Here is a 64,041-nt window from a genome sequence, read left to right on the forward strand (position 1 = left end):
ACCATCAACAAGAAGCAGCAATCCCCATGTAACACTAAGCCTTAGGTAAGTGGTAAGTGTCATTGTCGCACATTTTCAGTAGGATTTTGACCGTATACAGCATTTTCTGTCAAATAAATAAATTTATTGGTCCTTCGAGCCGGATTATTTTCAAATTATATTATTGTTGTCATAATATTGTCTCTCTTGTGCTAAACCATACTTATCGTATCAACTTCGACGTCACCTGTTACGTGGGTGTTGTACAATAATGAAAACGTAATATTAACAGTTGGTAGAAGGAAGTGCAAAAACAATCGCTTAGGTGGGGAATTCTGGAAGAAAGCCTAAATAGTTGAAGTGAGAACAGTGTGGAGATGGGAGCAAGACGATCGGCGGGCAGTGAGGCAAAATAGTGAAAAATCAAAGTGTTTAACCCGTATTAATTAGCAAATGTTTAATGATAACAATTCTTCCCTGTATGTTTAGCCTCCATTGCTTTATGCTGAAGGGCATATATTTTTCTAAGGTAAAATTGTTACAATTATTATTAACGATTTCTCATTATTTATTACATGTTAAAATATATATACATATTGTCGTGTATGCCCAGATATTGCAATAATAACTCCTTTGTTTCACATTTAACTTGTTTTGTCATGATTACATTGTTCGAAAAACAAATAATAAAGCATTTCTTGTGCTCACTTTATGTCAAACGCATATAAGAACCTTGTTGAATTTACTAACATTTTCGCCCGTGAGGAATGAATCTGTAAAAAGAATAATTAAATACAAAAAAATAATTGCTAAAACAGATCTTCCGAAATCTCAACTCATAGCTGGATTGCCTCCCGTATGGGACTCCAGTACCTTCCGGCCCTGCCGGCTAACTAACACCAAACCTCTTCAGTTTTACTTGGAATGTCTAATTCGTGTGAGGTGATATTTAGTGAGACATTAAATGAGTCGGGTTTTATTTATCATTAGCAAAGGATCCTAATTTATGCCTTTTGTTAGCGGTTTTTTTGTATGTTTGGGTAGTTAGAGCAACGATCGTGGGTTTCTCTGCCATGCTCTTTCCCCACAGGAGCTCTAGATGAGCCTGGCACTCTCATTTTATGTTAAATGGTTGTTAATGTTTTGCTGTTCTTTCTGTGTCACATGTTTCATTTGAAGACTGTTGTACGTGAATAATAAAGTTAGGTGTATTTACTCCGCTTTTGTTTTATAAAATTAAACCATACTTCCCCTCTTTAAAGTTAGTAACCAGCGCCTTCCGGTCAATAAAAAAATAGATGTATACAACGTAGGTATTCCTTATGACGATCACATATTTTTCTGGCCACAATTACGTTTATTTTTCTTTATAAAATTTTGCTTTTTTAATTCTCCTGATATTTGAGATATTCATTCCGAGACTCTTGAATGATTTGTTATAAACAATCCTGCCCTTATTGATAACAAGATTTGTTATAAATAATAAAAAAAAATAGAAATAAATCACTAGAAAAATCAAATTATCTTCATAAGCAAATGAGTAAAAATAAAAGACAATGTTTTTTTTTTCATTTCATTTATAATATTTTAAAAATTGGTTATCGTAAAATATTACTCAACATTATTATAATTTGAGGCACCACCTGTCATAATTTGCGATATTCCTACTAACATAACACAGTTTTAATCCATTACGATACCTATTAATCTCGCTTTTGCAAATGAAGTCTACGGAAATTTTTTAACATGAGGAGGGCGTCCTGATGCCCAACCCCCTCGCGTAGAATAATATTTGAAATGCATCAGTTTTCTTCATAAAATTATTAATTTGTTATTTTGAAATATTTTTATTCATGTACAGGATTGCTCGTACTTAAATGACTATAAAAGACAATTGCAACTGTCAATATGCGACCCTGCAGCCTCGAGGTGACACATTCCATAAGAACACGACGTCCCGGTGCACCCCTGGGACCGCCCCCCATTCCATATAAAAAACGGCGTCGTTTACATCATCGCTGGGGCAATAATCAGCTCGTAGACCTCGGTGTTTCGTAATTAGATGCGTGCTGGGGCCATAAAAGTGACCGGAGGGCCGTCATCTGGTTTTTTAGTGTTTCCGCATAATAATAAAAGGCTCGCCTTAGACGCCGTTACTCGCAAATGTTACTCCCGGATTTGCGTTTTCAGACATTTATTATATGGCCGAACGCGGTGTCCGAGGGTGTGCACTGAAGGAAATGTATGTTTGAATATTACAGAGAGAAATGATATTCGGTCAGTTCCATGTCGAAAATAAAAAAAGTTAACTGGATGTGTTCAATTTATTGTGTAGTATAACAACCCCGGGTTCGATCGAAAAAAAATACAGCGGTATCATGTTACAACATAAACATCCCCATAAAGCTTTCACTGTACAGCGCCTATCCTAGTCACGTCACCAAATCTTTTGTATAACAACCCCGGGTTCGATCAAAAAAAAATATAAACGTAGTTGTAGCCAAAAATATGTGATCGTCATAAGGAATACCTACGTTGTATACATCTATTTTTAATTGGCCGAAAGACACTGGCTACTAACTTTAAAAAGGGGAAGTATGGTTTAATTTTATAAAACAAAAGCAGAGTAAATACACCTAACTTTATTATTTACGTACAACAATCTTCAAATTAAACATGTGACAAATAGAATGAACAACAAAAACATTAACAACCATTTAACATAAAATGAGAGTGCCAGGTTCACCTAGGGCTCCTGTGGGGAAAGAGCATGGCAGAGAAACCCACGATCGTTGCTCTAACTACCCAAATATAAATACAATAACAAAAGGCATAAATTAGGATCCTTTGCTAATGATAATATAACACCCGACTTATTTAATTTCTCACTAAATGTCACCTCACTCGAATTAGACATACACACTTCCAAGTAAAACTGAAGAGGTTTGGTATTAGTAAGCAGGCAGGGCCGGAAAGTACTGGAGTCCCATGCGGAAGGCAATCCAGCTATGAGTTGAGATTTCGGAAGATCTGTTTTAGCAATTATTTTCTGTATTTAATTATTCTTTTTACAGGTTCATTCCTCACGGGCGAAAATGTTAGTAAATTCAAAAAGGCTCTTATATGCGTATGACATAAAGTGAGCACAAGAAATGCTTTATTATTTGTTTTCCGAACAACGTAATCATGATAAAACAAGTTAGATGTGAAACAAAGGAGTTGTTATTGTAATATCTGAGCAGTCACGACAATATATATATTTTAACATGTAATAAATAATGAGCAATCGCTAATAATAATAATTGTAACAATTTTACATTAGAAAAATATATGCTCTTGAGCATAAAGCAATGGTGGCTAAACCTACAAAAAATTATTATCATTAAACATCTGTAACCTTCATCATCATAAGATTACATAGAATAATTAACAACAAAGTACTTAAAGAATAATTACCTGTTAATTAATACGGGTTAAACACTTTGATTTTTCACTATTTTGCCACACTGCCCGCCGATCGTCTTACTGTCATCTCCATACTCTTCTCACTTCAACTATCTAGGCTTCCTTCCAGAATTCCCCACCTAAGCGTTTGTTTTTTGCGCTTATTACGTTTTCATTATTGTACAACACCCATGTAACAGGTGACGTCGAAGTTGATACGATAAGTATGGTTTTGCACAATTGATAGCTACTTTGGAGGTCCGAGGGACCTTGGTAGTGTTGTCCCTCATCCCTTAAAAAAACAACAATAAGAGGGCTACATTTTTAAATTTTGTTGCCGTTTCGTGGGCTTCTGTAGTTTTTTAAGTGGCAAAGGTATACCTGCTTCTTATTGATACAACCAAACATTTGACAAAAAGCGCGTTTAACGATAAAAATACTATATTACTTGCTACATACAGGGTGGGCTATTGCAAACGAAACATAGCGAACAACTCAGGAAAATCATTTTTCCGAAAAACGCCGAGACAGGCCGATTTTTTATTGAAGGGGGGGCATCTTTTCGCGTAAATTTCTTGTTACAGGCTCTACCCCCTAGGGAGGGGGGCAATCTCCAAAAATCTTAAGTGACACATTGTTTGAAAGGTACTCTAATTCTCTACACAACCGATTTTTATTTTTTGATTTTGACACATTAGTTTCGGAGATACAGGTTTCAATAAAAAACTTACTTTTTACAAATTTAATAAGATTTTGGGGAGGTGTGTAGAGTCTGTAACAAGAAATTTATGTCTCGGCATTGTTCGGAAAAATAATTTTCCTGCGAATTATTCGGTCTGTTACGTTTTCAAGAGCCCATCCTGTATATTAATACTTATAAATACCTGAAAACAACAAAATCAACAATTAGTTCTTTATACAGCAAAATAAAATAGATATTAAGTACTTATTTTACTGCACAACTGACTACTTTCGAAATAAATGAAATAGACCCCTGAATTTGGAAACTGATATTAAGAAAACGTATTGGCAAAAAAAATTTAAAATTTGGACCATTTATAGCCTCACTATTAGTCTATTGTGTGTTAAAATTTCAGTTAGTTTCGTTATCCCATTTTTTAGTTATTAATGAAAATGTTGAAAAAATCACGGTTTTCTGCCTACAAAATTGATACCTCTCAATTTAACCCGTCGTAATTTTTTTGTTAATTGATAATAAAATTCCAAATTTTTACTGACGATAAGTCGAACTATTGTCTTTAGTACTGAGAAGATCATTTGTCTCAAAAGCTCTTCATTTTTTATTTTTTAAGCAGAACAGGAGAGAGTGCTATCTCCATAAATATTGCGTTCTTTAAAATAATAGTAGATAACTGTAAACAACAATATGAGAAATATTTGTGAAAATAATACAGTTATAGATATGATATTCTTAAAAACAGTATCGGAATGGTCAATTACGTTCACTGTCCGATGCAGGGTATACAGTATTTATAACTGTATTATTTTAACAAATGTTTTCATACTGTTATTTATAATTATTTACTACTTGTCAGTTTTTTCTTTTTTTTTTTAAGAATTTTAAAAATAAAAGAAGAAGAGCTTTTGAGACAAATTACCTTCACAGTACTAAAGACAGTAGTTCGACTTATCGTCAGTAAAAATTTGGAATTTTTTTATCAGGTAACTAAAAAATTATGACGAGTTAAAGTGAGATGTATTGTATCAATGTAATTTTGTAGGTAGAAAATCGTGATTTTTTCAACATTTTCATTAATAACTAAAAAATGGGATAACGAAACTAACTGAAATTTTAGTACACAATAAAATAATAGTTTTCTTAATATCGGTTTCCAAACTGAGGGGTCTATTTCATTTATTTCGATACTAGTTTATATTTTAATAAATATATGTAAAGTATGTCCGCGGATTGAGTTTACAAGAGGGCAAATGGACCAAAAGTGAAAGTTACGAAAAAAGGCATTCTTAATAAAAGTTATTGCTTGTTTAGAAAATACAAATCATCATGAGTACCTTATTTTGCAATATACGAAAAAAAGGCATTCTTGATAAAAGTTTTTGCTTGAGAAAATAATAGAGTCACATTATCAAAAATTTAATAAATTATTCTCTAACATAACTCTAATCAAAGTACCTACTGATCCCTAAAATAATAATGACACTTAAGAACATACTTGTCATTGTCTTTATTTAATGAAGTAATTATTTAATGTAAAATAGTTCAATTTGAGGGTGGTGTTTTTGAAATTTGATATCTTCATCATATTGCTTTGTTTCCTTTTTTTAGCTTAATTGTTGTTGTAATTATGTTCGTATTATTTAAAAATTACATTCGAATAAGACGTTTTTTAGTTTTGTACTTTGTTCCCTGTATAAAATTTTTTGAAAACCTGACTCTTATTCATTTTTCAAGCAAAAACTTTTATCACGATGCCTTTTTTCATATCTTGCAAAATAAGGCGTAAACATACCTTATTACGCAAAATAACATTTTTGTGTTTTTGACCCACCGTGTACAACAAAATCGAAGTTAGTCATGGTGATTCGTGTTTCCTAAACAAGCAAAAACTTTTATCAAGAATGCCTTTTTTTCGTATCTTTAACTTTTTGGTCCATTTGTGTTCTTGTAAACTCAATCTGCCAACAACTATTAAGGAAGCCAAAAATAATATCTTCACCGTTCAATCAAGTCCACGCTTGTCCACAATTTTCTGGACCTCCCGTATGTTCCAAGTACCAATAAATACCTTTTGTGACACGTACTTTTCTCCCGGTGTACGCTTCCCGTCGTCCCCGCGTTCCTGGAAAGCCGCTCGCAGATGGGATTTGTTTTATTGAGTTTGGTCCGCTCTATTTGTTTCTTATTGTGTCGAATCTAAGTCCTACGGCGTATTGATTAGAAGCTTGAAGAAGAGGACCTCGTGGTTGCTGGATGGCCGATATTTCTGAATGCTCTCGTCTATAAACATGCAATTATGGGGAAACTTTCCTAATGGCACGGAGTTAGATCGGGAATTATGTATCAGGGAACTGCTGTTTAACTTGTTCACGGGGTGCGCGACGTTCAGATGTTTTCTTTTTTTGTTCGGCCGGAGCAGGGAATCGGTTTTCACCAGCGCATTCGCCATTTTATTAAATAAATAATTAGACACTTCGTTATCTCAAAATTTCGTACGCATATTTATACCCGTTACAGCTTTTGTATGAATTTTGTAGAAATTGACAATTGAATTGACGCATTGAAAAAATTATATTAAATGAGCTTATATTAAATTGATCCGTATTTTAAACAAATAGATATTTAATGTAGATATGTAATTCCACTCATATATGTACAGTGTGTCCCGTTTTTCAAGTTAATACCTCTGAAAACCCGAGAAGGCTGTGGATTTTACGCAAGCCGCTTTTTTTACAAATAGAACCCTGAAGGGAGGTTATATTCTACTAATCATTTTATTGATGTAACAAAAGCCTGGCTTACTACGATTTTTTAAATGGGTCGTTTTTCCATAAAGTGGTATTAGGCATTTTTTTTATCAAAAAGATAATATTACCAGGCTAATTCAACGCTCATCAAGATACCCACCCATGTACCAAATTTCAAGGACGAATGTCTATTGAATGTTTTTTTATGAGGTGCCAAACTTCAGAAAAATCAGACAACTAAAAATTATAAAAAGCAGGTCAAAGATTGCCATGAAAGTGAAAGCAAGTACCAATCGGACAAAGAAAAAATACAGACACTATAAATTTAACACATAATTGCTGCCACAATAAAAATAATAATTAACGTACAAAAAATACAAAATAATCTAAACTAAATTTTAGTTTTCTCGAACTATGGACTTTCACTTTTGGGGTTTTATAAAACAAAAAGTTTATAAAAACAGACCAAGGAATTTGGATGACCTAGTGAATTGCATATGACAAGCTTGTTCAGAGATTACACCAAAAAAGCTATTTTTAAATTTAAGAAGGGGATTGGAAAAATGTGTTCGACTGGAAGGAGGTTTGGTGGAGAAAATTAAAACTTAATTTAGATTAACAACTTAGTATTTATAATTCATTACATTTTTTGTAATTTATTATTTTTATAATTAATTAATATAATTAAACGTTTTAAATTTATAGCGTCTATATTTTTTCTTTGTCTGATTGGTACTTGTTTTCACTTTCGTGGCAATCTTTCACCTGCTTATTATAATTTTTAGTTGTCTAGTTTTTCGAAGTTTGGCACCAAATAAAAAACACTCCATAGACATTTGTCGTCAAATTTTGTATACGGGTATTTTGATTGGTGTTGAATAGCCTGGTAATATTATCTTTTTGGAAAAACGACCCTTTTAAAAAATTGTAGTAGGCCAGGCTTTTGTCACATCAATAAAATGATTAGTAGAATATAACCTCTCAACAGGGCACTATTTGCAAAAAAATTGGCTTGTGGAAAGTCCATAGCCTTCTCATATTTCCAGAGGTGTCAATCTGAAAAACGAGACACTGTATAAAAAATCTCATTTACGAACGCAAAAATCGTGATTTGCTATCGACTAAATAGAAACTGGATAAAAAAGCCGATAAATTACGTTACCATAGCATCGCTATGTTATTTTATTTATTACCTAAACGTAGCGTCAGTTTAAACTGTTAAATGTCATAGTTGTTATTTATAAGTCAAAATCAAAAATTTATCGGTATGTCTCGATTTGGCAATACGTGTGAAGAAGAAATAGTAAATGAAATCGAAAATTGTATCTCTAAAAATGCGAAAAAAAGCCAATCATCAATTTGGAACTGATTTAGAATATTTTGCAAAGAAAAAAATTGATTTAGACACACAACAATGTATTGAGAATATGGCAACAATATTTATGGATTAGAGTTTGAACATGAAAAGGAAAAATGGAGAAGATTATAAAGTGTACGTTGTGAAAACAATGTGGAATAGTACGGCAAAATACTGCAAAAATGTATTTTGAAAAATTGTATACTATTTTCAACCCATGCACCGATTCTGCTTTCAAGAAAGCCTGTGAGCATGCAATTCTAGATGAAAGAAACTGCAAAGTAATTTCGAAAAACGATTATTAAAATGGCGGTAATATGGAATGAAAATACACCTATAAGCCTTTTGAAAACATTTTCTTCTTCTTCCTTACCTCAACATTGCAAGGAGCCATCTTTGAGTACTGCTGATTTTCATAGAAGATGTTCGATGTAGATACTGGCTCATATGTTCACTGAAAACTGTTGTCGACATATTTCGTGTGGATTTTCGATAGTCCAGTGGTGAGTGTTGAAACATGCTTCATCTGTAACTAGTATTTGCGCTGTAAATTGAAAATTTCTGGCATATTCCTGAAGCAACCATTCGCAAAAACCTCGACGTAGTTGAAAAGCCTCAGGAGTATGCGCTTGAACACGTTGAATATGAAATGGGTACAACTGAGCTTCTCGTAATGTCCGCCACACAACAGGATGCGAAATGTTTACTTGCTGTGCGATATTTCTGGTGCTGCGATGCGGATTTTCGACAAAATCTAACATCATCTCCTCGACATATAAGATGCTTAGTGGTCGCTCTGAGTCACCGTCGCGACCTCAACGCGGTTGTACTTCACTGGTGTCCAAAACTCTTTGCTCTCGAAAAACAGCACAGCAATCACTACAACAATGTATTACGAAATGACTTTCGAATAGAGTCCGGCTTCATAAGAAACCTACAAACTTGTAAAAAGTGTTACAGAATTTTTTTGTAACTACTCGCCGCGATCAAATACATGAAGTTCAGCAGTTCCAAAACAGTTTTAAACATATTTTTACTTAGCTTTTTTCTCTATGACCTTAAACTTCCGATATAAGTTTGTGACATTAGTTAACTCAGTTCTTGCTCCTTTTTCACTACTTTTAAACTTTTGACATAAGTTCATTAACACCCTCTATATATTATTAATACGCGTTCATTGTCCTTTGTTTCTGTACTTTTAAATACAGTTTTAATTAAATTTTAGCATTTGTCNTTCCTGAAGCAACCATTCGCAAAAACCTCGACGTAGTCGAAAATCCTCAGGAGTAAGCGCATGAACACGCTGAATATGAAATGGTTACAACTGAGCTTCTTGTAATGTCCGCCACACAACAGGATGCGAAATGTTTACTTGATACTTGTGCGATATTTCTGGTCTGCGATGCTGATCTTCGACGAAATCTAAAATCATCTCCTCGACATTTAAGATTCTTAGTGGTCGCCCTGAGCCACCGTCGTGACCACCAAAACTATTTGCGCTCGAAAAACAGCACAGCAATCACTACAACAATGTATTACAAACTGACTTTCGAACACAGTCCGGCCTCATAAGAAACCTACAAACTCGTAAAAAGTATTACAGAATATTTTGTAACTACTCGCCGCGAGCAAATACATGAAGTTCAGTTGTTCCAAAAAAGTTTTAAATATATTCTTAATTAGCTTTTTTCTCTATGACTTAAACTTCCGATACAAGTTTGTGACATTAGTTAACTCAGTTCTTGCTCCTTTTTCACTACTTTTAAATTTTTGACATAAGTTCATTAACACCCTCTATATATTATTAATACGCGTTCATTGTCCTTTGTTTCTGTACTTTTAAATACAGTTTTAATTAAATTTTAGCATTTGTCTATTCATGAAATTGTCTTCGAACCATTCGAGCTTAGATTTTGACTCTGATATTTTTTTATGTTTATTTTCTCGTACATCTTTCGTAGATAATTTAACTCCAGCTGTTCAACAAAATTACTCGAGCTATGCTCTCGTGATTTTATCGCAACAGCTGCCGTTAAATCGCCACTATACTAAAAAAATATAATAAATATCCTGATAAATTTGAGCTCTTATGGTATTACCCCCCGATTAAAAAATGAAGTAAGTTTTTTCGGTATTGCAAAACTAACTGTACTTAACAAGATCCTCCTCCTAATTTAAATTCTTTCAAAAAAATGGTATTATTTTTGTAAAATTTCAGTGGTATAGAAATACTGCTTAAAAAGATATAAATCTTTGCATTTATCATAGCCACATCCAAATCGTGTAGACTTAAGACTTAAGACTTAATTAATACCGTCTACCAAATTTGAATTGATTTGATCAAACCATTTAGAAAATATAAAAAAGAAAGTCTAACATCCTATATATCTGAACAAAGTGCACTTAATGTGCAAAATAACAAGTTTTCTAACAGAAAAATTTATTTGTAATTTTGACTTGCTGCGTTCTTATCAGTTTTTTTAATAACAAGATTTTACAACCAGGCGGTTTAAACAAGTGTTTATTTCTTACAGTTAACCTAAATAAGGTCCTAAAACTTATACCTGTTTAGATAAATAGGAAAATAATCAATATTATTTAACGCATATTTAACTAAAAGCTTTTACTCCACAAAATAAATTTAAAAACTCCTAGTTACATTGTTGGTCCTTCGAGCCGGATCGTTATTTAAATAGCCTGTAAGTAATAAGGTACTTATAGTCCAATTAAAAGAAAAGTAACAGAGATCTGCTTTTAGCCATTTGTCTAAAAGCAGACCTTCTACTCCATAGTCTAAAAATTCCTAGTTACTTTTTGGTCCTTCGAACCGGATGATTACTATAATTAATTAAGTACTTATAGTTCACTTAAAATAAAACTTGCTAATGCACAAGATAAGTAAACCCTGCATCGGAATATAACCACAGGGCGCAGAGACATCATCGAATTTCATCCCTTACGAATTCCCATAGCCCCCCAAGAAATCGCCGGACGGCTATTGTGTCTCCTCGTCAGATAAGGAGCTGTTTGTATCTGGTGTGTGCCGTAATGACGCATGGGTCGGTGCGACGGTGCTGACTTTTTACGAGGACGGAGACGACGACGTCGGGCGTAATGTGCCCGGCCCTGGTCCGGACGTACCGGAACCGATATATTTTATGGGCGATGTCCAGTAGCAGTCAATAAATAGTCCGGGGGGCACCTCTCCTCGTTCACCGATAAAGCCGGAGCTATTTGGAGCTGCCGGACCCTCCTCGGTAGGCGGAATACACAAAATAGGAATACCGAGCGGAGTCGTTCCGATACTTCGTACACTGAGAGAAAGGTTTGTATGTGCACTTGTTAATAAATTTTAATAATTTTTGAGTAAAGTCATGTTATTTAAAGCATTTCTACAAATGTTACTAATGTTACTTTGAAGATTCGGAGGCACTGCACCCTCGACAGATTTGACCTTGAAAAACAATCATGGAATTTTTAATATTTTTATTTTTAAGATTCTTCTTTTACGTGAAATATTGTTTGTTATCGATAACATAAACGGCATTCTACGAGTTTAGCGATGTAGAGACCATTTTTTATTTATCACATCTTATTAGTAGTATGTATGTATGTCGGAGGGTGGTGGAATTGTTTTTCCACCGCGGCACTTAGGCCTTATTAGGCCCCTTGTACACCCTCCTTCATTACTCGAGTACTTTTCTTCAAACCATCCTATTTACTACACGGGTGGCTTGGTGGCAAAGTCTCGTACAGTTTATGTATGATAGCATGGCCTTGAATTACAGAAATGTTCTTTGCTTTGTTCTCATTACCATTTATCGGGGACCACACGCATGTGGAAAATGTTGCGCGACCCAGGTCTCTGGTAGGCTGCCTTAGCCACGTCCCCAAGCCTGCCTTAGGTCACTCATCCAAATTCCAGCCTGCGTCCGTGATGCTTACTTCGGCAGATCGAAATCCACCGGCCAAGACTAGGCGGTCCCCGTATCTTAGTAGTAGTAAACACCACAGTTTTTATTGCTAAATGCTTTTATCTCGACAATGGTGCATTTTAAAGGTGAGAAACACTTTTCAGTTAAGGAGGATAGGGTGCTACCAAAATACCAATTTCATATTATTGAAAGATATTATTTTTGCAATGCGAAATCAAATTCTGTGAATTATTCTCGAATTGTTTATCGATTTGTTTTTGTTTTAAATTATTGCCGAAAACTTGAATATTTAACATATTTTCTTATGGGAAATGATATGATGCATACCCTTACAATTGTATTACGGGTGAAAAAATGCAAATGGTAAGACGAAAAAATATACGTTGATCTATGAGAGGAAGAAAAAAGTAGGTTACCGCACATTTCACAGAGAAATAAATTGTCATCCGCCAAATAATAAACGGGAAGGAATAACGGCAACAGCGCAATAGAGTTAGAATGGGGATATGTGCAGGGAAATTTAATTAAACTTTTCGATACACAAATTAGTCATTAGAAATGGATTACATTCAACTTGCATTTATTTGTGTAATTCAATTTGGAATTATAATCTAAAATGGGAAATTTTAAAATGAAGTATGCTTTTTGTAAACGTTCAATACAAGAAGTACAAAATAGAGCAGCATATAAACAATGAAATATATACTTTGCATCACAGCGCATATAACAGTCTTATGCATTTAGATAAATTATTATTAGTATAATTTTTCATATTAAAATTAACATTTCAATAATTTCAGTATATTTTTTAGAATATTTTTGGCTGCAATAACATCGTATTACAGTATAATACTACACATACCAAATTGTATTATACTTTCATAAATGCAATCGCTTTAAACCCTTGCCTTATAAGGAACATTTGTAACCACAGAAGTGCATCAGATTAGTATGCTACTTATGCATGTAACTAAATCATATTCAAACGCAGATCACTTCGTGATCACAGTTTGTAGATAATCTAGAATACGTAAAAGTACTTTACAAAAAGAGAAGTGCATGCTTTGTACCATGTCGATTAGTTGATGCCTTCAAACGGTGTGCGGAGGTTCTGGCTTCACAATTTTCTCTTCAACACCTTCTTTCCTGCTTTTACTATTTTCTGTTCTAATTCTCAAGCACTCATACTTTCTTTTGGTCACAAATTTTCTTTTCAACCCACTCTGTTCTTCATCCGATATTTTATAGGTTAAAGCAATGAGCTGTGCGAGCGATTACATACAGATTACATAGCATAATCATGATTTTTTGAGGGGGCGATTAAAACATGAAAAACTAACATATTTTCACAAGAGACAGGAAAAAAAATATTGGTTATTTTTGGGCCACTCTACTATACAGATAACAAGGACTGCCAACTTACAATTAATAAACTCGGAATATTCGTGCGCTGCCGCTGTCGCCAAGTTTCTGTTGCAACTTTTGACATTTATTTATGCACATTGGGTAAAAAATAATAAATGAGAAATCTATCTTAAATATTCTATTAACTTTATTATTCTGAAAAAATCTACTTCTCGTTCGTATGAAGTATTAAGTATTTTCGTAAAAAATGTTTAAAAATTAAAAAATAGTACCAAAGTCACAATTCCACAGTAACCCAGAAATAAATTTGATATAAAACACCCGGTACGTTTTATCTTAGCGTTTTACCTTAAATCTTCATATTTTGAGCCAAGGATTATCTACTTTCACATTACATTACGCTGGAATATTTCTATCAGTGTAGACTAAGGCTATAATCAAACGTCCCTAAGAATATCCTAATTAGATGCCCCTGTTGTCAGCTTTACTGCTGCCCCCTCGGATAGAAAGAGACATTTACTGCAGGGATAAGTTTCTCTCGGGGCATAAAATTTGAGATTTGAATATACCAGGCGGTTTGGCTTTTTGTCTCGGTGTTTCTAAAAAACTACTGCCTTAGTTAAGGAGTGTATTGCCAAGCAAAAGAATATTGAAACTAGCAGCTAATATAAATGGAGAAACGAAAGTAAACAAAAGAAAACAAGATTAACATCTTTGTCTAAAACAATTTCTTGAAAATATTTGCAGTTTGAACCGTTGTAAATCTGGTGGTTTTATTGACGAAAGATTTTAGTTATTTACTAGATATTGCAGGCGTAGTTCAATGCTGGTCGGAGCATTTGTCCGCAGGATAGTTGTTTCCCACTATTATTAATTAATATTATAAGATATTTTATATCGCAACTTTTAATTTTTTTGCAGTATCCCAACTGGATCTACAGGTAGGTACTTAAATAACCAGCGCATTCGCCATATTTAATATTAATATAAAATATCTACGGTACGAGATGAACATCTAGGTACAATACAAGGTAGTTCTTTAGTACACTTCAATAATAAAAGACGTGTTTCCCCAATTTATTCTTACAAAAAAAGTATATCCTAAGCGGCCTAATTTCCAAGTTATATGTTTGTAAAATTTTGAAAAACAAACATTTATTTTTCCTATTAACATGAACTGGCAAAAATTTATTGAAATTTGGCGTCCTATAGTAGTTTCTAGAAAGCTCCATTTTCCCTGGAATATTTTTTTCAAGATTTCAAGGCAAATCCTTAAAGTTTCATTAAAAAACCGAAAATGTTGACTCATTTAAAATTTTGGTAGGCCATTTCAGCCATATTAAAAGAAATTTCAGAAGAAGCAACAGCAACAAATAAGTCACGAAATTAAAATTTTTATACCTACTTAAACAAGAAAGTTCTGAAAGTTAAAAATTACATAATTAGGTACATTTGTTTCTATCAACACCGATACTTCCAGTTTTTTCAGTTTAGTACAGATATTTTTCAGGAGTTTTCATCATCGCGTCCATAAGCGACTGCAACAAACTTTTGTGAGATGTACTGACAATATTGGAAGACATCTCAGTTGGAAAATACCGCACTTAAGCAGTATATGACCAAGCAGAAATAAGTAACAAAATAATTGGTTCGTTATTTGATGTGTCATCAAACAATGAAGTTGATTAGTCGCGGTGAAGCATTTGCAGAATCCCCACTGAAGGTGTCGCCAGTGAAGAACGGCGAAACGTTTAGAAGCATTGGATGCGACCAATACCAAACGTCTCAGAAGATCACCATTGTCTGAACAGCAGTTTCGTTCGTAGCGATTTTAGAACAGCATAGAGCTTAACCCGAGAACAACAAGGGCAGGTTAAATATTCCTAGCTAAAGCTAGGGTAGTGAAAGGTAATTCTGGTAACTAAAAGCCTTAAAACCACACACACACACACACACACACACACACACACACACACACACACACCATCACGAGGATTCTATACATATCCTCCGTTTCCGAGCTTACTGAACGGTGAAAAGACACCTTCGGACAGCATTTCCATCACCTTAGAATATCAAACTCCAGCAGAGCTAGTCTTGTCTTCGTACGTAGCACGGACCTGTTTTAAAATAACTCTTATTAGCGACATGCACAATAGGTCGTAAGACCTGAAGGCTGCTCTGTGTTCCACAATAAGTTAGAAACTAGGTTACTTAAGATATTGTAGATATTTTCTTTCTTGAACCATCCCCATGAATAACGTTGTTTTGGTCAACAGCGTTAAATATTAAGATATTAAGAGCATAGGTTATGTAAACGTTATAAGTAAACTTAATAAAAACGGGGAAAATTGAACATGAAATTTTTGTAGTTTTAGTAAATCCAAGTTGACAGCGATTTTACATAACTCCAAGCTGTGAAGTTGTTACACTCATTTCACTCAATTTTACTCAATTTTACTCAATGATATATATCATTTATACACAATTGTCATCTAAATAACCGGATAAACGGATACTTGTCCAGCACTACAGGCCATACACCACGTCACCATATGACCTAATGGGGATGATGGGAATAGACAAAGACAACGCACGACAACCATAGAATGGGGTGGGATCACTCAATATTGAGGACATTTACTCCGATTCAGGTACAAGTGTATCAAATACAAGTTTATTAGGAGAATTTATTTAACGGATATTTGAGTGAAAATACTCTATTTTAGTTCGAATATTATCGCAAATAAGTAAAATTATCAAAATGCTCAATATTGACTGAAAATGAACTCAATCATTTCACTCAATGAATTCACTACGTACCTCTGTTGCGTTTCACTCACACCGATTTTTTACAGTGTATATTGCAGCTTTAAAAGGAAATGTTAAAAAACTGTAAAATAGCTTTAAAACTCTAGTTAAAAATAACGTGGATTAGCAGAAAATTGCAATGGTAATTCAACTGAATCCAATTAATTGGGCTTTTAAATCGCAATTTTGATCAACTTGCCTGAATTTTTGATATAAGTTAGTTTGAGGTGTATAATAACAATATCGACAGTCATTTTTTTTTCAACCCCCGGCCAGGGGTGAAAAAAGATAAAATAAAGGGGGTTTTCAAGATAATTCAAAAGAGGTGAGAGCTAGAAAAAAGTTTCTTATAAAAGTTGTAGAGCATAAAATTCTACATAAATATGGCCTATTGACTTTTTCTTGTACTATTTAGGGAGACCAGAAGTAAATAGATGATTTAATAAATTTAACACAAGCAGAAAAATGAATGAATTTTATATACAGTGTGTCCCACTTAAGCATTAGCTACCCATGTAAAATTGTTATTTGTTGACGGATTTGTTTCCACTTTTTTTTTGTTTGATAGATCTCAGAAAATGGAGTAGAATGTATAATTTCAGTATTTTCGTGTCTAAGTCATGGCCAACTGAGACGCGTTTTATAGGAAGAAAAAACGAGAAGTATTATTAGCCATTTTTTAGACAAAAACTGCACTGGATTCTTATTCAGGACTCTCTAAAACCCTACGATATTAATTTTTGTTGTTTTAGAATACAGGGTGTTGCAGAAAATTAAACCTTAATTTTTTACACTAACTGAAGATTTATTTACGAAGCACATGCATTATTTGAATATTATGTATCAGTATTAATCAAATTAGTAATTATCTTTTCGGAGAAAAAGATATATTTTTTAATTTTTAATATAAAAGTTATAACAATTTCACAAAGCGAACGTTTCATCTTTGTCGTAAAACGAAAGCAATTTTTCATTATTTTAAATAAATCAATCGAATAGCATAGAAANGAATATTATCGCAAATAAGTAAAATTATCAAAATGCTCAATATTGACTGAAAATGAACTCAATCATTTCACTCAATTAATTCACTACGTACCTCTGTTGCGTTTCACTCACACCGATTTTTTACAGTGTATATTGCAGCTTTAAAAGGAAATGTTGAAAAACTGTAAAATAGCTTTAAAACTCTAGTTAAAAATAACGTGGATTAGCGGAAAATTTCAATGGTAATTCAGCTGAATTGTCCAATTAAATGGGCTTTTAAATCGCAATTTTGATCAACTTGCCTGAATTTTTGATATAAGTTAGTTTGATATGTATAATAACAATAAGCGACAGTCATTCTTTTTTCAACCCCCGGTCAGGGGTGAAAAAAGATAAAATAAAGGGGTTTTTCAAGATAACTCAAAAGAGGTGAGAGCTAGAAAAAAAGTTTCTTATAAAAGTTGTAGAGCATAAAATTCTACATAAATATGGTCTATTGACTTTTTCTTGCACTATTTAGGGAGACCAGAAGTAAATAGATGATTTCATAAATTTAAAAAATCATGACAAGCAGAAAAATGAATGAATTTTATATACAGTGTGTCCCACTTAAGCATTAGCTACCCATGTAAAATTGTTATTTGTTGACGGATTTGTTTCTACTTTTTTTTGTTTGATAGATCTCAGAAAATGGAGTAGAATGTATAATTTCAGTATTTTCGTGTCTAAGTCATGGCCAACTGAGACGCTTTTTATAGGAAGAAAAAACGAGAAGTATTATTAGCCATTTTTTTTAGACAAAAACTGCACTGGATTCTTATTCAGGACTATCTAAAACCCTACGATATTAATTTTTGTTGTAATAGAATACAGGGTGTTGCAGAAAATTAAACCTTAATTTTTTACACCAACTGAAGATTTATTTACGAAGCACATGCATTATTTGAATATTATGTACCAGTATTAATCAAATTAGTAATTATCTTTTCGGAGAAAAAGATATATATATTTTTTAATTTTTAATAAAAAAGTTATAACAATTTCACAAAGCGAACGTTTCATGTTTGTCGTAAAACGAAAGCAATTTTTCATTATTTTAAATAAATCAATCGAATGGCATAGAAATAAATTGTTTTAGTGTTAAATCATAAAAATTATCGATAAAAAAATTAAAAAATATATCTATTTCTTTGAAAAGGAAGTTTAAATTTTTTAGAGTAGATTGAAAAAAGTTATAAAATTCATTCATTTTTCTGCTTGTTATGTTCTTTTTAAATTTCTGAAATCATCCCTTAACTTCTAGCCGCCCTAACTCTGTTAATTTTAATAGTACATGAAAAAGTCAATAGATCATTTTTATGTAGAATTTTTCTAGCTCTTAACCCTTTTGAGTTATCCTGAAAACCCCCTTTATTTTATCTTTTTTACCTCAAACTAATTTACATACAGGGTGTCCCATTAATATTGTGAAAAAATTCAGGAGGAGTGACCAAAAATAAGAAAGAAAGTTCCTATAAACTTATGTCCGAAAATGCTTCGTTTCGGAGATACAGGGTGTTGAAATTTAGAGAAAATACAAGGTTTTTACTAAAATCTGGAGAACCCTAATTCCGATTTTTTTGAATTTTGGAATGTTTGTTTATAAAAACGATAGACGTCTTCTCTCGCAATTTGATTTATTTTATCTATTCCAGCGACGTCCGGGGACTCACTTCTGTTGATATTAATAAGTAAACATATGAGACGTCACTGCTTTTTCTTAAGGTCATATGTTTTTCTGATTATGCGATAAAAAATCCAACTTCTTTGATATCTTGCTCCGTTTTTTGCAATATTAATGGGACACCCTGTATATAAAAAATTCAGTTGACAAAAATCGCAATTTAAAGGCCCATTTAATTGGACTACGAAGGTTACGGCATCAATAAAGATTATTTTAACGTTTGTTTTGTCACTTGGTCCGCTTTGTTATCAGGACGTACTTAAGGACCATCCTATATAAATGTAGTTCACTAGGAAAGGAACGTTAAAGAAGAATCGTCCTCGTCCTGAAAACAACCCCGTCATCGCCCCCGAAATTAATTGATATCCCTCTCGGCTCGCCTCCTGACAGCCGAACGATAGTTAGCGGTTGCGGTGCAGCAGCTCACCGCCGCCATCCACCTGAATCAGCGGAATCAGACGTCGCATCAACTCCGACCTCATTAATCAGGGCGGCCGTGGGGACCCCGCTCGCATGGGGTGGGGCGCCGCCCGCGGCCCGCCGCTCTCGTTTCAATTACGGCCGGCCGGCCGGCCGCCGCGCGACGCGTAAGTTATTACTAATAAATCTAGCAGGCGTAATTGTGGTTGTTCCGGTTTGTTGGCGGCTGATTTACCGCCGAATGATACCGCCGCCGCCGCGAGTATTAATTCAGTCTTGCGGCTCCGGGGGCGGGGGTGGCGCGGTGCTTTTGTTTGGAGGTACGCGGGGAAAGCGGTTTTGATACACTACGTTGGGTATGTAGGGTGTCTGGAAGCGAATGGGGTAGCTTCCTTGGACAAAAATACATGTATAGACTTTGGATACAGGATAATTTTTTCAGGGTTGGTTGGGGACTGCCTCGTGAGTATCCGAACAAAAGATCACTCTAGAACTCCTGGTACGACGTGTCCTATGGGGGTGGTTTCCTAAAAATTTTTTTAGAGCGAAATGATCTTAATAAAAGTTGTATAGGATCAAATTCTGAACAGCTTTTCCGTATACATTTTTTTGTATCTCTAATACTTAACGAGTTATTGCGCATTATATGACAAAAATTCGGTAACCACTGGACTGGTCTTGTAAACTTTTTTTTAAATATTTTTGTTAAAAGTTGACGAGGAGTAAATGCTCTACAATTTTGCTTTATAATTTTTTTGATTATCTCGACTACTTAACAAATTACAGCGCATCTTTGCATAAAGCAAGTATCCATTTTAGCCACACACACAAAACTAATAATTAACTACACTGCCAAACTAAAATGACTGAAACAAAAATGAGTGAAAACTAAACATGAACTGATGCAGCCTGTCAGCTAACATGTGAGAGCCTAACACCGCTTGCCCCACTCTCACTGTTGCCAACTCTTTGTAAAAACATGTTTACAAGACCACCACTGCAGCGTGCCCAATTTTTTCATATAATGCGTAGTAACTCGTAAAAAAAGATACAAACAAAATTTATAAGGAAAAGTACTCAGGAGGCAGTCCCCAAACAACCCTGAAAAAATCATCCTGTTTGGATTTTTTTTTGCGGCCCCTATAAGCCGAGCACAACTTTATTGGATTAATAATTACCATGGATATTTCCTTATCAATGTCAAAGTCAACATATATTTTTATCATGATACAACCATACAGAGATATGATATTGCGCATGCACGGCGCCATCTTGGCTATCTTGCTGACGTCATGTGGTAAGTCAAAAAGTAAACAAACGGATCGTGGCCATATTCTTATAGTGTTGTGTGCGTTTTTCCAAGTTTTTTTATTTTTCCTGCCTGTATTTCTAATTTAATTCGTTGTGTGAGCTTGTGCTTCATTGAGCAGAAAAAGGAAATTAAAGAAAATTGTTAAATAGAAGTTCAATCACCTAAATATCTGCACAAAAACTTTTGCGCTTGGGTANGATACCGCCGCCGCCGCCGCGAGTATTAATTCGGTCTTGTGGCTCCGGGGGCGGGGGTGGCGCGGTGCTTTTGTTTGGAGGTTCGCGGGGAAAGCGGTTTTGCTACACTACGTTGGGTATGTAGGGTGTCTGGAAGCGAATGGGGTGTACTTCAAGGGGCAGCTTCCTTGGACAAAAATAAATTTATACACTGTGGATACAGGATAATTTTTTTGGGGTTGGTTGGGGACTGCCTCGTGAGTATCCACACAAAAGATCACTCTCGAACTCCTGGTACGACGTGTCCTATGGGGGTGGTTTCCTAAAAATTTTTTTAGAGCGAAATGATCTTAATAAAAGTTGTAGAGGATCAAATTCTGAACAACTTTTCAGTATACATTTTTTTGTATCTCTAATACTTAACGAGTTACTGCGCATTATAAGACAAAAAATTCGGTAACCACAGGACTGGTCTTGTAAACATTTTTTTTAAATAACTTTAATAAAAGTTGGAGAGCAGTAAATGCTCGACAATTTTGCTTTATAAAATTTTTTATTATCTCGACTACTTAACAAGTTACAGCGCATAAAAAATCTTTGCATATAAAGCAAGTATCTATTTTAGCGACAAACGCAAAACTATTAATTAACTAAAGCTAAACCACACACTGCCAAACTAAAATGACTGAAACAAAAATGAATGAAAACTAAACATGAACTTATGCAGCCTGTCAGCTAACATGTGACAGCCTAACACCGCTTGCCCCACTCTCACTGTTGTCAACTCTTTGTAAAAACATGTTTACAAGGTACCACTGCAGCGTGCCCAATTTTTTCATATAATGCGTAGTAACTCGTTAACAAAAGATACAAAAAACAATTATAAGGAAAAGTACTCAGGAGGCAGTCCCCAAGCAACCCTGAGCACAACTATTGGATTAATAATTACCATGGATTTTTCCTTATCAATGTCAGTCAACATATACAGGGTGATTCATTAATAATGGGACAGAGCTTAAGGGCATGTTGCTGACCTCAAAATAGAGCGATTAAGCTAAATATGCCTTATCTGAATGTTGCTCCTTTTCGATCTACAGGGTGTTAAAGTTGAAAAAATATTTTCGATTTTTTTAAATATCTTGAGCATCTTTAAACGGATTGTCTTGAAAGTTTGTACACCTATGTTTTCTGAGGTGGTAATTACGGAAATGGTAACTATTTTGCAATCACATCTAGGATGCGCTAGTTGTAGTGTTCCGTCGGAGTAAACATATGTCAAACTTTTTTGTCCTTCAAAAATCTGAATTTCCAATAAGAAATTATTAAACTACGTTCAATTCTAAATAAAAAAGATATACCTGTTAAAAATCGATAAACTTAACCGTTTTCGAAATAAGAACGATTTACTATTTCTTTACAAAATTATTTGTTTGAACGTACGCCTTTAAATAAGATGACTTAATTACGAATTAAGACAAACACAGTAACAACTGAAAATTTTATTATGCTTAAGTCTAATTACAAAAGATTCTCAAAGTGGCGACCATTGTTTTCAATACATTTTTTTATTCTCTCGTTAAAATTTTGTCTGACACTGAATAGACTTCTTTGTTGGTCTCTGATAATGTTAACAGATTCTTGTATTTTTGCCCACAGCTCTTCTCGAGTATGTATAACATCTTTATAAACTAAAGATTTAACGTTACCCCAGAAATAAAAATCTAGGGGATTTAAATCAGGGCTACGCGCAGGCCAAGGCACTTCGCTGCCGCGACCAATCCAACGGTTTCGAAAACTTATATCAAGATATTCTCTTACTGGTCGGGAGTAATGTGCGGGAGCACCATCATGCATAAACCAAAAGGTTTGCCGTAAATTTAAGGGGATATTTTCAAGAACGAGTGGCAAGTCATTTGTTAAAAAATTTAAATAATTTTCCCCATTAAGTGGACGGGGTAACACAAATGGTCCCAAAATGTTATCGGAAAGTATTCCACACCAAATATTTATTGAGAATTCATGCTGAAAATGTTGTTCTCGTGGCAAGTGAGGATTTTCCAGTTCCCAGGAATGGCTATTTCTCCAATTAAATACACCGCGCCGGGTAAATGTAGCTTCGTCCGTAAACAATATTTTATTATAAAATGTAGGGTCAGCATTTTGTTGCCGACGAAGAAACTGTGCGAACCGAAATCTACCAGGAGGATCTTGTGGCATCAACTGTTGAACCGGACGAAAATGGTAAGGATACAATTTTTCTTTGTGGAGTATTCTGAAGACGGAAGGCTGACTTACACCAGTAGCTGATGAAATTCGGCGTGTGCTTGTTTGCGTGTTTTCGGCAATTCGCACTAAAACATCCTCTTCTTGCTCCGCCGCTAATACTTTAGGCCTTCCAACGTCTCGTTTAGGGCGAAATGATCCCGTTTCTCCTAATCTGTCGTACAACGTCTTGAAAAGCTTGTGGTTAGGTTGTCTGTTATTTGGATATAACTCCAAGTACCTCGCTGCTGCATGACGACCACAATAATTTTCTTGGGCATACACACATACCATGTTTCTCATTTCAACAAACGAATAATCATTATGACGCGGCATTTTAATGAAAAAAATCACAAACGAAGAAGAACTAAACTGTCTAGTATTTATAAGTTGCTTAGAATTGACATAAATAATACATGACATTTCATTGACAGCGGCCTACTTCATTTAAGTCATCTTATTTAAAGGCGTACGTTCAAACAAATAATTTTGTAAAGAAATAGTAAATCGTTCTTATTTCGAAAACGGTTAAGTTTATCGATTTTTAACAGGTATATCTTTTTTATTTAGAATTGAACGTAGTTTAATAATTTCTTATTGGAAATTCAGATTTTTGAAGGACAAAAAAGTTTGACATATGTTTACTCCGACGGAACACTACAACTAGCGCATCCTAGATGTGATTGCAAAATAGTTACCATTTCCGTAATTACCACCTCAGAAAACATAGGTGTACAAACTTTCAAGACAATCCGTTCAAAGATGCTCAAGATATTTAAAAAAATCGAAAATATTTTTTCAACTTTAACACCCTGTAGATCGAAAAGGAGCAACATTCGGATAAGGCATATTTGGCTTAATCGCTCTATTTTGAGGTCAGCAACATGCCCTTAAGCTCTGTCCCATTATTAATGAATCACCCTGTATATCTTAATTAACTAACCATTGAATATAATTTTTATTAATAATGCTAACCCTGCCTGTAGAAACAAATTGATCTTGTGAAATGTTATGGAGTCGGTAATGTTTTATATCGATATGCAATACAAATTTTTAATGAAATACATCCAAATGTAACTAAATCGTAGAGCAATTCGCAAGCTAATTATAAAATTCGACACCACTGGTGATGTAAAGAATATTAAAAAGATAAAAAATAATACAATGATAACGATGCTGCTACTGTTGTAGTTATGGACCCTATATAAGACAATCCAAAGATGTTACTTAGGAAATGGTCAGAAAACATAGATATTAGCAGACTTCATATTCAGAGAATTTTAGTATACAACAAAATCTTTCAATTCAAACTAGTGTTTAATCATAAATTGGTTGATGGAGATGATGGTCGTCGTTTGGACTTTTGTTTAACAATGGGCGAGAAACTTATTGAAAACAGATTCTTTTATCCCAATATTTTATTTACTGACGAATCAACATTCACAACTAATGGCGTGGTTTCCTTACAAAATTGTAGATACTGGGCTAAAGACAATCCAAAATATCGATTGATAACTATTAGTGTGGTGTGGCATAATAATAAAATAATTGGTTCTTAGTTTTTGGAAGAAAATCTTTATCAAAATTCGTATTTGGAAATTCTCAATAATTTTGTTTTGGCAGCGAAAGATGGTGGTAGATAGCGAAAATTTAGAGTTCAGAAGGAACCTAATATTTCAACAAGACGGATGCCCTGTACACACTTCTAGTGAGAAACTGGCTTAACATTTAATTCCCGATCAAGTGGATATGACGCTATGGACCAATAACTTGGTCTGCACGGGCACCCGATCTGTCCCCATTAGATTATTTCTTATGGGGATGCAAAAAGTGTATTCCAACGATTTTGACGATGACACTGATTTACTTCAGCAAAATATTCAGGAAGCTGTTGCCACCATAATCGAAGAAATGATCTCGTCACTGTACAAGGAATTTAGAAAAAGATAAGAAATTTTTAAATTTTTTGGATGCCCTGCATGTTCTATTACATATTTGTTTACTGCCCATGGCTTCCCAAGATAAGCAAAACTTTTTATCAAGAATAACTTTTTCTCGAAAAATCAACAATAAAAAAGTTTATAAGAGTGCGGTACCCCATCCGNTTCGTTTTTTTATTTACACTTGTTAAATAAATGCTGTAATTATGTATTATTTAAATATTTGTGATTTAAGGCAAAAACATGTTTACAAATTTTAATTAGCCGTATTTTCCATGCTCATACGTGTGTGAATAATAGAACAATGTGGGCGTTTACTAGCCACATGACGTCATGCGCAGAGTCGAACGAAAATGAGACCTCTTAGTATCATATCTTATAAGTTTATTGTATCATGTGTTTTTATTAACTGACCACTGAATTTTTATTAATAATGCTAACCCTGTAGCAACGAATTGATCTTGTGAAATGTTTCGGTAATGTTTCATATCGATATGTAATACAAATTTTTAATGAAAAACATCCAAATGTAACTAAATCGTAGAGCAATTCGCAAGCTAATTATAAAATTCAATACCACTGGTGATGTAAAGAATATTAAAAAGATAAAAAAGAATACAATGATAACGATGCTGCTGCTGTTGTAGTTATGGACCCTATATAAGACAATCCAAAGATGTTACTTAGGAAATGATCAGAAAACATATATATTAGCAGACCTCGTATTCAAAGAATTTTAGTATACAACAAAATCTATCAATTCAAACCAGTGTTTAATCATAAATTGCTTGATGGAGAAGAAAATCTTTATCAAAATTCGTATTTGGAAATTCTCAATAATTTTGTTTTGGCAGCGAAAGATGGCGGTAGATAGCGAAAAATTAGAGTTCAGAGAAAACCTAATATTTCAACAAGACGGATGCCCTGCACACACTTCTAGTGAGAAACTGGCTTGACATTTACTTCCTAAACAAGTGGATAGGACGCTATGGACCTTGGTCTGCACGGGCACCAGATCTGTCCCCATTAGATTATTTTTTATGGGGATGCAAAAAGTGTATTCAAACGATTTTTGACGATGACATTGATTTACTTAAGCAAAACATTCAAGAAGCTATTGCCACCATAATCGAAGAAATGATCTCGTCAGTGTACAAGGAATTTAGAAAAAGATAAGAAATTTTTAAATTTTTTGGATGCCCTGCATGTTCTATTACATATTTGTTTACTGCCCATGGCTTCCCAAGATAAGCAAAACTTTTTATCAAGAATAACTTTTTCTCGAAAAATCAACAATAAAAAAGTTTATAAGAGTGCGGTACCCCATTAGGGGACACACCGTATGTAAACTTCAGCACTATATTGTATAAAAAATCGATTGAAAAATGTAAAAATTAAAGTTGAATTTCCCAATTTTTAATTTTGTCTTCGCTTTTGGCGCCACAAAAAACGCATCCGTGCATTATCGGACATTAACGAGGTCTTAATTTTGACCTAAGCCCAAATGAGGGAGCAGAACGGCAGCTCCCGCGGGACCGCCGACAATACTGTCATTAGTAACCGCCAACCGCCGCGATTAGAGCGCAGAGAATGGTTCGTTCGATCCCCCTCGACTTCCTTCAATGCGAGTTTCATTTACTTGGCCTACCAGTGGAGATCGAAAATTATAGAAAGTTGATACCATCGGTATCGGATCGTGAATATCGATAGTGAAGTCCTCGAGTGTCCATATTTATAAAAACTTAGCGTTAGTTTGAAAAAAGTTTGTTCAAACCCTCATTTGTCTGAGGACATAAAAAACAATCTAGAAATTGTATACAGAAACTACAGAATTTAAAACAGCATAAATTTGTAGTCTAAGGGTGTTTCTGAAGTAGTGCGTTCTTTGAAAAGGGAGATAGAGGGCACGAAGGCAACTTTTATTAAGCAACTGATAGTCACGTTATGTTTTAAATTGGTGCGGCAGCCAGATGTACCTTTGATATCAAAGTTGCCGCGCGCCGCAGTGCGAAAGCGCTGATGGCGGTTTTGACGGTTTAAATTTTGTGTTGTATTCGGAGATTTATTCAAATTCGTTTAAAAGTAACATAACAATTGAACGAATAAATAAATTACTTACCAATAGACAATATGTTCTCCAAAATTTGTTTAAAGTTGTCCATGTGCTAATAAAGATGCTTCGAAACGACGGTCGAAATTCTGTCACCAAAATCACCACACCACACATTCACTGAACACCGTTGCTGGAACCGAGATCTCTGTACAACGTGAGATTTGCATCACACCAATAGTGAATGTTGTGAAAATTTAGTATGCCGTCTCTAGTAAAACAACATTTATCCGCAAAAAGCACAATGCTTGTAAAATCCAGATCTTGTGTTATTTGATGTCGAAACCACTGGCAAAATTGGTAAAAATTTACTTCTGTAATTTTACAATTTTTTCCTTGATGAAGTAACGATTTATGACGTCAGTTAGTGCAATTTAGAGCACAACCTACTTCTCAGCTGTCTAGCGTCTAGACCTAGACTACAATTTCTATACTGACTTATATTGAACGTAATATTTAAAAAAAGCGTATGCGGAAAACCTCAAAGTGAATTTGACTGTCTCTAGATTCCTGTTACTTACCAAACTCCTAGGGCCGTCCTGTCTATGTCATTCCTCTTGACGGTCGCACTAAATGACATCACAAATTACTGCAAACATCCAGGTTTTACATTTTATTCATATAATGTGCACACAAAATTTCGTTTCTGTATCTTCATTCATTCCGAAGATATGTATCACGTTTTTTCTAAAAACTTTTTATTTCCTCTGTTTCCTGAATTTTTATGATTTGGGACTCCCTGTACCTTTTTGTCAATTTGTGACATAAATTTCGCCTATAATATTTATAACTAACCTGTACAACTAAAATCTGTATTTTAAAGCGAACATGAGCGATTGAGTCCATTTTTTTTAAATTTGGATTTTTGGATTAATTGCCGTATTATAACCCTCTGTTTCTTATGAGTATTTGGTTTAAGTCCATAGAAAGCTCTTTAAGAGTGTAGACGGATGTGTGAGAAGACGTATCGAAAAGTGTATTTATGCACAAGGATACTGCTTGGAACATAATTTTGAAAATAACTTCATTAATTTTAATATTTATATACTTTCANTTGCCACCATAATCGAAGAAATGATCTCGTCACTGTACAAGGAATTTAGAAAAAGATAAGAAATTTTTAAATTTTTTGGATGCCCTGCATGTTCTATTACATATTTGTTTACTGCCCATGGCTTCCCAAGATAAGCAAAACTTTTTATCAAGAATAACTTTTTCTCGAAAAATCAACAATAAAAAAGTTTATAAGAGTGCGGTACCCCATTAGGGGACACACCGTATGTAAACTTCAGCACTATATTGTATAAAAAATCGATTGAAAAATGTAAAAATTAAAGTTGAATTTCCCAATTTTTAATTTTGTCTTCGCTTTTGGCGCCACAAAAAACGCATCCGTGCATTATCGGACATTAACGAGGTCTTAATTTTGACCTAAGCCCAAATGAGGGAGCAGAACGGCAGCTCCCGCGGGACCGCCGACAATACTGTCATTAGTAACCGCCAACCGCCGCGATTAGAGCGCAGAGAATGGTTCGTTCGATCCCCCTCGACTTCCTTCAATGCGAGTTTCATTTACTTGGCCTACCAGTGGAGATCGAAAATTATAGAAAGTTGATACCATCGGTATCGGATCGTGAATATCGATAGTGAAGTCCTCGAGTGTCCATATTTATAAAAACTTAGCGTTAGTTTGAAAAAAGTTTGTTCAAACCCTCATTTGTCTGAGGACATAAAAAACAATCTAGAAATTGTATACAGAAACTACAGAATTTAAAACAGCATAAATTTGTAGTCTAAGGGTGTTTCTGAAGTAGTGCGTTCTTTGAAAAGGGAGATAGAGGGCACGAAGGCAACTTTTATTAAGCAACTGATAGTCACGTTATGTTTTAAATTGGTGCGGCAGCCAGATGTACCTTTGATATCAAAGTTGCCGCGCGCCGCAGTGCGAAAGCGCTGATGGCGGTTTTGACGGTTTAAATTTTGTGTTGTATTCGGAGATTTATTCAAATTCGTTTAAAAGTAACATAACAATTGAACGAATAAATGAATTACTTACCAATAGACGATATGTTCTCCAAAATTTGTTTAAAGTTGTCCATGTGCTAATAAAGATGCTTCGAAACGACGGTCGAAATTCTGTCACCAAAATCACCACACCACACATTCACTGAACACCGTTGCTGGAACCGAGATCTCTGTACAACGTGAGATTTGCATCACACCAATAGTGAATGTTGTGAAAATTTAGTATGCCGTCTCTAGTAAAACAACATTTATCCGCAAAAAGCACAATGCTTGTAAAATCCAGATCTTGTGTTATTTGATGTCGAAACCACTGGCAAAATTGGTAAAAATTTACTTCTGTAATTTTACAATTTTTTCCTTAATGAAGTAACGATTTGTGACGTCAGTTAGTGCAATTGAGAGCACAACCTACTTCTCAGCTGTCTAGCGTCTAGACCTAGACTACAATTTCTATACTGACTTATATTGAACGTAATATTTAAAAAAAGCGCATGCGGAAAACCTCAAAGTGAATTTGACTGTCTCTAGACTCCTGTTACTTACCAAACTCCTAGGGCCGTCCTGTCTATGTCATTTTTCTTGACGGTCGCACTAAATGACATCACAAATTACTGCAAACATCCAGGTTTGACGTCGAGCGTTATTTTTTTATGATAAATGCCATTTTATTCATATAATGTGCACACAAAATTTCGTTTCTGTATCTTCATTCATTCCGAAGATATGTATCACGTTTTTTCTAAAAACTTTTTATTTCCGCCTGTTTCCTGAATTTTTATGATTTGGGACTCCCTGTACCTTTTTGTCAATTTGTGACATAAATTTCGCCTATAATATTTATAACTAACCTGTACAACTAAAATCTGTATATTAAAGCGAACATGAGCGATTGAGTCCATTTTTTTTAAATTTGGATTTTTGGATTAATTGCCGTATTATAACCCTCTGTTTCTTATGAGTATTTGGTTTAAGTCCATAGAAAGCTCTTTAAGAGTGTAGACGGATGTGTGAGAAGACGTATCGAAAAGTGTATTTATGCACAAGGATACTGCTTGGAACATAATTTTGAAAATAACTTCATTAATTTTAATATTTATATACTTTCATTCAAAATTATAAAAAATTTTATTTTTTTTTGGGGAAAATATAACCAGTACACCTATATCTACGCTACTGGTTTGATATTGAGCTTTATTCTTTATGTTGAATAAATACCATTATGTGCACACAAAATTTCGTTTGTGTATCTTTATTTGTTCCGAAGATATTTTTTTTTAAACTTCAACTTTTTAATTCCTTTGCTGTTTCCTGAATTTTTATGATTAAAATTCGGGACTGCCTGCACAATTCGTGACATAAAATTCCCTGTGACATGAAATTCCCTATCAATTCGTGACATAAAATTACCTGTCAATTCGTGACACAAAATTCGCTTAAAATATCTGACCAAACATTACACCCTGTACAACTAAAATAACAGTAGCAAAACCTGTCGCCTTTTGAAATATACTTCTCGTTAACACACCGCGCTAGGTGCACCCGTTAATAATCAGATTTCCTCATGACGGAACACTGAACCCCGCAAACGCAATCAATGTTAATGGGTCAGCCGGCCCGGCCGGCAAATCGCCGGCATTTACGCGCCATAAAGACCGATGATCTCGCACTTAACGACACATAATCAGCGCGACAAAGCGTGCCGTTATTTACGCCGGTGATAAATGTCCGCCGCGCCGCCACCGGCGCCGAGGCATGCTTTGTCAGGGGTGGCCGTGTGTCCTTACCCGGAAGGTAACTTCGTTACAGTCCTTTGCAGGGAATAAGAATTACAGGTTTTAAGAACATACCGCCGATTTTTGTCTTATGACTGAGGTCCGTGAGCCAATCGTACATCCAGGGACGTACATTGTTTTCATATATTATAGATTTTTTGCTGAAGAACAATTTTAACGCAACAACAATGCATGGAGAAAAGAATAGATACATATTTATCGAATGCGATGAAGATTAAATTGCATAGCTGCCCTCATATGAATATAAGTATGGAATGCTCGTCAGCAGGCTCAGTTTCGTCCTATTAAAGCATGACGTCAGAAATGAGATGCAGACTTCAGAGTTGCTTTCTTTTTATAAAAAATTTATGAAATTAGGGGAAAAAGAAGTTTTATATAAGTATCTAGGGAATTAGTGCTTTTGTACAAAATAGAAAATTTCAGACTATAGAAAATTTTTCATTGATGATAATATGGTAAATCAATTACACATACACATGTTCGCAGTTGCTTGCATTGATAACAAGTTTTTCTGTATCACTACATCCACTCATTCTCATTAATTAATCAACCACATCAGTTTCAGTCAAATACAGACTTCACATGGATAATAGTTATATCTTCACTGCATATCATCTCAATATACCTACAGAGCCTTCATAAATGTTTATATGCCACGAGACCGCCGAGTTTAGGCAACCAACATTGCCGGGTTGGTACTATAACGAAAAATCCCTAAATTTTGGTGTCACCAATATTAATTATTCGTTTACTATGAACCATGACAAATCGTTATATCTAGCTCGAAATAATGTAATTGCTAATTCGTTAAATCAAATCTCCTGAAAAATTACACCAATCACCAAAATTACGGGTAGTAGATAGGCTATAGACGTACGGTGACAAAATCCCATGTACTTTCTTACGGAGGTTCGTCCTGGTAATTTTTGATAAATGTTACCCCTTCCACTCCCTCTTTTGGCCCCGCGTTTTACGTGACGGTTATCCAGTTTTATGTGACGGTTATCCAGTTTTACGTGACGGTTATCCAGTTGTACGTGACGGTTATCCAGTTTTACGTGACGGTTATCCAGTTTTACGTGATGGTAATCCAGTTTTTACGTGACGGTTATCAGTCACGTAAAACGCCAAGCCAGTGAAGGTGGTAAAATTGGTCAAAAATTACCAGGATGAACCTCCATAAGAAAATACATGGAATTTTGTCACCGTAAGCATATAGCCTATCTACTACGGGTCACGTGGATTGTAATAATGTATGAAGACTGTATAAATAAGATACACATACACACACGATAATTACTTACCTACCCCAACTTAACTTAACCTAACCTATTCTAATTCTCATCATACATGGTAATATGATGATTTTACGTGGCTTAAAGTGCAATTTAATTAAATGAAAAATGTTCTTTTTCTCATGGATCAAGCTTTAACTCATGAACATCTAAAACAATAGCTGTTAACTTTCTTTGGCTCTGGAAAGATCTAGTGTGCACTGTGTTCACTAAAATATTAATCTATTCTCTTGTTTTGCATGTTACAAATTTTCTATTAGAAAATAATAAATTATTCATTATTTCTTAATACGTGTTTGCTAATGCGGTGTACTAGGTACGTCTCTGGTTTTTACGTCATGTACGATTGAGCCACGGACCTCACTTTTCACTAGACTCACTCACTCACTGTGCTGTATCATTTCGGTGAGTAAATGAGGCAGCACAATAACTAAGCTTGAGGGTTTGTATCGTGAACTGAGCCCTGCATTTCTTTTATGAATACTTAGTGTCCTTAGACATTTATACAAGCCGCTACATCTAAAGAAATTTTAAAATGTCTTGCTCGAGGTAGCCCTTTGAAATCAATAATAATGTTAAATGTTTTCCTGTCTTACCAAGAAATGAAATAATACTTTGTTGAGTTGGAGTGCCTACCAGTGTAAAAGCTTATTGACAGTCAAATGTTTAATAGAAATCAATTATTACAACTGCCGTACCGGGTATTTTTATTAAATGTTCTAATTTTTGTGTTCAGTTGTGAAATATTCCAATATATGTGGTCAAGGACACACAATTTCAAATACTTTGACAGAAATATGGACCTAATTATAAGCCGTCAATTATATTATCACTGAAGAAACTGAGTAATATCTAAGTAAGTGGAAAATTGTAAACGAAACTAGAATCAAGAAATAATAATAAAATTATTTTCACTGATAAACGTACTTTATAGGAAGACCACTATAAAAGCCAATTGAATGATTCAAGGTTGACATTTCATTTACAATAAAATGAAACGTCGTTATTCTCCTTTCAAGCAAAGAAATGATGTTTTCTCCACATAGATTGTCGACTTTTTTTTATAAATAGCTTGTTTCTTCATGTTTTAAAACATCTCGATAATTCATCTTAAGGGTGTAGTACAGCGGTTTTTTTATAGAGACGACCCCGTACTGCGTGCCCATTATGTTGCCACAGAATGTAACTTCATTATCGGCCGCGTCGCCTCGCTCAATTAGCCGGGCTGCGGAAAGAATGGGGTGGCCAGCGGGGGCGGCCGCGGCGTTAGTTGCGGCCTAGGTGGTGTGGGATGTACACGGGGACGGTAGTTAATGTCGTCCTCAGGCCCTATTTGTCTTGGCGCCGGCATTCGGGTTTGGAAGTCAGGGACAGCTGAGCAGAAGATCAGCCTGACTAAAGCCAGACCATAGTTATTTCGAATCGACTTTTATAGCAAAAAAAGATATAAATATGTGCTATTTAAATACAAGGTGCTTCGCATAAGAACCGACACAGAGCAGGTGCATAGGCCTTGAAGGTGGGGTTTCAAATTTGGAAAAAGTAAATAGAAAACTTGAACTTAGAAAAACCAAATTTGGTACCGGGTGATTCACTATATTTAGACCCCCACTAACTTTTTTGTTTTAAGAGTTAAAAAAAAATGTGAAATACAAAAGTTGCACGATTTTTTATGAAATTTTCCATCTTTACAATAAGCGAGATAATATTAAAAAACGAAAAGAAGGTTTTTTATTAAGAATATAAGATATCTTGTAATTGTTAGACCTCTTTCAGGCATTTCTTATTTTTTCCAATTACGTAAGGATTTAGATATTTAGTTGCACTTTCTTTTCATTTACAAGTTAATTCTTCATTTGTTTTCCTACTATCATTTTCGAAAACTTCATAAAAAATCATTTATTTCAGATTTTTTATGACTTAAAATAAAAAAGTTAAGGGGTGGGGGTGTTAAAATATAGTGAATCACCCTGTACATGATGCGAGTGTACCAAAAGTTGATAAGAGATTATGCACCATTAAAATGTGACAGAATTTTTTAAACCGTTGGCAAACTTAAAAAAATGTTACTTTATTTTATGGGGAATTTTATTAAACGTCAAACTTGACAATCAGGAAAAAAGTTGGAATAAGAATAATTTAATAGAAAAACAACAACTTACAATTAGACAACAGAAATAACATAAAATTTGTACTGATAAGTTATAAGAATAATTGTTCTTAATGATCACCGTTGTATCAGGCATAAATTTATTCTTCATCGAAAATTGAAGTCTACTCTATCCAATAACTGCTGATTGTTTCTAATGGATGTGCATTTATCTGTAATGCGATTCCACAATTCTGCTCGAGATGCAACTGGAGAGGAATACACAAATTATTTTAACTTCCCCAAAGAAAGAAGTAACATTTATAGAGGTCTGGTGATCGTGAAGGCCAAACTTGTAGGCAATTATTTCCTCTTCCCATCTATTTATTTGGATACTGGTGGTTTAAAAAGTCTTTAACAATATTACTAAAATGAGGGGGTGCTCAATCGTGCATAAACCAATATTCTAGTGTGAGTTGTAGTGGCACCTCGTCGAGTAGATCCGGGAGAGTGTTTTGGAGAAATCTGGACCAATTAAATACCGATCAATAACACTGATCCAAACATTTATTTTAAACTCGCGTTGGAAATATCGAGGAGTTACTGAATGAGGGTTAACATCAAAATACGCATGATAGTTATAGCTTCATTCCAACAGGAAAAAGAATTGGTTCAGAACCGAATGGAGATTACGCAGAACGAAATTCGCGTTGTAGTAGTAGTACTTACAGCATTCCAACAATGATTGAACTAGTTCTGAACTTATTCAGAACCGGTGAAATCGGTATCTGGTCCTGAGCCGGGACCACGAAGGAACTTTTCTTGTATACACAAAATCATAGAGTTAGTGTACTTATAACTTCTATATTTTCAGTTTATAACCTATTTTAGTACGAATGATTTAGATAATGATTTTCTGGCTTCCGAGTCGAGTGATGAAAAGGATTTCGATATTCTTAGGCATTCAGTTAACTTGACAGACGACACAACACGATTTCCAGGATTGGTTCGTAATCAGTACTTATCGAGCGTATGCGTATACAATAATTCATTACTGATTCTGAGCCAATTCTGAATTCCTTGTTGGAACGAACCTAATGTAAATTTGTAATACTTCATCAGTAAACAGAAATGAATGCCTTGATGTAAAAGAAACTGACAGAAATTTACTCATTTAACCAAATCATTCGGTAATAATTCTTGCACTTTTTGGATATGATATGGGTGTAGTAGCTTACGTCTGATCACTCGGTGCATAGAAATTTGCGATATACCAATAATAATGTGAAAAAAATAAACTATTGATACATGTGTCCAAAGGTCAAAGAAAGCCTCTCTAAAATTCTTCGGTCTTCCACGGTCCCCATTCATTTATATATCCTTCAATATAACTGTTTCTACCTTTTGCTACAAAAACCACGAAACTTTATATGAACAGGAGTCTAACATCGATCTTTAGATCTGGATATTTTGAAAATACATTTCAACTACTATGAGAACATATTACTAAGTATTCCGTGAACATATTAGAATTGATTTGGCAGATTGACAGGAGTCTAGACATACTTAATTAATACGATTACTATCTAATGAGGGAATGCCCAAAATATACAAGAAACTTTAAAAAAATTTATAGTCAGACTTTTTTCACTTATTTACAAACGAATAGACCACCACCAGTCTCGACCAAAGTCCGCGTCGCTTTTTACACATTACGGCTTCTCATCCCCCAACTATACCGGAAGCAGGACATATTTTAACACGTATGATTCCTTGGAATGGAGCCATGCGACTTCGGCAGCCGACTTGATTTACTGCGGCCTCTCTTTATGGCCCAGTTTGTTCCGGCCGTTATTATATTAGTCCTGGCCGCTCTATTTTATCTGACAGCCCCACGAGAAGTGACAGTTGTTGGAAGGGGAGATGTCCTGGCATAGCGCAGGTATTAATTTTAAAAAAACAATATACAAACGCTCATAGTCTGAAGAAGAGTGTCTTGCAAATGTGACAAGCCCCTAAAGTTAAGATAATCGTTTTTTTTGCCCTTTAAACATTTTTGTTTTGTAATTTTTTTTTACTGTAGGTACTTTCGAAATTTCCATTTTGAGACTTTTTATTATACTTTTCAAGAATTTGCTTTGTGAATTTTTTGCACTTATGAAATTTCATTTTGTGATTTTTTATTATTCTTTCAGTTTTGAAATTTTCGAAATTACATATTTTCCATACTTTCAAACTTTTTTGACATATTTAGTCTTTTGGACGTTTTTAGGCAACTTCAGAATTTTCGATTTGTGTTTTTTTACTGTACTTTTGAGTTTCGTTTTGTGACCTCTTCGTTACAATTTGAAATTGTCATTTCTTAGTTTTTTTACTGCACTTTAAAAATTTTTGTTTTGTGATATTTTCACTAAGTATACTTTTGGAATTCGTTTTATAATTAAGATTTTCATTTTCAACTTCCTTAGATTATTTTGGAATTATTTTTATTATACGTTCAAAATTTTTGTAATTTCTTTACTGGACTTTCGAAATTTTCGTTTTGAATTTTTTTTCTTGTACTTCTGATATTTTTTTCTCATTTTGAAAATTTTTTGTTACACATTTTTTTTGTTTACACAAGTTTCTTATTTCGTATTTTTTTCTGACTCGAAATTTTCGTTTTGCAATTTTTTTACTAAACTCAAAATTTTCGTGACTTTTATACTACAAAAACAAGATTCATATGTTTATGACCTAAAGAAAGGTACATTAAAACTTCGAAGTGCGATAAGCCCTAAAAATTAATTTGTTGTGATTTTTTAATGACTCAAAATTTTTGGATTTTGACTTCTTTATTATACTTTTGAAATTTTTATTTTACATTTTATTTTACTAAACTTTCAAAAATTTTGTTTTTTTTACTGTACTTTCGAAATTTTTATTTCATGACCATTTTACTGCACTTTAGAATTTTAGTTTTCAAAATTTCCAGTTGTCGTTGTTTTACTACACTACTTCTTTGAAACTGAAATATTCGTTTTACGTTTTTTTTACTGTACTTTCGAAATTTTCATTTCTTGACCTTTTTACTGCACTTTAGAATTTTAGTTTTGCGATTTTTGATTGTCCTTTAGAATTTTTTGTTTTTTTTACCACACTTTCGAAAAATTTGTTTTGTGATTCTTTAAGTACTATACTTTTGAAGTTTTCATTATAAATTTTATTTTAATAAACTTTCAAAATTTCCAGTTGTCGATGTTTCACTACACTACTTCTTTGAAACTGAAATATTCGTTTTACGTATTTTCAAAGTTTTCGTTTTATAACTTTAAGGCACTTTCGAAATTTTCGTTTTTTTTACTGTACTTTCGAAATTTTCATTTCTTGACCTTTTTACTGCACTTTAGAAATTTAATTTTGCGATTTTTTATTGTACTTTAGAATTTATTTTTTTTTCCTACACTTTCGAAAATTTTGTTTTGTGATTCTTTAAGTAAGTACTATACTTTTGAAGTTTTCATTTTGAATTTTATTTTAATAAACTTTCAAAATTTCCAGTTGTCGATGTTTTACTACCCTACTTATTTGAAACTGAAATATTCGTTTTACGATAGTATTTTCAAAGTTTTCGTTTTATAACTTTCCGGCACTTTCAAAATTTTCGTTTTTTTAGTGTACTTTCGAAATTTTCATTTCTTGACCTTTTTACTGCACTTTAGAATTTTAGTTTTGTGATTTTTTATTGTACCTACTTTAGAATTCTTTGTTTTTTTACCACACTTTCGAAAAATTTGTTTTGTGATTCTTTAGGTACTATACTTTTGAAGTTTTCGTTTTGAATTTTATTTTAATAAACTTTTCAGTTCAGATTTTTCAGATTTCAGTTAAAATTTTCAGTTGCCGATTTTTTACTACACTACTGAAACTGAAATATTCGTTTTACGATTGTATTTTCAGTTTTCATTTTATAACTTTTTACTGCCATTTTGAAATTTTCATTTTTTTACTGTACTTTCGAAATTTCCATTTTACGACCTTTTTACTGCACTTACAATTCATAATTTTACGATTTTCGAATTTTTGTTTTGTTTTTTTTTTACTACACTTTCGAAACTTTTGTTCACAATTTTTACTGCACTTTCGATTGTTTCCTTTTGTAGATGTACTGCAAAATAGTAAAAAAAGCAAATCAACACCTGTACTACATTCAGCGAACTCGCGACGGAGCCGGTTCTCCAATGGAGAGCTGCCGGAGCGTGGTTAAGTGGCGCGATCCTGTCTTTGTCCTTGCACGGAGTCCTTCTTGGTATGCTGGGACGATGCGCGTCCGGCCTGCCGACTGAAAATAGCATTACGGGCCGCGGACATGTCCGGAATTCTTTCTGGTTATCGGCTATTCGATAACCCTAATTAGTTCGGTGGACGGGAACGATGTTAACTGTTTTTATTGAGAAAAATTACGGAGACGGAGACACTTTGGTTGTGTGGATTCTGTTAGGGCTCCTCGTTTTCGTATTCGGACAATTTGATATCAAGAAACTCCTAAGAACACACCGTTCTCTGAAATGTTTTCACTTAATAGAACAGATATGGTGTTTTTAATAAAAATGCTCATTTCAATTGTTAAAGTTAAAATAAGGGATTGCCGGAAAATTTTGATTTTGAGAATAACGTCTCTTATTTTGTTTAATTTACTTTGAATCAAATTATGTTCTCAAACTAAAATTATACGGGGTGATTCACAAGGAGTCTTTCGTATAAAGTTTTCATCTAGGACGCTTCGTTAAGAAGATACAGGGTGTTAAACTTAAAAAAATAGAGTACACGTATGTATGTAAACATTATCCAAACTGTGGCTTTCTCTAAAATTTAGATGCTTCAGTAGCGGAGATACAGGGTATCGGTGGCATATTTTTCTAAATAAAATAGTACGCCACTGCTTTACGGTAACAATCATATTTTCGGATTCGTCTTCCAATTTTCTACAAATTACTACTCTATTATGTTTTTCGAAAAAAGTCTGATTTTCAAATAAAACTTAAAAAACGAACTTATATTAAGATTCACCAAAGAATACGAGATTTCATTTTTGGTCACCGTTTGTGAATCACCCTGTATAACTATGTTTATGTAATTTGTAAACAAAATTTAGATTTTATTTTTTTCTTTAAAAAATTATAGATTTAAATTAATAATTAATTAATATAGTAAATAATCTTAAAATATTCCAGTTCATTAGCTGGAATTTTTTTCCGTACCTACATCATAAATCGGACAAATTAGAAATCATGTTTTTTGTTTGTTCATCAGGATACCGGCAAGCGGCACACTGATTTGTGTTCATTTTATGTACAGAGTGATTTAAAAAACCGCTGACAGACTTCTAGGGTATGTAATACATGAAAAATTAAGACGAAAAGTCTTAATAAACATAGGGTCGAAAATGTTTCCTTAACGAGATACAGGGCGTCAAAGTTTCTGTAAAATTAAACGTTGTCTACAATAATTCCAAAATGCCTAAATATTTCTATTTCAAATTTGCTATGCGTAGTTAGCACCTTAAGACCAATGTTTGATGTACTGCTCAAAATTTTATGAGCAACAGTGTCGTAGAGATGGGGTCAACGTGACCCTTTTTAAAGTGTTCAATTGTCTATCGAAAAACGTTTGTAGAAAATTTGTGAATCCAATTTTATTTTCATTAATTTCAGTTCATAGTAGGCTTTTTCTATTCAAAATAAGGATTAAGAGGAACGGGTAAATTAAAAGCAACAAAAATTAATTCTGGACGACGGCGTTATACTAGAACTCCGGAATCTGAGGAAATGGTCCTGACAGCAATAGAAAATAATATGTTAAGTACCCGACAAATTTATAGAAATTTAAACATATCACGGGCATCTGTTTGGAGAATACTTCGCGAACAACAATTGCACCCTTATCACTTTCAACGTGTTCAANTCTAAACTTCTATATTTCACAGCCTACCAAATTTTGTTCATATTATTTTTAAGCAACGTTATTTTCTGGATATCTCGTAATATTTTTTTCAGAAAATTCTTCACAAAGAATTGAATTATGGTTGTAGAATCCAGTGGCTTTTTGAATAAAAAAATTATAAATGTAATTATTTTTGTCTAAGATGGTAATATTTGTAAGTTTTAGCATAATAACCACGAAATAATAATAATTTGACGAACTTGTTGTTTATCTTATGTATACTGGTTTTTATGGTTCTTATTAATAATTATTAAACCAGTGTTTGTTATTTAATTTTGTTTCCCTTTGGGTTCTATTTGGTTTTTATAAAAGAATAGGTTCACCGACAACGGCAAACACTGGTGATGCCGATATTGTCATAACTTTTTTAGGGGAAAACTTTTTTTCGCAAAAATTGGTACAAATGCATTTGAGGGGTTTCTAAATCCAGTGGTGTGGTCAGATTTTTTATAAAAAAATCGCTAACAAAATTTTCCTATTTTTCACTTAAAAAAAATTCGTAGCAGGCCTTGAAAATCAAAATTTCGTCTCAAATTTTGCATCAAGATAGAGCTTTTGAAGATCTATCTTTTAAAAAAAAAACCGATTCAAATCGGTCCATAAACAACTTTTGTACGCGAGTGTTTCCATTCTTAATGGGTCACCCTGTATGTTTTGGGCTAGCGAATTTTGTTTCCCGTGATGCAGTTAAGCGGTACAGAGAAATGTTTCCTGCACGAAGAACACCAAATCGGCAAATGTTTGATAATATCGATAGAAGATTAAGAGAAACGGGTAAATTAAAAGCAACAAAAATTAATTCTGGACGACGCGACGGCGTTATACTAGAACTCCGGAATCTGAGGAAATGGTCCTGACAGCAATAGAAAATAAAAATATGTTAAGTACCCGACAAATTTATAGAAATTTAAACATATCACAGTTATCTGTTTGGAAAACACTTCGCGAACAACAATTGTACCCTTATCACTTTCAACGTGTTCAACATTTTTACTACCTCAAGATTACCCAACAAGACCAGAGTGGTCACGATGGATGCTTGGCAGACTTGCAGAGTATCCCAATTTTTCCGCGAATATCTTATTCATAGATGAAGCATCGTTTACGAGACGAGGAATAATTAACTTCCACAATAATCATTTAGGGTGCGACGAAAATCTTCACGTCATTCCAATAACAAATTTTCAGCATGAGTTCTCAATTAACGTTCATGCTGTCATTATTGGCGACACGCTCATTGGTCCTTTTAGGCTACCAAATAGACTAGATAGCCAGGCTTATCTTAATTTTTTAATGAATGATTTGAACAGCTTGTTAGATGAAGTACCACTGGATGTACGGAGAAGTCTTTGGTTCCATCATGACGGCGCTTCGGCACATTTCGCTCGACAAGTATGAGATTATTTAAATATGAAATACCTTGACGGCGGATTGGACGTGGTGGTCCAATCCAATAGCCCGCCCGTTCACCGGACTTAAATCCTCTGGATTTCCACACTTGGGGTCATGTTAAGGAGTTGATTTACATAACTCCAGTAAATTCGACTGATGAATTATGACAACGAATTCAACAAGGCTTTCAAACAATTCGTAATACGCCCGGGATTTTTGAAAGAATAAGTTCCTTAGCTCGGAGGGTAGAAGCGTATGTCTAATCACAAGGTGGTCACTTCCAGCATCTACTCTGATATTTTACATTATGTCCAGTTATATAATTTTTATCATTACGTTTTTACCCTTAAATTTATTGTTTAAGACTGTTCGTCTTAATTTTTCATGTGTACCCTAGAAGTCTGACAGCGGTTTTTTAAATCACCCTGTATATGTATTAGTGCAACTATCTTATTGTAGTTTTTATGTGTATTTACTATTTTCCCTGCATTGTACCTCACTACATTTTATACTTTTGTATCTCTCACTGATTTTTATATGTTTCTTATAGTTCTAGCATACACTGTAAAAAAAAGTATATACTTAACGGGTACCTAGGTATATTTGAGTGAAAGTACTCAGTTTTAGTTCAAATATTATAACAAATGAGTAAAATTATCAAAATGCTCAATATTGAGTGTAAATGTACTCAATAATTTCACTCAATAGATTCACTCTGAACCTTTATTGCTTTCACTCAGGCCGATTTTTTTACAGTGTATAAGCCCTTATTCAAAGCTCACCCTGTATCATTTTCATTGTAATGCTATTTGCAGTAGGAGAAATAACATTGATTACGTAATTGAGTTCATTTAACATTATATTTAAATGTAACTGATTTATTTTTATTAAAAAAAAAATGTAAAAGCGCAATGTTGCTCAATCTGTCCCACCCCTAATGAACGGGCCGTAAAAAAGAGATGAGAAATTTTATTTCACGGGCTGCTGCCCTACGCCCGGCCCCGGAGGCGAGAACCCATCGTGTACACCGGCTGAGATATATGCCGGCTCCTTCCGTCGACTCCTGGGGGACGAGGTTAAGCGCTCGATTTGTCGCAGGGGGTCATTAAAGTCGGCACTGCCTCGGAGAAAGGCAGCCTTCTCCCAGGGCGCTCGTCAACCAGATTACCCTCTAAACGTAATCCAATCACGGGGACTTGACTTTATGCGAGGCATCGCCGCCGCCGCCGCCGCCGGTCGGGGTCATTCTCACGCTGCACGCACGCACATTTGTCCAGTCCGGGAGATGGGAATTCACGTCGAGGGGTCAGGATCATGGTCTACGGCTTAGAATGTTTCGTCCTTATTCTAACAGGACCATTTATAATTTCTATTCAATTTGGGCGCAAAATCATTCCATTACCTGTACCAATACCATACCTTTGAATTAATGGATATTTTGGAATTGGAAATGTAATTTTCTCAGTGTTTCAGAGTTTCGTCTGAAGATGGGAACGATGTGTCTGTGAAACGTCAATAAATCTAAGCTAATGATATGGGCCAACATGAAAATTGTTCAAGATTGTTCAACCAACCAGAAAAATCCGCAGTTACAAAGCACATGACACGCAATACACTTAACTATTACCGGAATAGCGCTGAGAAAGATACAATTTTAGCCAAGATATACAGGGTGTTTATTAAACATACACATATACCACCGGTTTTCGCAAAAAAATGTTGGTTGAACTTGGCGTCCCCTTTAACATTCCTTTATAATGAATCACTTTCTACCGGATTTTTTCCTACTAAATGGAAAAGCGGCTGTATTATACCTATCTTTAAAAATGGCCAACGTAGTTTTATAAATAATTATAGACCTATAAACAAACTTTCTGTTTATGCGAAACTTTTATCTATGATCACGTTTATTCACTGGTTAAAACTCAAATTATGATTGAGCAACATGGAATTTTTAAAAGTAGATCTGTTGAAACTAACCTCATGGTATTCCTGAATCTATACTAGTCCATTTGGACAATCAGGTTCAGGTTGATGCGGTCTACACCGACTTTAGTAGGGCTTTCGTCAAAATTGATCATGGAATCTTGTTGAATAGGCTTGTTGAGGTCGGTGTGGGTGGCACTTTGCTGAACTAGATGGAGTCTTATTTATCCGACAGATCGCAGTGTGTTGAAGTTAACGGATTCACGTCAAATGTCACTATGATACCCTCAGGAGTACCTCAGGGATCACACTTGGAGCCTTTAATGTTTATATTCTATAATAAAAAAATAAAAGAATGCCATAATTACTGTAGTTTGTTAGGATATGCTGATGATTTTAAGCTATTCTTACCTATTCGTGATGTTACTGATTGTCTAAAACTTCAGAACGAGCTTTTGTAATTTTTTGTAAAAACAATAATTTGTTTATTATTATCGACAAACGCCATATAATCACTTTTACTCGAAATAAACATCCTGTCCTATATCAATATAGCATTAATGACTTAATTCTAAGTCGTGAAAATGAAATTAGAGACCTTGGAGTGATTTTTGATAGTAAAATGTTATTTGATGCCCATATTATTAAACTAATATCTAATACACTTAAGACGCTGGGTTTCATTATGAGGCAGTCGAAACAGTTCACTAATTCTAAAGCCATATTGCTTTTATATTACACATTTGTATTTAGCAAAATTAATTTTGCTTCAGTTATATGGAATCATCAATATAATATATATATTAGACGCATTGAAATGATTCAACATAAATTTTAAAAAATTTTTTCTTTTAAATGTAGGCGAACTTTGAACGACAACAATTTTCATAGATTGTGTGTTGAATNGATAGATAGATAGATAGATAGATAGATAGATAGATAGATAGATAGATAGATAGATAGATAGATAGATAGATAGATAGATAGATAGATAGATAGATAGATAGATAGATAGATAGATAGATAGATAGATAGATAGATAGATAGATAGATAGATAGATAGATAGATAGATAGATAGATAGATAGATAGATAGATAGATAGATAGATAGATAGATAGATAGATAGATAGATAGATAGATAGATAGATAGATAGATAGATAGATAGATAGATAGATAGATAGATAGATAGATAGATAGATAGATAGATAGATAGATAGATAGATAGATAGATAGATAGATAGATAGATAGATAGATAGATAGATAGATAGATAGATAGATAGATAGATAGATAGATAGATAGATAGATAGATAGATAGATAGATAGATAGATAGATAGATAGATAGATAGATAGATAGATAGATAGATAGATAGATAGATAGATAGATAGATAGATAGATAGATAGATAGATAGATAGATAGATAGATAGATAGATAGATAGATAGATAGATAGATAGATAGATAGATAGATAGATAGATAGATAGATAGATAGATAGATAGATAGATAGATAGATAGATAGATAGATAGATAGATAGATAGATAGATAGATAGATAGATAGATAGATAGATAGATAGATAGATAGATAGATAGATAGATAGATAGATAGATAGATAGATAGATAGATAGATAGATAGATAGATAGATAGATAGATAGATAGATAGATAGATAGATAGATAGATAGATAGATAGATAGATAGATAGATAGATAGATAGATAGATAGATAGATAGATAGATAGATAGATAGATAGATAGATAGATAGATAGATAGATAGATAGATAGATAGATAGATAGATAGATAGATAGATAGATAGATAGATAGATAGATAGATAGATAGATAGATAGATAGATAGATAGATAGATAGATAGATAGATAGATAGATAGATAGATAGATAGATAGATAGATAGATAGATAGATAGATAGATAGATAGATAGATAGATAGATAGATAGATAGATAGATAGATAGATAGATAGATAGATAGATAGATAGATAGATAGATAGATAGATAGATAGATAGATAGATAGATAGATAGATAGATAGATAGATAGATAGATAGATAGATAGATAGATAGATAGATAGATAGATAGATAGATAGATAGATAGATAGATAGATAGATAGATAGATAGATAGATAGATAGATAGATAGATAGATAGATAGATAGATAGATAGATAGATAGATAGATAGATAGATAGATAGATAGATAGATAGATAGATAGATAGATAGATAGATAGATAGATAGATAGATAGATAGATAGATAGATAGATAGATAGATAGATAGATAGATAGATAGATAGATAGATAGATAGATAGATAGATAGATAGATAGATAGATAGATAGATAAATAAATAAATAAATAAATAAATAAATAAATAAACATATTGCAAAAATCCATGGCGTTTTTCCTTGGACTATTCTATGAATATTTTGTCGCCCTCTATCTTCAGAACAAAGCGGCTTTTCAAAAAGCATCAACCGACAAAATATTCTTGGAATAGTTCAGGAAATACCCGCCTAATTTTCAACGACGAACCACTTCGTCCATTTATTCGCATTTATTTATTCACACCCTGTATAAAGACAATATTTTTTTTCTTCGTATCTTTTATAGCTCAAAAATACAGCAAAACTACTCCTATTTATAGAAGTTACCGCCTCTTTGCACTTAAATTTGTCCTTTAGGTATTCCTATTAAATTTCCTCCCCGTGCCCCCCAATGTATCTCCGTTACATCCTTACTTTATTCAAATGGCCACATAATCCTCGCCGTTCCAAATAACTTTTTAATTTCATTTTGTCATCTCGGTTGAAATCTCGGAAATTATGGCACTCATCTCGGGCGAGGTATTTAAAAAGCTTGGCGGCTTAGTCGAACGCAGCCAGCAATAGAATAGTAATAGCTTTATATTAACGTCTGCGTTGTAGTGATTACGGTCGTGGATCCGGGTACAGGGAGAGGTTGCACGAGGGGAGGAAATGGGCGCTAGTCAATATCACAATTACCATGGTCTATTGTTTCTGTAAATTAGATCTATTAATTTTTCAATTGTTTTTTTTTTATTTGATGCACTATTCTGCAGGCCAAACCCAGTTATGTGAAGGGAAAAATACAATAATACAACACATTTTACAAAAATATACGCAGTAGCACAAGCACGAGATAATTAGAATGTTAAATAAATATAAAAGAGAATAAAGAAAGATAAAGTATACTGAATTCACTTTTTAGAAGATGCTATACTACGGCTAAAAAGTCAGTAAAAGTAAAACAGTAAAAGCTTTATAGGCGACGAATGAAAAAAAAAGGATATTGAATCCATCATTTTGAGATGTCTTTATATGTCCGCATGAAAAAGTCCAACGAGTTGAAATCCGGAGATCGCGGTGGTCAAGCAATGGGACCTCCATTGATTTGGACACTTTTCATTGAGGAAATTAGTGACACCCCTTCCGTAATGGAACGGAGCATCATCATGTAAAAAGAACATCGTCCTTCTAATTTGAAGAGGAATGCTCTAAAGTAGTAGAGGTAGATCGTTCTCCAAAAAACCGGTACATCACCCTGTTCAAATTTCCATCGATGAAATGTGGTGCGATAATTTCATTATTCAAGCCCAAGAAAACGGAGAATCTTCTCTGAAAATGGGTTTCTCGAACAGCATGAGGGTTTTCGATTGCAGACACACGTCGTTGGTTCAAATTGTTCATTCCACCTCTTGTAACTGTAGCTTCGTCATAGAAAAGGGTTCTTGAAAGAGTATCTACATGATTGGGAATTTGGAAAAAGTGAATAGAATTTGAACATATACTTGATTCAAATTTGGTGTGGTGTTAACATTTGCACATGTATATAATTTACTGAAAAATTTACAAATTTTTGTAGGTCAGTGGCGTAGAATTGGGTAGTAAAGCGGGATCTTTTTACCCCAACTTCTACGCCAATGATCTAATAATAATTTGGGATTCATTTTTAGATTCTACATAAAAAAGGTATACTTGTTGAAAATCGGTATAGTATATCGAACCATTTAATTCCGGAAAAGTGGTATTCTGTTTTAATCGAAAAATGAGTTATTTTTGAGAAATTATTTAAAAAAAATTAAGATAAGCCACATAGTTGTAGAAACCGAAAATAATTCCAAAACTATTCGTTCCACACAAAAATATAGAATTTTTTATTAGAAATGTAATTTAAAATACAATATAACATTAGAAGCTAGAAAAATCACTGACATAAGAATTTTAAGTTTTTTAAGGCATTATTAGTTATCCCTGAGAAAATTTAAAGTTCAATGAATAATTTTTCTGACTTTTCATAATTACGTAATTTTTAATTTAGTTTATAACAAAAATTGCTATAAATTGTTTTTTTTTTCTACCATGACGAAGGGTTACTTTAATTTCAAAATATAGTTAGGCAAATATGGTTTATTTTAGAATAAAATTAAATACTATTTTAACACTCATATAAAGTGAATCAAGTTTCCTAGTGAAAAAAAATTTGTGAAAACTATAAACGAGGAAAAAAGTAAAAATCTCCGAATCTTAGCACGCATAAAGCAAACGACTTCGCCAGACTTCAACAACTAAACCCGCGAAAATAAAAAAGGAGCAAACAGCGCCGCATTTGACTCCAAAGCGAGCTTTCCGGAGATACCCGCTTTTAAAACTAAATTCTCTTAACAGTAATGGCTCAATAATTTTTCTATTTACCAGAGATACGGTGCCACCCTAAGAATGTACAGGAATCCTAAAGATATCCTTGTCAAGCTCTCCTCTAAATTGTTTCGCAAACTTTCCTCCCCGACCTCGGAATTTCTTTAAGCCATTTACAATCGTGAAAAGCTTTAAGTCGGTTTAAATGATTTTAAAGAACCTTTTTTTTTGTAAAATTAATCAAACGTTTATTTTTATTGATTTGTTTAAGAAGAAAATTGTTTATTGGATTTTTCTACCTCTAATCTGCATGGAATTCATTTGTGTAATCGAAAATTGTATATAATTATGTATAATTTCTGAAATAAAACTGGCTAATTTGTTATAATTCATGCTTTCTCACTACAAATTGAAAGTATGTGAAATATATTTCTTTGCTGTAAGTAATAGGTTAAATATAATTTTTCTGCGTATTATTCGGAAATACACAAAAATTTGAAGTTAGATACGCTATCTGAATAAAACTGATCAAATAGAAATACAATTTACGCATTCTGAGAGTCATATGTAAAAGGGTAAATCTATTTTTTTGTTGTTGTTGAACAAACCAATTTTAGTATATTCTGAAATACAAATTAAAAAAAAATCAATTTACTTCCGTATATTTTCAGAAATAAAACTTACTAATCTGAAATACAATTGACGCTTCCTGAGATACATATGGAAAAGACATTTTCACTCAGTATTGGGCATTTTGATCATTTTACTCATTTGTTATTATATTTAAACTAAAACTGAGTACTTTCACTCAAGTATAGGTACTTCTTAAATAAATTCTTCACGTAAACTCGTATTTGGTGCAGTTGTACCTAAATCAGAGTAAATGGCCTCATTACTGAGTGAGTTTAAATGTATATTAATTTCGAGTAATTTGAATAGCGCCGTGAAGGTGGCACCACTTACATATTGCTTCTGTAATCTCGGTTGATAAGGACCCGTTAGATGCTCCAGCAAAAAAACGTGATCGTCGGGAGAACAGGCCTTAGTCGGAGGCGGTGGGTCTCAGCTGGCGGGTCTCAGCCATGACAGGAGGAGGCCCTCGCGAAGTGAATTAATTTCAACACTGCATCCCAATTAATCATTTATGAGTGATTATCTTTTCACTCAATATTTAGTTAATTAAACCAAGTCTGGGTAAAAAATGACTCAATATTTAAATATAAATCATATTAGGGAAAATAGTCAACTTTTATATACTCAGAATACGAGTAGAGTCAAAAGTCGCTCAATTGATAGTTAGTAGTAACTCGGATTTGAGTAAAACACTCATTTCTGATGCAATAGTTTCACTCAGTTGTACTCATATTAATAGAGTGAAAATTTCACTCAATCGGGTGTAGACAGAAATTGATACATTATTGAGTAAAATTGAGTGAAATATATTGAAAATGTATATCTCTGCTTTAAATAATTAGTCCCAGATAGAATTTCTCTATACTCTATTGCAAAATGTATGTGCTATTGGAAAATCGAGTTACATAAGCTTGCTTTGTGAGATAAAATCGAGTAATCTGAAATATAATTGACGCTTTCTGAGATATAAAAGAGGTGTAAAATCAAGTTTTTTTTACTATAAATAACAATTACATATATAATTATTTTGCTCTATTCTGAAGTACGTGTGACTAATCAAAAATTCAATTTACTTACCTAGAAGTACATTTTCAGAAAAAACTTACTAATCTGAAATCGGCGCTTTCTGAGATACCTACATATGAAGATGGCGTAAAAGTCATTAATTTGCTTTAAGTAATGAATCTCCAAACACAATTCTTCGAAGCTCTCTTCTCGCTCAAGTTTGTTAGGCATCCTTCTGTCATAAAATCGAGTAATTTGAAATATATCTGACGCTTTCTGAGATATGGAGATATGTAAAATCTAGCTCTTTATTATAAATAATGAGAGTAGTTAGAATCCTTTGATTCTGATGTACATATGACTAAACAAAAATTCTGTTTACTTAGGCACATTTTCAGAAACAAATCTTACTAATCTGAATTGCAATCCAATATACGCTTTCTGAATACAATACAAAAGGTGAACAAGTCATGTGATCGTCTTAAGTAATGAGTCTTAAATAAAATTAGTTAATACTTTATTCTGAAATACATCGAAAATTCGAGTTACACTTTCTGAGATAAAAACCAGTCATTTGAAATACAACTAACGTTTTCTGAGATACATATGGAAAAGGTGTAACATTCATTTCTTCCTTTCAATTAACGCTAAACACTAACTTCTTCTAGACTCTACACATTGTTCTGAAGTATGTAATGCTATTCGAATATTCAAGTTATTTAGCCACGCTTTTGAGATGAATGCGGTAATCTGGACAATTGTCGCTTTCTGAGACTCAAAAAGGTGCAAAATCGTTATAAATAATGAGTGCAGCAGAGATAATTCTGAAATACATGTGACTAATAGAAAATCCAAGTTATATAGGTATATTTTCTGAAATAAAACTTACTAACCTAAAATACAATTGACGCTTTCTGAGATACATACATGGATAAAATGGATAAGATTCATTTCATTGGTTAAAGTAACGAGTCCTAAATACAAATCTGCTACACTAAATTACTTAGGCACGCTTTCCGAGATAAAACTAACTAATCCGAAACACGATTGACGGCTTCTGAAATCCACGTGGAAATTTTACAAAAACCGCTTCTCTGCTGTAAGCAATGAGTTTAGATATATATTGTCTTTACTCTCTGTCTAACGAAAATTTTATTTTGGCTGCAATTGGCCCATTATTTTCGCGCGACCGTAACGATATAATCTTCACTTCCTCGCCCCCTGATTCCGCCGCCCGCTAGTCCGTATTTAAAGGCGATCGGCAGCGGGAGAAAGCATTAAAGTAACGATTTCCACGTTTTTCACTATAACAATGTCGTTAGGCGCCCGCATGGCAAATACGCGGTAGTGCGAACACGATTGGCGTGGGGTTAGCAGCACCGCCATCCAGAAATAATATCGAATGCAGGTCGGGTCTGCCGCAAATATCATCCGCGACCTTTATAGGCGGAGGCGCGTGCACTGCCAACTGTAAAAAAAGCAGGATTGCCTTTATAAATTCAAATAGTGGAGCACTGGTGAGGAGTAGATGTGTCTTAGAGTCACTTAGGGTATTTCGAAATGCAATACAGATATATTTTGTGCTACCGCTCTAGAAAATGTCTGTTCCCGATCACTTTTTAGCTCGGAAGGTACGTCATTGCTGATCTAGATGAGAAAGGAACAGAAAACTCGGTAAAGTGATATAAAAGCACAGTAAAGTATTGCATTAAATACAATGTATGTATTTAACATAGTTGTGTCAGCTAATGTCCACAAAGCACGCACTATAATGCTTTGTGCAAAAGTCTTTGACGTTTTAATGCTTATAACGACGAAGAAAACATTCCATTTGATCTGATGAAATGGTACGGAACAGCATATGATTTTTTCTAAGAATAGTGAGCAGAGAAAAGAGTAATGGTAGTAAATGAAGATGTTCTATTAGTTTATTTAGCTGAAAAATACCCTCCTCCTCTTGATTGGTCCCTCTCACTACAGTAATTGCCACCAGAACCTTGACCAAGAGGAAATGGTTTACTGCGGATTCCTCTAATAATACCATACGCAGGCAATGTATGTTCTTGACAACCTCTTGCTGGTCGACATCGTTCTATTACTGATTTTTCACTTAAAACTTGGAATTTAAAATCTGTTAGACAGCGGATGCGTAGAGTCGTACTTTGTACGAGACAAAAGCGTTGTCTTGGTGCAGCAAACAAGAGTCGGCGTTCAATCACACCTCTTGATAACTCCGCCAATTCTTAAGGTAGATCTTCGCCATTGTTTCTTGTCTTTGGCCTCTCTGCGTTTTAGCAATTTCTGGTATAGTCTTGACTCTTTTTTCATTGTGGTTGGTTTTATGGGTTTATATTCACCACATCGTTTGTTAGTTATGGCTCAATTTTTATGTGTTTAGTGTTGTTTTACATTTGAAACATCGATGATTTTCTTGACGATTCGATTTTCGGCAATGGCTTTTCCAACAACATTGGGTCTTGTTGGTGTCATCTGCTGTGATTGTTGAAAGAACCTGGAGCGATTTTGGATTCCATTTACAGTTCTAGCGGTAGCGTTCGAAATATTGGTGATAATTTCAAATTTTTGGTGTAGATATGAATTTTGAAGAATTGAAAAATTTTCTTTACCAAGGAAAGAAATAAGTAAAATTTTGAAACACCTATTTTATATCAGCAAATTCAACTGTTTTTGCTGCTATGGTTATTATTAATTTGCGGTTTTAATAAAATAATTTGGTATACCTGATGTTACAACAACTGTTCAAAGTTTTGTCCATCGACGAACTAACACAAATGTTGTCTTGCTTCAAAAAAAATTAAAACGATATCCATCAACTCCGAGTTGGTATACACGTAAGCCATTTTTGACCCTTGAAAAACTACTGTAAACACTATCGCAACAACGATAATGACGCAAGAGACTACAGTAGTCCAGCAATGTAAAGGTTGAAATAATTTTTTTCTGGGAAACTGGAAGGATTTTACAAAACATTTTTTTTTCGATATTGACTCCATTTCTCATGACACATCTATTCCCAAATTTTTTGGATAAGTTGTGAATCACCCTGTATAGTTGTGGAAATGAACATCGTAACTGTATGCTCAGCTTTGTCATTATAGTTACTGGAATATCAAACAAAAATGGCTCGATTTTTAATTGATCTGACAATATTTAATCCCTTGTTAATAATAATTCGAAATTAAAGTTTATTTTTGAGAAGTTTAAGAGAAAAACCACTACCAATCACCTTTATTAGGAAGAAATTAAAATTTTTACAGAAATGAAAGAGCCTGTGACGCCACTGTGTATAAAAGTTGACCAGAGAACCCTCATCCAGTGCAGTTCGGGAAATAATCGTCGAATAGGCCCTATAAAATCAGAAACTCTGCCAACAAACAAACAAGATAACAGATAAACAGGGTGCGCGGCAGTAAGTTACCCGCCTGTCGATGTTAACTTATTGTCCTGCGATCCCGAAGGACTCGACCGGGACCCCTAACAAATGGAATTATTTTTTTGATTAACATCCGCCTTATTTCAGGGATGGAATATGGACAGGACGCCATTTAATCATAGTTCCGTTAATAGCCCATCCGGTAAATTGCGAAAATGACCCTGCTTTAAACAAAGGAAGCCGAGCTATTAGTCCTTTCTGTCGTTTCTGTTTTGGTTGGGGGAAACTGTAAGAAATACGGCCAGGAAAAATCGTATAATTCTATAATTTAGATGTCATCGAAATCGGTAGTTGTTCATAAATAAAGTGATTATATTTAGGTCACATTTTTTACCGCAATGTTCTTTTGAAAACATCCTTACAAAATTCAGAGAAATGAAATGCATATCTGCCATTTCAGATTTGGAACTGTAACAAAAATATATTTTTACATTTATCAACACTTAACTTAATTTTTATATTTGGAAATATTCACATTTTTCCTCGAAAACCTTTGCTCCAAACGATTTGCAACAAAAGTAGATACATTTTTTGTATAAACAAGTACGTTGTTATTGAAAATGTGTCCACGAAGTAAAAAAAGTCAACCCCAAAGACGTTATTGAGAAAACAACCCTCGAAACTTAGGAATGCTACCATTTCCAATTATGGGTAAAATGTATGCAACTGTGAAGATTTTTGTAAACATTTTCTTATGTTAAACTTACTATAAAAAACAATTTTATAAGCTTATCCTTTTTTCCACTTTTATAAGTACCTACTAGGATCACCTCCCTGAATTTTTTACATTATTTTAAAGGCACTCTGTATATAACTTTTTATATAGGTATAACTGTCATCAAATGAGTATAAGTATGACTGTAACATAATTATGTTAGTTAATATACAGGGTGTTTCATGACTACCGACACAGAGCATACACGTGTAGAGGATCTTAAAATATGCCGATTTGTTATGTAACATTTTTTTCTGGGATGTACCGTTGAAGAGATATTGGCCTCTAAAGATAAGTGTTAAATTTTGAAAAACAATAATATTTCAACAATGCTTTAGCATAGAGCAACCAAATTTGGTACATGATTTGCGTTTATTGTTATCTTTAATTATAATAATTTTTTCTATTTTTTTATTTTTATTTATTTATTTTCGATCAGTATGCCAATTATTAAATAGTTTTACCAGTATTAAAGGAAATTTAATTTTAAACATTTTTTTACTCTTACACATTTTTCTAAAAAGTAACGGTTTTTGAGAAAATCGGGATTTTGTGAAACAGCGTCATTACTAATTGAATCGGATAAAAAGTAATATGTAGTTTTCCGACTAGTATGCTATGATTTCATGTGTCATTTTTGACATTTACACGTACTATTCCATCGTCTTGAAAAATGCAAAATTTTCATTTAGGGGAAAAGTTGACAAGTTGTTAGTACTTCTTAGGATTTTGTGAGAGTAATTGTCCACGAAGTGTATAGGAGTACCGAAGAAGATTTCCTGATCTTTTGATTCCACACTGGGAGACCTTTGCTAATGTCGAGAAGTGGGCTCGAGAGATTGGATCATTTCTAGTCATAGTCTGCTTCATCCTTATTATATTCCAAATTTCATGAGAAGATTCTTTTTACGGACAGGGTCTGTTTCACTCGAAGATGAATCACAAATTTGTTAAACATTCGGATGAAAATCCACTTGCAATAATTCCTCGCGATTTTTTAAATTTAAAATAGTATGGGCTGGTATTGTCGGACGTTATTTGGTTGGGCCAGTTGTTCTACCAAACCGACTGAATGCATAGATTTATAAATTTTTTTTACAAAATACTCTGTGGTTGATGTACGATGGTNCAGTAAGCCAATTATTAAATAGTTTTACCAGTATTAAAGAAAATTTAATTTTAAAAATTTTTCAAAGAATAACGGTTTTTGAGAAAATCGGGATTTTGTGAAACAGCGTCATTACTAATTGAATCGGATAAAAAGTATGTAGTTTTCCGACTAGTAGGCTATGATTTCATGTGTCATTTTTGACGTTTACACGTACTATTCCATCGTGTTGGAAAATGCCTGCAAAATTTTGATTTGGGGGAAAAGTTGACATGTTGTTAATACTTCTTAGGATTTTGTAAGAGTAATTGTCGATGAAGTGTATAGGAGTACCGAAGAAGGTTTCCTAATCTTTTGATTCCACATTAGAAGACCATTGCTACTGTTGAGAGATGGGCTAGATAGATAGACTGGATCATTTCTAGTCAGCAAAGAAGGAGGAGTTGTTAATCATGCAGTAAACACACGAAATGAGGTACGACTTTTAAGAAGTATTGAAAATGACCCTCAGACAATTACCACATGCCATCTGCTTCATCCTTATTATATCCAAAATGTTCAACAATTGTTACCCCATGATTTAAGCCAAAGACTAACTTTTTGTAATTTCATTTTGCGTCTGAGTAAGGTTTCATGGGAAGATTCTTTTTACGGACAAGGTTTGTTTCACTCGAAGAGGAATCACAAATTTGCATAATTTCCATAAACAGTCGGATGAAAATCCACTTGCAATAATTCCTCGCCATTTTTTAAATTTAAAATAGTATGGGCTGGTATTGTCGGACGTTATTTGGTTGGGCCAGTTGTTCTACCAAACCGGCTGAATGACATAGATTTATAATTTTTTTTTTTACAAAATACTCTCCCTGTCATGTTTGGTTGATGTACGATGGTGCTCCACTGCACTTTAGTGCTAATGTACGAGACTTTTTGAACTTTTTGACAAGTTTCTTTACAAAGCTATTAAAAGGAAAAGTTAAAAAAGTTTAGAAGACGAAATCAATGGATTTTTGAAACGTTACACACAAAAAATACTGTCAGGAAAATTCACACAGTTGTTCCTAAAATCGTGATAGGATTAAATTGTATCAAACTTCCATATAATACTGTTTAAAAATTTAAGAAAATGTACAATTCGTTTGTAATAATTTCACAGTTATAAAAATAATCACAATATAAATGTTGAATTTTCACACAATTTCTTCCCGTCACGATTATAGAAAGAATTATGTGAATTTTCATGACAATGTTTTTTCCGTGTAACACTCTTGATGTGATGTCTTTTTGTATTTTTCCGCTTTTTTTTTTCAATGTTAGATTTTTTCGTTAAACAAAACTTTTTTCATAAAAATAACTCTTGAGTGATCCATCTGGCGCAAGAGTTTATTTCACTAATTTTTAAAATTTTTTCGCAGACCCAAAAAATAAAGAAAAAAAAAATAACAAAAAGCATTTTCGATTCTTTTTCGTCTGGTCCTCCAACGTCGCGTAGAATTGTTTTACTGATCCGTTCGACGCGAGGGTGTATTCAACCAAATTACGCCAGCGTGTTCTGGGGACACGGAATTTATTTGGATGCCGCCGCGAGGGGCCGAGGGAGGAAAGAGTGTATTTTTTATCGGACAAGCATCTAACGAGGGTGGTTGTTGGCAGTGTTCTCGGGGTCAGATCTTCGATACGTCACGTCCGTTCTCGTTCTCCGCGCCGTCCCCGATCACCTCGATATTGACACGGCGGCGGTAAACGGCCGCCAATAAACGTCCGGTTAATACGGATACGGGAAATAGCGCCCGCTGACCCCGTACGGGCGTTATTAATAACGATGCGAGGGGTTGCAGAACAAAGATAAAGCCGTGAATATTTAAATTTGTCTGATTTACGTTAATTTATTTCGGAAAAAATGCATTGCATTTTTTTACAGACTAACACCAAATATTTCGAATTGTAGGTATTGTTAGCTACCTACCTACTTTTCAATCAAATTTCTGGATAAAAATCATTAAAGTTTAATTATTGTAGCAAAGTTGACTGTATACATAAACATCTTACTTAACAGTTCTCTATTTTCTTTTAATAATCACAGCCACACAGAAAAAAAAATGGGTATACTTTTTATGCGACATATAATTTTCGTAGTAATTTGGCCTCCTGAACACGAATCTGGGGTCAGAATTGGCCCATCACGTCACAATTTTTTCCTAACCTCAAAATACTTGTGAAAAATAGTGAAAATTGATGAAAATTTACTGGGAAAATTTGGAAAAAAATTTATTTCCACATCAAATAGTACATTTTTATGTAAAAGACTCTGCTGAATTCAAATCCACTGTCAGAATTGAGCTAGAACGTGTGGTTTTTTTTCTAACCTCAAAAAACCGAGCAGGAATCGCTATTTTCAAATTCTGAGCGGATTTTGACCAGATTTTGTATAAAGGGGTTTTTTGGGTCGCTGATTACGAATATGAATTCACATTGTAAAAATTCAAGATGGCTGATCCAATATGGCGGGTGTACTTTTTTGAAATCCACCGATTTCAGTAAAATTTGGCATCATAAGGATTGCTGGTTGATCTCACCTTCATTAATCACACATCTGGAGCCAGATTTTCATAAATCAAGGTAAAATTTGTAGGCAGAGTCATAATTTTAGGCCGAGTAGGCGGCATTTTTTCGGCAAAGTCACATTTTTAGATTGAAGGCATAAGCAGATGCAGTGATGTGCTGTGTGGCAGTAATGTGTCCTTTTCCTTGAACTTTAAAATTATTAAGAAATAAAAGCATCTAAATGCCATAGGAAAACTGCATAGTAGTTAAAAAAATCTGATTGGAAAACCATAAGCCCATGCACGACTAAATAAATGAAAGAATAAAGTAGAAACTTTTTTGTCTTGTCCCATGGAAACAAGCACATCACACTACACATCATTACATGTGTAGAGTCCTTAAGTCATTTTTTTAAGCGAAGTCACATTTTTAGACGGAGTGGAATCTTTTACCTTGATTTATGAAAATCTGGCTCCAGATGTGTGATTAATGAAGGTGAGATCAACCAGCAATCCTTATGATGCCAAATTTTACTGAAATCGGTGGATTTCAAAAAAGTACACCCGCCATATTGGATCAGCCATCTTGAATTTTTACAATGTGAATTCATATTCGTAATCAGCGACCCAAAAAACCCCTTTATACAAAATCTGGTCAAAATCCGCTCAGAATTTGAAAATAGCGATTCCTGCTCGGTTTTTTGAGGTTAGAAAAAAAACCACACGTTCTAGCTCAATTCTGACAGTGGATTTGAATTCAGCAGAGTCTTTTACATAAAAATGTACTATTTGATGTGGAAATAAATTTTTTTCCAAATTTTCCCAGTAAATTTTCATCAATTTTCACTATTTTTCACAAGTTTTTTGAGGTTAGGAAAAAATTGTGAGGTGATGGGCCAATTCTGACCCCAGATTCGTGTTCAGGAGGCCAAATTACTACGAAAAATATATGTCGCATAAAAAGTATACCCAACTTTTTTTTTTCTGTGTGGCTGTGTAATTTACAAAGAAACCAAGATATTTACGCAATCATTATCACATTTTTGTTACAATAAATGTATGTTGTTAGTAAAATTCGATTTTCTCAAAAACGGTACAAGATATCGACTGACATACGGCATACCTTTAGCAAAGTGAGATAGGAATCGAACTATGAAAGAATAATGCCGAATTTGGCTGTCAAAGATGTATAAATTTAAATGGTAGGAAATTTTTTTCTTTTTAAAATACAGCTTCGTAAAAGTATTTCTGCCACTGGTATACCTAGTCAAGTCGAATTAGATTCCTGCAGACTTTAAAAAAATAATTAATAGACATTTTATTGCACTTTATGACGGTGAAGGGTATGTAGAATGATAATATGAAAAATTAACTCGAAAGAACTAACGCTAATTTGCCAAATTACAAATAGTCCAATCAATCTGTCACGGCCTAATGTTAAATTTACAAAAAATACCACCAGCAAACAAAAAATATGTTGATACTTATAGGAAAAAATATTCTAAGAAAGATAGTGTTTTTTCCTGTTGCGCATAAACGGTGAAGTTAACCTAAAAAATTCATAAAAGTCAAAAAAACGGTTTTTCGCTAATAAAAAAAACTTAAACTCCAATCGAAAAAAGTTAACTGAGAGAGTTGTAGATATTAAAAAAACCTATCGATTCGTATTTTTAAATATATTGATCGCTGTATTACTTTTCGAGATATATCTAAAAAACCGTCAAAAATCGACTTTTTTGGTTTTTCTGTATTTCTTGCAAATTAAGATTTTGAAACTTGTTACTTGCTGTAAACGTAGCCCTCGGCAAGCAAAAAAGTGCCTTTTTTTAAATTTAATAATATTACAAATTTTTCGAGTTCGGGGCTCATTTTTCCTTGAGAGTTGTACTTTCATGGTAAAAAAAGAGTGATAACGATTTTATTCATTTCAAGTGTCCAAAAATTCCTTTGAAAAAAATAAGAGCGCTTTTGAACGCGCGAATTCAGTTTTTGGCGCGGTCGAGTAGCGTTACCCCCACTCTGCCATCCGCTACAGTTAGAAATGCAGAAGTACAGAAGTGGCTAAAATGAAACACAGTCCTTTTTTTTATTGAAAATATAAGTTTTCAACTTCAATCTTTGTAATAGACATTATCGAGAAATGAAAATTTTTACTTTTGTCAGTCATTTTTTGGACACAAAATGAATAAAATCGTTATCACTCTTTTTTACGTACCATGAAAGTACAACTCTTAAGTAAAAAAATGAGCCCTGAATCGTTTCTCTACGATTATTCGTCGATCAAGAAGAGCCGATTTTCGAGATGACCTTTTTTTCGAAAAATCGATATACTAGAAAATTTTTTTAATACTTTTTAATTTAAAAAAGGCATTTTTTGCTGGTCGAGGGCTACGTTTACAGCAAGTAACAAATTTCAAATCTTTAATTTGCAAGAGATATAGCAAAAACCAAAGAAGTCGATTTTTGACGGTTTTTTTCGATATATCTCGAAAAGTAATATAGCAATCGATATATTTAAAAATATGAATCGATAGGTTTTTTTAATAGCTACAACTTTTTCATTTAACTTTTTTCGATTGGAGTTCAAGTTTTTTTTTTATTAGCGAAAAACCGTTTTTTTTTACTTTTATGAATTTTTTAGGTTAACTTCGTCGTTTATGCGCCACAGGAAAAAACCACTATCATTCTTAAAATATTTTTTTCTATATCACAATATTTTTTTATTTCCAGGTGGTATTTTTTGTAAGCTCTTCTAGCTTAAATAAGTGGAAAAATTTCCGGTTTTTTCACTTTTTTAACTGGCCATGAAAATCTAGATGAAATCTAGATCAGAAAACTAGCTATTTTATGTTGTAGGCAATTAAAATACCAACAATTTAAGGTACTTTAAGTCATATTTCACCAATTTATTAACTGTAAAATAAGGATTGAACGCGGAAAAATCAATTTTCGAAAATTGCAAAAAACATGGATGTTTATAAAATTTATGGAAAAGATGGTCAATACAATGACCAATATGTGTGCCAAAAGCCAAGAGTATTTGTTCATTACTAAACGATAATTGTAGAAGGTAATCTCGTAGATATAGGTTCTAATTGATTTGAAGAAACGTATCGGAAAAGAAAAATTTGGAAAATTGAAATTAAGTTGCTATTTGCAACTAAGAAAGTTGGAAATGCAAAACAGTGTTATAAATAAATTGTCCCAAGTTGAACTATCAATGAAAAACATTTTGAAAATAAAAGTTTAACCCTTTCCTTAATTAATTATTCCTAAAATCCCGGTCCGATACATCCAATAGTTAATTAATAATGATATAACAAAGCTCTTGCGAACAAAGAAGCGTAAGTGATTTCTTTATTTTTTTAATTACCATAAAAATAAGCCCTGTTTAATGTAAAAAGAGCGAATTCACGAACGGCTTTTTCCTGACCTTGGAAGAGATTATTTATAACGCTGTTTTGCACTTCCTATTTTGTTAGTTGTAAAGAGCAACTTAATATCAACTTTTAGAAATAGGTTTCTTTGGATCAATGAGAAATTAGAATATTTACGATATTAACTTCTAAAATTAACGTTTAGTAATTAAACAATTAGTTACAAAAAAAACGAAATTAATCAACAAATACCTGGAGCAACAATTTCAAGGTTAATCGAATCGGCCTTTGGCACACATGATGGTCATTGGGTTGACCGTCTTTACCATAAATTTCATCGACATCCATTGCTTTTTGCAATAATAATGTTCAATTTTTAAAAACTGAATTTTTCACCTTATTTTACAGTTAACAAATTGGTGAAATACGACTTTAGGTACCTTAAATTGCAGGTAATTCAATTACCTACAACATGAAATAACTAACTTTCCGATAGGTCGCCTAGATTTTCAAGGATAGTAAAAAAAGTGAAAAAACACGAAGTTTTGCCACTTATTTCCAAATTGCCAACTTAGCGTCGCTTCATTCGAGTTAGTTTATTGATATTATCATTCTACATAACCTTCATCGTCATAAAGTGTAATCAAATGTCTACTAACCACATTTTTACGTTCAAACTCTAAATCGACTGGACTAACATATTTAAATCCGAATTCAGTGGAAGTTTGGCTTTAATTTAATAAATTATTAGTTTCATAATTCTGTATATAGTCCAGGAAAATTAGCATTTCACCTCGGAATTGGATAAAGAAGGTTCGATTTTGATGAGACAAAGTGCGTTCTCTTCGTAATTGCATGTATGTCAAAGTCTATACAACGTCTCATGCGGCGCTAATTTGTTTATTTATTAATAATCAATTATTATTAACAAATTAGCGTATTTCGGATATTACGTGGGTTGGAAAAGGCCAATTTTGATGCGGTAGAGCCCATTCTTCTTCTGATTAGTTGTACCTTAACTTTGGGAGACTCCCACCGATCTTCATTTGTTTATTGATTTTTATTCGATCATTAAGAGCAAATTAGGCAATCGGACTGGGAGAGGGGGATTTTCACGCGGTAATCGACGCTCTTCTCGTACTTGGATTACAAGGTGATCCAGAACCACTAAGGGCCACTAAGGGCAGACTGATTTTCATTTGTTCATTGATCTTCAATGAATTAGTATATACAAATTCGGGCTGTTATCTGTGAGCTGGACGAGAAAAGTCTGATTTTTATGGAATAAGTCACTTTGATCATCATCCGGGATATTCCAAAACCGTTAAGGTCCGAATGATCTTCATTTGTTTCTTTTTACTAATTAATCATTATAAAAAAATTACACGTGCAATCTGTAACTAAGACTTAGAATGGATAATTTTTAATCAAAGAGAAGTGGATAACATTTATTCATAATGATTCATGTTCTATATGGTCTTCAGCTTTTTGAGAATTCACTTCCTGCATTAGGGTCTTGAACTTTCTATATAAAACCACGTTCATCCCGTCCAAATCGGCTAGTCCTACTCCCGACCGCAGATATCACGTCTAATTTGTTTATAACAATCAAATAAAAACCGATAAACAAATGAAGATCGGTGGGGGTCCTTTACAGTTAAAGTACAACTAATAAGAAGAAGAATGAGCTTTACCGCATCAAGATTGGCCGTTTCCACCCCACGTAATATCCGAAATACGATTATTTGTTAATAATAATTGATTATTTATAAATAAACAAATTAGCGCCGCATGAGACGTTGTAGACTTTGATGTACATGCAATTACGAAGAGAATGCACTTTGTCGCATCAAAATCGAACCTTCTTTATGCAATTCCGAGGTTCGGCCCTATTTTCGTTTAATTTTCCTGGACTAATAAAATGTTTGCGGAAATATTTTAGAAAAGGGTGATTTTTTTTTCTAAATTCGACAACCTGTGTAACTCGAAAACTATCGATTTGCGGACCCACATTCATATAACTTTTCGGCTTAAAATCATTCAAAGAATCGGTCCTTAGAGCTTGTCGACGTACTTAATTAACACACGTACATTTTAGACAATCTTTCGAAAAAGCACAGAAAAATGGGGACCGACAACATTATCTTAAGACGGACCTAAACAAGTCCGCTTCCACAAATATCCGCAAGCGTGCACCTACGCGTCTCCTTTCGCTTTTCAATATCCCCAGGATTTATGGCCGGCAAAAAAAACTCCAACCCCACGCTCGGACAGCGCTACATTTAATTTGTTCTGCAGTCTGGATCGGCCGCGCCGCGCGGATTATAAATATTCTATTCATATAAATCTAAAAGGACGCGGTGCGGCAAAAGGGCCGTCCTCTCCGCCAGTAAATCTTCCCTGAACTCTGCACAGATTCTTAATGGAATATCTCGGGCCCCGGATTATATCTTAACTGATACTTTATTTAGTGTAATCCGGTCTGAGGAGTGATCCACTTCAAAGCGCTGGAATATGAGCGCAATCAAAATCAAATGTGGGCTCGTTCCGGTAAATAGGCTGCGAGCCGGGCCTTGGTTTTGTATTTACTGTTGGCATCCGACGATAGCTCACGGGTCCGTCCAATTTCACGCATTGGGGAACGCGCTTCAAATTAAACTTCTTACAATGAATGAAGGTTATTCTATAATATAACATAATATAATATAATTTGATATGATATGATATGATATGATATGATATGATATGAAATAATATAATATAAT

General features: G+C 33.8%; 1 protein-coding gene across 1 annotated transcript; it reads right to left on the bottom strand.

The window, feature by feature from the left end:
- Positions 1-22,900: 22,900 nt before the first annotated feature.
- On the bottom strand, positions 22,901-23,554 carry LOC111691775 (the record flags this gene model as incomplete). Its single annotated transcript, XM_023455100.1, has 1 exon — positions 22,901-23,554. A coding segment is annotated over exon 1 (654 nt), but the record flags the coding sequence as incomplete, so codon positions are not given.
- Positions 23,555-64,041: the final 40,487 nt, after the last annotated feature.

Source organism: Anoplophora glabripennis, unplaced genomic scaffold (assembly GCF_000390285.2).
Source record: "Anoplophora glabripennis isolate ALB-LARVAE unplaced genomic scaffold, Agla_2.0 scaffold468, whole genome shotgun sequence".
Taxonomy (NCBI): Eukaryota; Metazoa; Arthropoda; class Insecta; order Coleoptera; family Cerambycidae; genus Anoplophora; species Anoplophora glabripennis.